Source organism: Dromiciops gliroides, chromosome X (genome assembly GCF_019393635.1).
Source record: "Dromiciops gliroides isolate mDroGli1 chromosome X, mDroGli1.pri, whole genome shotgun sequence".
In the NCBI taxonomy this organism is placed as follows: domain Eukaryota; kingdom Metazoa; phylum Chordata; class Mammalia; order Microbiotheria; family Microbiotheriidae; genus Dromiciops; species Dromiciops gliroides.
In genome coordinates, this window is record NC_057867.1 from 8,783,497 (window position 1) to 8,844,219 (window position 60,723).

The 60,723-nt window shown below is 44.0% G+C and overlaps 1 pseudogene; it reads right to left on the minus strand.

The window, feature by feature from the left end:
- Positions 1-23,096: 23,096 nt before the first annotated feature.
- On the minus strand, positions 23,097-49,559 carry LOC122733865 (annotated as a pseudogene).
- Positions 49,560-60,723: the final 11,164 nt, after the last annotated feature.

The window sequence follows — 60,723 nt, forward strand, 5'->3', positions numbered from 1 at the left end:
AAGTATGTGGGATGAGGGCAGTCCGCCTCTCTTTTGGCAATCATTTTGGCCAGGAGTCACTAAGTGACATTACTAAAGGTTTGTTGATTCAAAAAAAAATTTAATGAGACAATATGACCTCTCCCCCTAAACCTATCCCCTGATAATTAACACCAACCTCCCAGTTATAAATCAATCAGCAAGTATTTATCAAATTCTTCTCGCGTGTAAGTCACAGTGCTGGGAGCTGGGCATACAAAGACAAAACATGGTGAGGAATGAATATATTCCAGGGATGGGGCGGGGAATGGAGTGTCTAGTGTGAGGAACCCCAAATCAGCTGGTTTGGCTGGAATACACAATGAGTAAAGGGAGAATGCATAACACAGCTGTAAAGGTAGCCTAAAGCCAGGTTCGAAAGGTCTTTACAAGTCAAACTAAGGAGCTTGGAGTAAACCTAGAGTTCACTGGGAATCACCAGTCTATTCATTAGTGACTGGAATGGCATGGTCTGACCTGTGCTTGAGGAAAAATGCCTTTGGAAACTACTCTTGGATTCAGTTTTGACTCTGAATTGAGTCAGAGACATCAGTTAGGACGTTACTCCAAGAGTCCAGGAGGAAAGAAATGACGTCTAGAATGAGGGTGATCGCAGCAGGGGTGAAGGGGAGGGACCAGATGCCAGAAAAAGGACCCAGGTAGAGAGTATTCTTTCTACTTCCCAACTGAGTGGACATTGATGGTTAAGTGAATTGCCCAGGGTCACACAGCTAGTAAGTGTCAAGTGTCTGAGGCTGGATTTGAACTCGGGTCTTCCTGAATCCAGGGCTGGTGCTTTATACACTGCGCCACCTAGCTGCCCCCCCTCATCCCATACTTTCAATCAATTATCAAATCCTTTCCTTTCCACCTGGGCACTATCTCTAGCATTTGGCTCTTCCTCAGTACACCCACTGCTATCACCCTCTCTCTCGGCCTCATTTCTTCTCCAATACAGTCATAGATTAACCTCCTTGTCAGAGTTGTCAAACTGCCCACAAAACTCCCTAGTACACTCCAACCAGATTAAAATGTAATTGGGAGGGGCGGCTAGGTGGTACACCCGCCCTGGAGTCAGGAGGACCTGAGTTCAAATCTGGCCTCAGACACTTAACACTTACTAGCTGTGTGACCCTGGGAAAGTCACTTAACCCCAACTGCCTCACCCCCCAAAAAATGTAATTGGGAAATGTTTAACAAAATAAATAATAATACAAATGGTACACTTAATTTGTGGTTTGCTAAGTCAAGCGGAACTTGCCTCTGACCTGTGGATGGCCACAACTGAACAGAGCAGGCTAGAGACAGGAGAGTCGGGAATCAAATAGAAGTTGAATTTCAAAGTGAGAGAAACAGCTTGATAGGATGGAGGGTACACACATTTAAGTTTCTATGTAAGTTTGAGCCCACTGGCCTAACTGATCTCCCTGCCTCAAGTCTCTCTCCTCTTCCAGGCACGGTAAACCTGTTGGCTGCCTGTCCTTGGTTGCCCATGGAACTTCCTTAATGCCCTGCTATGACTGCCCTTCAGTACTCCAAATACTTCAGTGGTCAGGCAGCTAGGTGGTGCAGTTGATAGAGCACCGACCCTGGATTCAGGAGGACCCGAGTTCAAATCCGGCTTCAGATACTTGACACTTACTAGCTGTGTGACCCTGGGCAAGTCACTTAACCCCAATTGCCTCATCTAAAAACAAAAACAAAAAAACAAAAAACTTCAGTGGTTTCCTGTTACCCACTGAAAAAAGTGGAAGTATTGACACCATCTAGTCCCAATCTGCCTGGGAAGATTTCCACTCATGTCCTAAATGCCCTCTGCTTTCCAGCCCCACTTCATCCCTTATTCCTGCTCTTTCCTCCCCAAGCCTGCAATGGACTAGTTCCCATTTCTATGTGTTCAAGTCCCTACCTCATGTCAACTCCCAAAACAGCTCCCCTTCCTCCAGTGAAGTTCTCCCTGTTCCCCACCCCAGAGTCCCTTCTTTTTTGTTTTGGGTTTTTTTGGTGAGGCAATTGGGGTTAAGTGACTTGCCCAGGGTCACACAGCTAGTAAGTGTCAAGTGCCTGAGGCCAGATTTGAACTCAGATCCTCCTGAATCCAGAGCAAGTGCTCTATCCACTGCACCACCTAGCTGCCCCCCCCCCATTTCTTCAAGGTACAGCTCAGACACCACCATCTCCAGAAGCCTCTTTTGATCCTCCCCAGATGGCCAGTGCGCTCCCTCCCCAACTACCTTGGACCGAACTTCTTGGTTTATTTGTATTGATTCACCTTTTATTGAAGCAGAATTGATTTTTCTATGTACTTCTTGTCCCCCCAATTAGCATGTAAGCTCCTTGGTTTGTTTCATTCTATATAGTGATATCCCTAGGCCTAGCACAGTGCCTGGCCAGCAGTAAATAAGTTTGTGCTGATTGATTGACTTTTAAATTAGCCAAAGAGTCTTAGCACTTAGACTAAAGTCCAGGATTGATTTTTTTTCAATAGAGAAGGCCAAGCTTTGTTCACATCTAGTTCAGCCTCTGACTGATTGTTCTCGCCTGACAAAGGTAGCATGCTTAAAGCGGGGTGGAGTAATTGATTAATTAACTTAACCAACTCCCACTATTACCTAAGTAGTTTATATTTCTTCCTGCTTCTAAAAATGTTTTTACCCATACTCCCAGCAAGTGGGATGAGCCTGAAACCCTCTTGTTAAGGGTATAAAGGAGTAAATGTTCATCACTTAAGGCTCCCCAGTGTAGAAGACAATGTGATTTTCACTGGTAAAGAGCTCACAGCTCCAATCTCACTAAAGAAGGTAGATTACTCTTGTAAACATCACTGTTTACTTTCAGAGAACTGTGAGCACACAAAGGGAGGACAGAAGGCATTTGGTCCAGTCCCCTCATTTTCTGCTTTGGGAAAACTGTAGATCAGAGAGGGAAAGACAGTTGCTCAGCTCCTAGCACAAAATCAGGGCCAGAACCAGAGCTGGCATTAAGACACAGGCCTCCAGACTGTCCCTGCTCTTTCTGCCAAAAAAGCAGATTTGAGCTTAGCAGAGGATCTTCCAAGTGAGGAAAGGGAACCTAATTTTCCTGCTCATTGGTGTCAGTGAAAGGCTCGAATTTCCTAGACTTGAGAGCTACGTTTCTAGAGAGATTTGAAATAAGATGTCATCACGAGGTGACGCTACTCCCCACCCCGTCTTTCACCAAAAGGTCAACACCAGAGAGAAAGTCTCCTATGTACGTAAAGAGATACCCAAACTGCCCAAGAAGCCCCTGGATAGCTGGGAAGCCAAACTTAGCCATCAGCCCCAACCTGTAACAGTGATCTGTGAGCACTTCCCTTTCCAGATTCCCTCCAGCTCCCACTTCTGCAAGAAGGGCCCTGGCCTGGGAGTCAGGATGCATGGGTTCTAGGGCCTGCTTTGCCATTGTGTGACTCAGGCAACTTCTTTCCCTTACTCTGAACCTCATCTGTAAAATGAAAAGCTGGATATATAAAGGTCCTTCCAGCTCGGTCAATCTGTGAGTCACTGTGGGGTTGGGCCTTTTAAAAACATTTTTATTGATGCTTTTTTAATATTGCTGTTACTTGCTAATGACTTGTTCCATCCCCAACAGAACTTTCTCTTGTATCAAAGAAGTAGTGTGTGCCTCGTTCTGAATCTAGAGCCCCCCCTCTTTCAAGAACAGGGGGAGGTGGGGCTCTAGGTACAGATGGGTCACCAACCTTCCTCTGAAGTCACGATTGGTTCTAAAGTCTGGCACTGTTTTCCTTTACATTCTTGGGGACTTTGTGGCAGCCAGGAACTTTTTAACGAATGCTTTTTCCTTGTCTTTTGCTCTCCTGGCAAAAAGCAGAAAAGGCCTGGGCTACTTCTTTTTCCCAAGAGTTGGCAGCTGAGGAGCTTGGGGAGCAGGCAGAGGTAGCTTTAGGAAGCCATGCCAGAAAGCTATAGGCAACAGCAGATACAAGGAAGACTTTCTTTAGAGAAAGCTATTGTTGATTGTTCCTGAAAATATAAAACACAAGTGTGTACTGTTCCTCAGATGATAAAGTGATCCCAGGAATTGAAACCTGAGTCCACTGGGTGGGACTGAGGAGACGACAAAACACTGTGTTGGAACAATGGCTTCTGGGGAAAAGTCTCAGCGATGCTTTCTTCCCATCAGTGCCTTGCAGAAAACACATTCCATTGTAATGAACGTATCTGATGTCTTTGGACTGTACTAATGGACTGAAAACCCCATTTGACCAAAATTCAGGCTAGGGGCAGAGTACGAGAAACCTGGCCCTTAAAGGTACAGATGTCCAACTTTCACAAGACTGTAGATTTGGGGCTTGAAGGAACCTCAGAGATTGTTTTGTCCAATCCTGTTTGTCTGACGAATTAGGAAACCGAGGCCCAGAGAGGCAAATTGGTCATAGAGGCAGAGCTGGGATTCAAAACCAGACCCTCCAACTTCCAATCTAGCACTCTTCCTCAACTACTATTGGGACACACAGCCTTGTGTCTGTGGTGCCTTTGCCGGGGAGTCACTGGGCTAAGTGTAGGTAGGCCTGGCTCGGATCCAGGAGACCAGTGACAAATGTTTCATCTCCACAGGAGGCACATCAGTGGCTATGCACACAACACCCTAGCAAATCTGTCACCTCTCCTCCCTCTGGCTCCCTGAGAGCTGGGAGCTGGTACACTGTAGCAGCAAAAGCTCTATTCCATACAGTCTCGCCGGCTGGGAAGTGAGAGGGTCATTCGCCTTCTTATTATTACTACTACGCTTTAAAGTTTGCAAAGCACTTGACTTAAGTCAACTCATTTGCTCCTCACAACAACCTTATTTCAAGTCCTGGTTGGACCACCAACTAGCTGTGTCACTTTGGACCAGTCATTTCTCCTCTAGGATCTCAGCTCGGCTGGTTCAAACCCTGTCACATATTTCTGGAGACTGGGAATAGCAAAAAGATCTGTTTCATGGTAGGTTGGGTGCTAGTCCTGGAGTTAGGAACACCTGGGTTTGAATTCTACTTTTAACACTTGCTGTGTGTGTGTGAGAGAGAGATGCTGAGTCAATCACTTGACTTCCGGGAGAGTCTACAAAGTGCGATTCCTAAAGATAGCTGCGATGCTTACTTCCCAAGGTTATTGTGATACTGAGCTGAGAGAATACACGTAAATCAATAACCCATCAGGAAACATTTATTAAGCTGGCGCTATAAATGCCAGGCACCGTGCTAGGTGCTAGAAAGGCAAAAACAAAGAGGAAAACTCCCCCCTCCCAAGTCATTGCGAATTTTAAAGTGCCAGAGAAACGCCAACCCACTGTTCTCATCAATCTGAGTGGAAGCTCTCAGAAGCTTTTCACTCTGCTCAATTCGCCCAAAGGTCATTTCAAAATATCTGCAATTGTTTGGCACTTTTGCCCCATAGGATTCTGAAGCTTTGGCTCGGTATGGAAAAGGGTGAGTTTGGGCTTTAGAGGTCTTTGAGAACACGGACGTGTCTGACTGTAGCAGTCATGTCCTCACATAGTCATGTCCTAGCACAGGATTCACAACGTGGAAAACATGAACCTGTGGTTGCCATCTGTCAAACATTTTGATAACTTTCTTAATGCAATTGCTTTTCTTTGTAATCCTATGCATCTTATTGTCCAGGACCCCAAAAGATTGAGGACCCCCCTACACTATTTCATTGCTCTGTTCTTTGAGACACTAGGGGGTGTGGCCAAGAGGATCAACTTAGTTCGGTTTCTTTGTGTCTACTTGTGGCAACCCAGGGACAAAGCACAAAGGAAGTGGTTTGGTCATCAAAGTGTCCTTGGATTCTTGCGATGCTGCTTGTGTACCAGCATGGGGGGATAGAATCATGTGCTTTGGGTGGTTCTGTGGCAGGAACTGAGCATAAGGTGTGGCCACCACAGAAGCAGGACAAAGAGAGGCAAAGCAGGGGGTCCGCTCCCTTGAGTCCTTACTGGAAGTCTATGTCCCTGTTGCTAAGTAGGGGAAGGAGGGGAGGAGATTGTGGTATATAGGACAATGTCTTTGCCCCCCTTGCTTTCTCTCCCATTTCTTGTCTACCAGGTTTCTTTTGTTTTCCCAGAGACATCAAAATAATTAATCATTTGCAGTCATTTGGAACTCAAAACCTCATATAAATGCATGCTGAAAACTATCTTTACATGTAACTGGAAAAAAATAAAAAACTATTAAGACTGAAAAAAGCATTTGCAGTAAAACACCCATTCCCAAAAGGTGAGTTGGTCCCGCTGGGTATGTGAGCCACAGAGGACACCATGCCAACTCCAGTGCACCAGTCCCCTCTGAATAGCTTAGGGAGAGGGGTATGGTTCAAGCCCCAACACAGCAATTCTGCTAGTGTAGGATCGGAGGGAGAAAAGGCAGCAAGTCCGGAAGAGACAGAGATAGGCATGATACATTCCCTGCCCTCCAGAGTAATCCCCATTGTGCTTATTATTTGTGTCTATGTCACCTCCTTCCAGTCAAATGTGAGTTCCTTGAGGGAATATATTGTGTCATTTTATTTTTCATTTCTGTACCCTGAGTGCCTAGCCCAGTGTCTTGTACTTAATGAATATTTACTGAACTGAATCAGTTCCCTGGGAACAAGACAAGTGAGACTAACCCCATTTCCTTTTTTGCCAGGGTGACTGTACTGCTAGATTCGGGAGTGCCTCAGACATCACACATCTGGGTTTCAGCAAGGCATTTGACAAGGTGTTTCACACAAGCATCCAATTCCACAGATTTGTAGCTGCTTGAATGAACACGCCTAAGGAATGTCGCTTAATGGAGCCATCTCGTCTTGCTGCTGGGCCTCTGTCTGCTCAACATTGGCTATCAATCACGTGAGCGAAAGTATAGTGATGGCTCGCTTATCAAATGTGTGGCCAATCCCAAGCCGGGAGATATAGCAAGTTCTTTGGAAGCCAGGGTCGGGCTGCCAATATATTCTGATGCCCAAGGATGTGGGACAAAAATCTAACAGGATAAAAGTCACTTCAGTGCTTTTGGTGGCCAGCATTTCCTTTGTGGGGGTATTCCTTTGAACGAAGCCAATGAAAACTCCCTCTGCATTTCTATCAGATGGCTTCAGGAGTGGCCATGGCAAAAATAAAAAGTCACTTGGTGGCCAAACCTCTCTGAACTTAGCTAGCCTAGCCCTTTAAATATAAACACATATTTCCTGCTTTTTGGTCAGATGCCATATGTAGCTGGTCCTGTGCTTTTCTGGTTCAGAAGGACCAGACAGAGTTGGCATCATTTTCCCTGCAAAGCTTCGGAGAATCCAGGATCACCTCTATGTCCCAATGAGCTGCTTCAAATGGCCTGGTTCAATAGGGGAATCAATGTAAAGGGCTACACTTAGTTTCATAAAATCATCCATCCAATATAGGATGGGAGATATGTGGTAGACAGCTATTCATGTGAAAAAGACATGGTGGTGTGTGTGTGTGTGTGTGTGTGTGTGTGTGTGTGAGAGCGAGAGAGAGAGAGAGAGAGACAGAGACAGAGACAGAGACAGAGACAGAGACACAGAGACAGAGAAAGACAAAGAGACAGAAAGACAAAGACAGATACAGACAGAGAGTAGTGAGTGACAGAGACAGAGACAGAGAGAGAAGCTCAATGTAAGTCAGTATGACCTAGAATTCAAAAAAGGTAATGAGATCTTGGGTTGCATTAATGGCAGCATGGCATCTAGAATGAGGAAGATGATGGTCCTTCTACCTTCTCAGATCATATCTAGAATATTGTGTCCATTTCCAGACACCATCTTTTAGGAATGACATTGACAAACCAGAGTGTATACAGAGAAAGACAACCAGGAGGGTAAAGGGGTTGAAGACTATGCCATATGAGATCTGGTTGATATTTTCCCTGGACAAGGGAAGACTTGTAGAAAGCATGAATGAACAAATAAATGAATGAATAAAACTTTAAGTGCTTACTTTGTGTCAAAACACCGTGCTAAGCAGTGGGGATGCAAATAGGAAAAAAAACAAAAACCGACAACAGTCCCTGCCTACAAGGAGTTTACATTCTAAGGAGAGAAACCGAAACATATAAGGAAGTGGTAGCAACGGAGGGGTATTTTGGACTGGGAAGTCAGAGCTACAGTGAGTGCAGCCATAGGGAAACTGACTGACTCATCTTTCCAGGAAGAGTAGTGTTGTCCCCAAGGCTAGAGGCAGAAAGGTAGAAGGTGTGTGTGTGTGTGTGTGGGTTTGGTTTGGGCTAGTTGTAAAGAACAGTCACTTACTGAAACAAAGGGCCCCCAGGACTGGAGGTTCAAGAGAAGCTGACCCTGAGTACAGTTTTCCAATATTAAAAGCAAGAGTTGTAACATTTTTTGTGTCACAGACCCTTTCCGTGGTCTGTTTGGTGAAAACTTTTCAGAATAACATTTTTAACGAATTGAAGGAAAGGCTAAATTTCAGTTAGAGGTTAGTGAAAATAAAGGTGTCATTTTTCCCATCCAGGTTCACATACCCCTTGAAACCTAACCATGGACTCCTTGGGGGTCTGGGGACCCTAGGTAAAAGATCTCTGATTTATGTAGAAGAGAGATTTTCTTTTGCTTGTCCCCAGAGAGCAGAATTAGGCTTAATGTCTAGAAATTACATAGAGGAATATTTAAGCTTAACACAAGAAAGTTTCTCACCATGAAAAATGGGCTACCTCCAAAGGCAGTAACTGCCCCTTCACAGAAGATCTTTCAGTGAGAACTGGACGACGACTTGCCTGAGATATTGTGGTCGGCATCAGGTGGACAAGACGACCTCTCAGATCACTTCTAGGTCACAGGAGACGCTATGACTCTAAGTTATAGGAAGGCAGATTTTGCTCTCAATATACAGAAAAGGTTTCTCAATAATCAGAAGTGTCCGCAGATGGAATGGGGCTGTTTTGTAAGGAAATGGATTTCCAGGTGGGGACGGTATAAAGGGAATTCCTCCATTGCCAAATCTACTTAAGCATTCTGTGATTTCATGACTGTTTACTCCTTTCTAACCTCAGCAGAGATTTTCCTGACACAGTGCAGATGAGGGAAAAAGGGAACAGGGCGGGGACAGGGGGGTGGTGAGAGAGAAGGGGATGAGGGGGGAAAAAGGGAGAGAGGATCTTGGATTGGCAACAGCCCAGTTCTGAGACATTCTTGGAAGACCTCCACTCCAGCTGTTAAGTGAAGGCCTGCTCAGTATACAGTAGAAGTTATTACAATTACAACTCCCTAGAGTTTCTTAACTTCTTAACTACAGTTTCCTAATCGAAATCCAAATAGTAATTAAGTGCAAAGCCTTCTCTGAAGTGGCTTGTTGATGATGAAGTAGAAACCAGATGCTGAGGTTGCAGAGTAGGCTAAGATGAAGAAAAACAAGAGATGATTTATTGGATTCCAGCTGCTGCCTCTGACAAAGATTTGCTATGCCACCTGATAGGTCCAGAGCAGGCTGGGGGAAAAATCTTTAATCATTAATTCTCTTAATTGGTTCCAATACCTTTGTGAAGCACTTCTGCCATTAATGGCCCAGATCTCTGACAGCCATGAGAAGGAAGAAAGAGAATTTCTACCAAAGCATTCTGAAGAAAAAGAATAAAGAAATAATATAAAAAAGGAATAATAGATAAGGATGAAGAAAGGATAAAAGAATGAAGAATAATAAAAGGCACTAATAATTTTTTACTAATAAATAGGCTCTTAATTATGAGATATCACTGGGTAGAAGAGGCTGCTACCCACATAGAAGAAACAAGTACCCAACAGTTAACAGTTCAGAGCCCGATGCTGCCATATTCTCCAATGGATTCTCTGAGGGGCTGTGGTGAGATGGAGACAGAGAGACTTATGCCCACAACCAACTTCTCTCATCAAAGCACAAGCAAAAGCCACGTTTCACACAAACTCTAAAGACAGAAGGGATCTTGGAAGAACAGGATCTATGAGGCGGGAGAGACCTCAGCAGTTATAGAGCACAACCTGTCCCAGGACATGAATTCCTCCTAAAACACAAAAGACAACTCCAGGTCCATTCAGCCTCTGCCCGAAGCCTTCTGGTCAGGGGCAAGGGCTCCCCGTTCCACTTGGGGCCAGCTCTAACTGTGGGGAAGTGTTTCTGGACACATGGTCTAATTTTGTCTCTGTGTCTCTGTGCAGCTAGCTTCCCTCCTCCCCCACTGCTGCTCCTGGACCTGTCCCCTAGGACCAAACACAGCACGTCCAAGGCCTCTTCCACAAGACAGCCCTTCAAATATTTGCAGACAGCTTTCCTGTTCCACCCCCACCCACACAGTCTTCTCCAGCCTAAACATCTCCAATTCCTTTAAGGATCCTTATGTATGTAGCACAGCTTTGGGGCCTTTCAGAGTCCTGGGTATCCTGCTTGGGACCCTCTTGCTTACCACTGTCCCCATCAATGACAATACTTTCATTCCTGTCTTTATACTTCCACCATTTGGTGCATTGCCTGACACATAGTAAATGCTTGCCGTTTACTACACTAATTGAAACAAAGCAGCTATCCCCAAATAAACGTTGGTCCTGGGAGTACAGAAGACCTGGCTGTATTTCTGTGGCAGCATCAGGAGCCAGCAAAGCCTCCATCTTGGCCCTATGTATGCAGTATATAGTAGCACCCTCCTGCAGACAAGCAGTGTGTCTTCCCTGGGATTTCTCAAAGGGAAAGCAAAGTTGAAAAATACTGTCTCCAATTTTCCAGTCCAAGGTTAGGCCAGACAGGGGTTGGAAGGAGTGATGGGTTCACTCTACAAGTCATTCAAACTGCAGAGCTGGGGAGAAACATGCATTACTACTGGAATCCCTGGGCTTATGAAGAGCATGCAATCCAACTGATTGGCATCTACAGAGCACTCCTTTTATGTTGGGCACTGTGCTAGGAGTCAAAGGTCACAAAGCAAAAATGAAAAACCACTCCCTGATCTCTACTGAGCGATACAACATGCAAACGGGGAAAGGGAGATATACAGTCAGTGTCAACTTAGAGAACTTTAGGACCAGAAAGGACCTTGAAGGTCTGGTGGTACCCCACCCCCAGCTCCCATGTTGTAGACAGAGAAATTGAGGCCCAAATTGGGCCAGTGTCTTGTCTATTGCCTCTATAGAAAGCAGAGTTTTATTTTGGGCATCTTAAGCCTTCATTATCTGTACCAACTTAAGTGCTACTTCCTGAAAGGAGCCTCTCTTGATGGCCGTTCCCTTCCTTCCACTTTTCGTTCATTAGGGCTCTTTATTTTACATTTATCCTGTATTTACTTATCTGTCTATGCCTCATTTCCCTTGAGTAGAATGTAAACTCCTTGAGGGAAGGCATTGTTTTGTCTTTATAGACTCAATTCCTAGCACAGTACACTTGGCAACAATTGGGTGCTGGAAAAATACATGTTGAATGAATGAACAAATGAAGTCAATCCATCCACAGCTTTTCAGTCTTAAGGAAATGTGTCCCCAAAGCTAACTAAGTGGTTCTAAGAACAGAGTATCCACCAGAATTAGGGGTGGGGTTAGAAATAGAATGAACCTAACTTCATGTTAGAAAGATGCGATCTCTGGCCTGGCCTCACATTTCTATGTATCTGCGTGTCCAGTGGCTGCTTTCAATCTAGTGCTTTTGTGTATTTAAGGATGTGACCCCCTCAAGTTCAGGGTTCACTGGGAAAACATAGTGCACCTGAGAGCTGAGTCTGCACCTGATGGTGAAACAAACACCGTACATCAGATGCAAAGAGCTTACTGGGATGATATGATGAAAAACCAACAAAAGGAAAATATTAGGAACTGGCCTTCTCCCAAAGGAAGAGTGCTGATGACAGATGGACTGAGGATCTAACCTCAAATATGTTACTTGCTTGCTATGTGCCCATGGGCCAGGCAACAAAATCACATACTTTCAAGAAGTCAGAAGGAAGCTCGGGAGTCACCAAGTCTGTCTGTCTGTCTCCCTCCCTCTCAATTTAATAATCAAGGATTTTACTTCCCAATGGCTTCCTGATCGTCCTCCCTCCCCCTCACAGCAGAAGACATGTACGCAATGGTTATATCTGTTCAGATATGTACCTAGCATCCACCACATTAGGAGGGAGGAGGAGGAGGGAGACATGTTCCACCAACAGTTCAGTGAGGCCAGATTAGTCACTGCATTAGAATCTTCTTCTGTGTTATAGCCTTTCAAGAAGGCTATGATAGGACTTGGAGTCAGAGGGCCTGGGTTCAAATCTTGACTCTGCCTTTTAGTACCTGCATGACCATGGCCAATTCCCTTAAGTTGTCTGAGTTTCAGTCTCCTCGACCACAAAGGAATAGATTAATTCAAAAGTTCCTTACATCTCTATACCCAAGATGTGAAGATTCCCCCATCTCCAATCTTTTCTTCTCCAGGCTAAATGTCTCTAACTGCTTCAGCTAATCCTCGTATGGCCTGATATTAAGGCCTGTCACCAACTTGGCTCCACTCCTCTTAGTGTTCTTTAATTCATCAGGATTCTTTTCCTAAAATGTGTCTTTGAATGCTAAAAGGGAAATGCCACTTCCCTACTAATGATAGGTTGTTCCTGGCTGTGGAACAGGCTTTGTGATGAACTGAAAGAAGAACTATTTCTACTACTATATTATTCTACTATAGTTCTATTATATTACTCTCCCGGTGATGCTACGTGATTACAGATTTGCTGCGTACAAGAAAGATATTGAAAACATTTAGATGCACACAGAGTGAAACTAAGGGACAGAACAAAACATTCTATGCTTCAGGCAATTGAAAAACCATCAGAATTTCAATCATAATTTTGCTTCAGGCAGTAATTAACAGGGTCAAAGTCAAGAGGGATAAATGGGCAAATGATACTATGCTTAAAGAGACCATAAATCATGAAAAAAAATCATGATTAAATATAGATGCACCAAGGAGATAGTGAAAGAAACAGGAGTGGTGGAGAGAGTAAAAAGAAAGTCTACCAGAAAAGAAAGCAAAGTAAGGAGAAGCAGTACATCCCAATCCTCCCTCAGGAGTGTTCCAACAAAGATCTCAGAAGAGTGCCCGACCAAGGAGAGATCAGTAAATCCAAGAAGAAACCACAGAAGAACGGTTTTTCCAGCCTAAATCAATAGAAGCAGATAGCCAGAGGCCCGCAGGCATTAGGGAAAGGGTCCAAGCTAGGAAGGCCCCAGGCAGAGCCTGGGGACTAAACTAGAACCTGAGGCTATACAATAGGTCAAAGAGCAATTATAGATTCAATAGTGGCTGGGCCTGACACAGTGTACCTCCTCGGAGCAAGAACAGGAGCAAGATACCAGTTGCATCAGGGATCCAACATGGTCTGAGGAGGGACCCTATAGCTATATCTGGGGCTGACCTGTGGCTGTGCTTAAGGTTCCAACTCAGACCTGGACTGAGGTTATGTACTGAGCAAGAAGCAGAAAAAAGAAGCAAGCAGCTACTATATGGAATTGATCCCAAAGCAGAGTCATAAATTCAGCTCCCAAACCTCATCTAAAGCCTATAGCTGTGTGATGAAGGAACAAGGAGCTCAAACCTAAGGACATCTTGTGGTTCAACTGGTCTGAAACTGAAGAACTTTCCAAATACCTGATATGGGTTGGATAGTCTACTGGAGCTCCAATCAGGGGAAAGCCTATATTTATATTATCCAGACCCAAACTGGGGTCAATCAGAAGCTTACAAAGCTCAGACCAAGATCAGACTTTACCCTAAGTCAGACTATTTAGGATGCAATGAAAGTCTTGAGGTTCCTGGAATGAACCACCTCTGATATTCTTGAAAAACAAAGTACTCAATACCCAGGGAAAACAGCAACAGGCACTCCCCACCAAAAAAACCCACAAATCAGAACCAAACAAGAATCCCATGATAAAGAGTTATTGTGCTGTCAGGAGCACTCAAGACATAAACTCAGAAGAAGGGAATAACCTTAAGACTTTTATAAGCAAAGCCTCAAAGGAAAAAAACATAGATTGGCCACAAAGTCAAACAAACAAAAAAAGAGTTGTATCATTTTTTAGAGAAATTTTAAGTTAAAAGTCCTATTATAAATTATATGAGATCTCCAGAAGAAAAAACTGGAAAAGAAATTAGAGTTTTAGAAGAAATACTTGGAAGGAGGACTAACAGCTTAGTACAAGATTCAAAAGCTTTTCCAGATAACAGACTCCTTGAAAATTAAAATGGACCAAACAAAAGTTAATTGCTTCATGACACAACAAGAATATAAAGACAAAACCAAAAGGCTGAAAAAAATAGAAGAAAATGTCAGGTATTTTATATCAAAAACAAGTAACCTGAAAACAGATCAAGGAGAAATAATTTAAGATTCACCTCATTATCTGAAAACCATGACCAAAAAATAAGCCTGGATATCATATTTCAAGAAATAATGAAAGAGAACTGCTCAGATCTATCAGAAGTAGAAAGTCAAGTAAAACTGGAAAGAATCTCCTAGTTACTTTCAGATAGAAACCTCAAAATCATCACTCCCAGGTACATTCTAGTCAAAATCCGGAACTCATGCCAAAGAAAAAAATACTTCAAGCAGCCAAAAGCAAGTGTTCATGTGCAAAGGAGCCACAGTCATAATCATAACAAGATTTAGTACCTACCACTTCAAGGTAATGATGATCTTGGAATATCGTATTCCAAAAGGCAAAAGTTATAGGATTACAACCAAGAATAACTTACTTGGAAAAAGTGAGTATAAGGCTTTTGGGTCATGTGACTAGGAAGCTATAGGACTAGAAATTTTCTCTGATTCTTATAACATTTCAAAATTCTGCCAAATAAAAATTATGTACAAGACATAAAGTAATTGCAGTTGTCTCCACAAGCTAAGACATCAAGAACCTTAATGAGGTAAAACTAAATGATGAATTAACATTAATAGCAAAGAAGGCTAATTCCTAATCTCTAATATGCTCACTCAGTATCCCCTTTAAAAAAGCATAGAAAATGTATAAAAGAAAAACAAAAAACAACCTAGCACACATAAGAAGTTGAAGCAGAAGTAAAAGGAGATTTTACTTAGCTATTTAACTGAAAGGAAAAAGAGGGGAAGAATTTCATAACTACATAAAAGGAAGAAAGGAAAAAACCAGTAAGTTTTTTTTTTCTTTCTTTTTTTTTTTTTTTGCGGGGCAATTGGGGTTAAGTGACTTGCCCAGGGTCACACAGCTAGTAAGTGTTAAGTGTCTGAGGCCGGATTTGAACTCAGGTACTCCTGAATCCAGGGCCGGTGCTTTAACCACTGCGCCATCTAGCTGCCCCCGAAAACCAGTAAGTTTTAAATGAAAGAAACGAGAAATGAGGTGAGGGGGTCTTGAAGAAAAGGGAAAAAGAACTGTGTATATAGGAATGCTCTAAAGTGGATTAAACATTAATAACTGGAGGCAATGCATTGTCTTTACAGAGGAAGAGGGAAAAAAATCCTAATTCAGAAAAAAATCAATATCAGAGACAAATGAGAGAAAATATAAGCCTAACTCTCATAACTTTAAATGTAAATAGGTTAAACAGTCCAATCATACCCTAAATAGTGAATGGATCAAAGAAAAAAATCATGAAAACATTTAATAATTATATGAAAGAAAATGATAACTATGAAACAATATGCCAAAATATCTTGGATGCTGCTGAAGTAGCATTCCCTCCAGGGAAAACCATTTTTAACTCCTGTCTCAAAGCCCATTGGTATGGGACCCTCTCCTCATTGGTGGACATAAACATGGGTCAGAGTTAATGAGAGGGAGAAAGTTTCACTCCTTTTTCACTTTCAGTCTTCAAGTTCTCTTTAGGATTTGAGTGAAAAGATGGATGGTGTCAACCCCACTTCAGTTTGCTGAAGGAAAAGACTCTGGGAAGAAGTCAACATGAAAAGATCTGGCAACCTTCATCATGTTTTTATCCCCAACTTGCTATAGTAGAGACTTTAGGGTATTTCCCCTTGGGTGAGATCTGGGACTCTATCTCTTGGTTAAGATGAGTTACCCTGCTCTCAATGGAAGAGCTACTTCATTCTGTATTGCCTGGTATATACTTTCCTATGTATACCATCTCTGATTTATTTTTTTTGCTACCAAGTAGGATAAAGGGGTTTTCTTGGCTAAGTGATACATATATTCATTGTAGGACAGGTATTTGGTGGAAAAGAGATCAAGCTTTGGATAAAGAACTTGAGGATCTGCTGCATTTCCCTGATAATGTACAGCAATCAGAAGGTAACTTGAACCCAATCACAACCGTTGAACTAACAAGATTTAGGGAAGCAGACAGATCTAATACTAGCCTGGTACCCCTACTCTCTGAGGAGCGCAGAGTGGCAGCCTCAACTTCCTGCTGGCAAGAATTAAAGTCTCCCTTGGAGAGAGGTAGGGCGAGAAGAGGCGAGAGGTGTCTATTCTGCCTTCCTTCAGGCCACACATTGATGCTCTCATGCCAGACATGGAGAATAACCTTTCTATACATGGGCCTTGCCAAACATTCCCTAACAAGATGGAAAAGCGGATGTTAATGAACTAAATATGCATTTAAAAAACAGAAACCTAACAAATAAACAACTCTAAAAGAAAGACAAAGGAGACGATAATGACAATTAGAGGAGAAATAGATAAATTGGAAAGTATGGACATAATAAACAAAATGAAAAGCCAATCCTTTGCAAAGACTAACAAGAAGAGGATTTCATAGTTGATCCTGAAAGTCATAGGGAGCTACTGAAGTTTTTTGAACCTTAGGAAAACAATCAACATAATAATTGTCATTAAAAATAAAAACATCTAAATCATATGACCATCTCAACAGATGAAGAAAAAGCCTTAGAGGAAGTGCATCACTCATTTATGTTTAAGCAACAATAACGATCCTACAAAGTATAGGCATAGAACAACCTTTTTAATATCATAAAATTATCTATCAAAACCTGGAAGCAAGCATCATATGCTTGGGGATACACTGGATACTCTCCCAATTAATGTAGGAGTAAAGAAAGGCTATTATTTCATATAGTTCTAGAAATACTATTGATAGCAGTAAGACAAATTAAAGGTATAAAAGATGGCTGATAACACGATAATCCTAGGGAATCAGTAAAGATACAAATTAAAATAACTAATCGCTTCAGAAAAGTGACAGGCTACAAAAGCAACCCACAAAATGCATTTCTACGTGATAATAACAATACTCAAGAGGTAACACTGGAAAAGAAATCTCATTCAAAATAACTACAAAATTTATAAAAAATATTTGGGGATCAATCTACCAAAGCACAAAAAGTACTTGAGTAGATTCAATCTTTAAAGAAATAAGTAACAACTTAAATAGAGGAATAGTTACTGCTGAAGGCACTAAGGTGATAAAAATAACAATATTACCAAAATCATCTTAGGATTTGATAAAATAATAATGATTCATTTGGAGAAACAAAATATCGAGAGTATCAAGAGAAATAATGAAAAATGGTTAAGTATTGAGAGACAACAGCATTCCAGATCTCAAACTATATTAGAAAGCAGCAGTCATCAAAATTATTTGTTACTGGTCAAAAAAGAGAAAAGTAGATTAAATGAACAGACTAGTCAGTCAGAAATAATATGCCAGGAATTGTTCTGAGAGCTGGGAATACAAAGAAATACAAAAAATATTCCCTGCTCTCAAGGAGCTCAGTCTCACAGGGGGAGATAACATGCAAATAACTGTATAAAAAAGCTACTAATGGAGTAACTTGAAAGGTATCAACAGAGGGAAGGCCTAAAATTAAGAGGAATTGGAAAAAGCTTTATGTACAAGGCGAGATATTAACAGGGACTTGAAGGAAGCAGATGGAAACCAGGAGGCAGAGATACTGAGGGAGAGTGGAGAGCATGGCAGGCATGGAAGATAGCCAGTGAAAATGCTTGCAATGTAAAGGAGTGTCTTATTCAAAGAGCAGTATGAAGATCATGGTCAGTGGATGAGAGAGAGAGTGTGAGAGAGAGAGAGAGAGAGAGAGAGAGAGAGAGAGAGAGAGAGAGAGAGAGAGGAGGGGGAGGAGAATGAGAAAATGAATGAACGAGAGAGAAAAAGAGAGAATGAGAATGAATGAGAGAAAGAGAGAATGAATGCGAGAGAAAGAAAGAGAGAGAATGAATGTGAAAGAGAAAGGGTGAGGCATATTAGATATAAGAAGACTGGAAAAGTGGGTGCATAGGTTGTGAAAGAAGAATCAGAAATGATGGAACTCAATAATCCAAAGTTCAAAAAACTGGAAAAATTACTTAGGAAACAACTCCCTATTTGATAAAACTACTAGGCAAACTAGAAAGCATTCTGGCAGAAATCTGGCTTGCCAAAACCTTAAACCATATTTTACAAGAAATTAAAAATGCATATTTGACTTTAATATTAAAGATAATACTATAAAAAATTAGAAGAGAAACAGATCACACACTGCTATTTGAAGGAGATGGATTCTTAGTCAAACAAGGGATAGAGACAATTACAAAGGAAAACAACATATAACTTTGATTATGCAAAACTGAAAGGCATCTGCACAAACAAAATCAATGAACCTTGGATAAGAATGGAAAGTTTAAAATTATTATTAAATTTCTAAATAAGAAATATATGTGTATGTACATATATGTGTGTATGTATAAATAATCAAAAGACAATTCCCCAGTAGATAAGTAGTCAAAGAATATAAAGTTTCCATAAGAACTACAAACTATTAACAACTACATATGAATGAATGTTCTAACAATAAGAAAAATAAAAATCAAAACATCCCTAAGATATTACCTCACATCCAGCAAATTGGTAAAGATGACAAAAGATGGGAGTAAGTAATGTGGAAGGAGTTATGGGAAGAGAGGCACATAAGGGTACTACTGGTGGATCTGGGAGCATTTTGGGAAAAAAGTGGAATTATTCAAATAAAGTGACTAAAATGTCCATACCCTCTGATCCATGGATTGTACTACTAGACTTATGCCCCAAGAAGGTCACTGATAAGAAGAAAGTCCTCATATACAACAAAATATTTTTAGCAGAACTTTTTGTGGTAGCAAAGAACTGGGAACAAAATAGATGCCCATTTATTGGGTAATGGCTAAACAAATGGTAGGACGTAAATATAATGGAATATTATTGAGTTGTTAGAAACAACAAATATGATGACTATAGAGAAGTATGAAAAGACTTATATGAACTAATGCAGAGTGAAGTAAGCAGAGGTAAGAAAACAATATGTACCATGACTACAATAGTATAAATGGAAAGAACAATAATGACAAAAATCAAAAGTGAATATTTCAAAATTACAAAAAAAACCCGCCAAGCATGTCTCCAAATAAAACATATGAGAGGACACCCTTACTCTATTTCTTTCCAGAGATAGAAAATGCACTGGTGTGAAACATTGTATATGTTTTCAGATTTTTTTCAAGCTATTGATTAATTTTGCTGATTTTTTCTCTTCTTATATTGGATAGTTAGCTCTGAGAATATGGACAAGTAGGGCTACTGGGAGATATTCTGATGATGGTAAAAAAGATATCTATAAAAATTTATTTTTATAAAGTGAATATAATCTTATAGGAGGGAAATGGACCTTTCATGAAATATAAGACTTCGAAGCATTCTTGATTAAAATATCAGAGTTGAATAGAAACTTGAAAATATAAAAAGATGTCAAGAGAAACATAAAAAGATAAATATTAAAAAGCAATTGTAAAGGCATATGAGAATGAGTGGATGGGGGGAGATGTTACAAGTGAACCCTTAGAACACTAATGACATATTTCTATATCAAAATTTTTGTGTGTTCTACCCTCTTTTAACTACTTCAGAGGAAATTGAGGTTCTTTTTTTGTATCCCCAGCGCCTAGCACAATAGGTGGAACATAATAGGTATTCGATAAACGCTTGTTGACTGACTGACCAACTTTCCCCTTCATCTGTTTGCATAGTCTTTTATTTGCATACCATGGTTATGTGAAATAATCAGTTCTCCCACTCTTCCACATCCTTTCTTCTCTAGTGTATTCCTTTGTCCTTCCTTTTCATTTCTTTCATTCTTCTTTAATTTCTTAAGACCATAAAAAAATAACAAAACCACTTCCAGGCCCTCTGTCTTATTTAACTCCATCTATAATAATAATAACTACTTTAAATGGGATAAGCTTAGTCATAAAGGTAAAAATCTCTCTCTGTCTCTCTCTCTGTCTCTCTCTCTCTCTCTCTACACACACACACACACACACACACACACACACAATCATTTATTTACCATGATATAGTATAAATTCTATTCAATAAAGGGCAGGTGAATAAGGGATTAAAATTAATTGGAGACTAAATAACTTAACCCAAAAGAAATGATAGATCAAGGAATAAATCATAGAAATGATAGATAATTTCATTAATAATATTGGCAACAAAGAGACAAAATGCCAAAATTTGGGGGATCCATCTAAAGAAGTGCATAGGGGAAATTTATATCTCTAAACATTTTCATGAACAAAAGAAAAAAACAAAGCAATGAATTAAGCATACAATTTTTTAAATCCCAGAAAATAAATTAAAACAACCAATTAAAAACTAAAATAGAAGTTCTGAAAAATCAAAAAATCAATTACCAAAATTGAAAGAAAAAACCCTGAATTAATAAATAAAAGTAGGTATTTTAAAAACAATAAAATAGAAAAATCATTCAGCAAAAAGGATCACCAATATAAAATCATCAATATAAAAAATGAAAAAGAATGCCCAACAAATGAAGAAGAAATCAAAGAAATTATTAGAAACTATTTTGCCCAACTGTATGCCAAAAAAGGCAACTTAAATAAACTGAATATTGACAAAATATAAGATGCCCAGTTTAACAGAATAAGAAATAGATCATTCTAGTAACTTAATCTCAGAAAAAGAAATTGAACAAGCCATAAATGATCTCCCCAAGGTAAAAATATTGAAACCAGATGGATTTACAAGTGAGTTCTACCAAATATTCAAAGAATAATTATCTCCAATATTATAAAAAACTATTTGTAAAAAATAGGAAAGAATGGAATTTACCAAATTCCATGATGCAAATATGACCTTGATATTTAAACCAGGGAGAGTCAAAACAGAATGAAGGTTGATGCAAAAAAAAATTTAAAACAACACCAAGAGGCTAAAGCAACATATCAAAAAGATTGTACACCATGACCTGGTTTGATTTAGACCAAGAATGCAGAGTTGGTTTGATATTAGGAAAACTATAAACATAATAGACAATGTTAATAACAAAAACAACAAAGCTTTTGACAAAATGCATCACCCATTTCAGTTAAAAGCACTAAAATGTTTGAATAAATGGATCTTCCCTTAATATGGTAAATAATATCTATTTAAAATCAAGAGCCAACATTGTCTATAACAGGGATTAAGTATAGGCCTTTCTCATAACCAGAATTAGTAAAGCAAGAATGTCTCTTATTACCATTACTATGTGACATAGGGCTAGAAATATTAGCTATACCTCTAAGAAAAGAAAAAGAAATTGAGGGGATAAATGTAGGCAATAAGAAACAAAATGATCACTTTTTGCAGATGACATGCTGGTGCACTAGAGAACCCTGGAGTCAACTGAAAATTAATTGAAAAAATTAATAAAATATATTCAGCAAAGTTGCAGGGTATTAAATAAATTCACAAAAATCATCAACATTTTGGCATATTACCAACAAAACTCAACAGGGAGAGAAAGAGAAATTTCATTTTGAAACATTAAAATACCTATTTTGTATTCAAGACAACTAAGATTATTTTGTAAAAGAACTATTACAATAAATATGGAGTTTATTAAATCCTTGGGAGTCTACCTAAAACAACCTTCAGAAATAAAAACAGACCTAAATAATGGGAGAAATTTTCATTGCTCATGGGTAGGCTGAACCAATAGAATGAAAATGGCAATACTACCTATATTAATTTACTTATTTAGTACTATATCAACCAAAATAGTAACAAAAATCATTTGAAGAAGCAAAAGGTTAAGAAGTTCAAGGGAAATAATGAAAAATAATGGGAAGGAGGAGGCCCCCAAAGTACAACTTGTTACTAATTTAAAATGGAGAATTTGATCATTGGAACAAATTAGGTACACAGTATAAAGAAGCAAAAGAACTTAGTAGCATGGTGTTTGATCAAGCTTATTGGAGAAAAGACACAGTGTTCCACAAATACTATGGGGAAAAGTAGATAGTAGCTCAATATAAATTATTGTTATTCGGTCATTTTTCAGTCATCTGACCTTTTGTGACCCCATTTGGGGTTTTCTTAACAAAGATGCTGAGTGGTTTGTATTTCCTTTTCCAGCTCATTTCACAGAAGAGGAAGCTGAGGCAAACAGGGTGAATTGACTTGCCCAGGGCCACACTAGCAAGTGTCTGAGGCCAGACTTGAACTCAGGAAGATGAGTCTTCCTGATTTCAGGCCCAGCACTCTATCCACGACACCACCTAGCTGCCCCATTGCTGCCTAGCTGCCCACTGCCATAAATTAGGTACATGCCAAAATCTCACACCACTTACCAAGATAACCTCTACACAGATAGAAGATCCATATATTAAAAACACTGATAGTAATGGAAAAAGTTGGGGAACTAAGGTATCTATTGGACAATGGTCATGTCAATCACGGCACCTGAATGGAATGGAATATTATTGTGCCATCAGAAATGATGAAAGTCCTGGGCAAGTCACTTAACCCCAACTGCCACACACACACACACACACACACACACACACACACACACACAGAGAAATGATGAAAGGGAATGTTGCAGACAAACCTGGAAAGGCTTCTGTGAACTGACGGAGGGCGAGGTGAGCAGAAGCCGGAGAACAACATATACGATAAGAGCAATACTGTAAAGAGAACTGAACTTTGTATATTTGTCACAAGGGTTTTATTTCTCTTTCTCAATTGGGGTGAAGAAGTGGTAAGGGAGGAAATAAATACTTGTTAACTGAAAAAAAAATAATGGTCAGGAAAATCAGAGCAATGTGGAGAATGTGAACTTACCCTGCTGTGTTAAGAAAAGGCGGTGTGTCCAGAACGCAGGAGGTGATGATCTGTCTGTTCTCTCCTGTGGCCAGTCCTGTCTGGAAGCCACAGCTTAGGAGAGACGTGGATGAACAGGAGGGTGTGCAGAGAAGGACTGACGGGATGGTGAAGAGCCTTGAGTGTGTGTCCTGTGAAGAGCCGGGAATCAGCTGAAAGACCTGCTGTGGGAGATGGGACCCTTAGTTTCCCTATTTGTAAAATGAGGATAATTATATACTGACAGCATGGAGTTCTCATGAGACTCCATGTGATGGTAAATGCAAACCTGAGTGCTTTAGAAATGTCAGTTGTTGTTACTACTACTACTACTACTACTACTACTACTCCACTGTGACTTTAGGCACTCAACCTCTCTGCTCAACTTATTATGTAAGATGAGGGGGATGAACTAGATGACCTCTGATGATCTCTTATGGCTATAAACCTACAAAATTATGAATCTGGGGGGCAGCTAGGTAATGCTGCAGTGGATAAAGCACCGGCCCTGGATTCAGGAGGACCTGAGTTCAAATCCCACCTCAGACACTTGACAGTTACTAGCTGTGTGACCCTGGGCAATGTCACTTAACCCTCATTGCTGCCCCCCCCTCCAAAAATAATCTCCACCTACTACAACCAAAATTACGAACTGGTAATGCTTAACTCAAAGAAGGGTGTGGGATGAACACACTAGTATTTCAAGTATTTGAAGAGCTTATGAAATAGAAAAGGGATGTGAATTTATCCAAACGGGGTCCTCACTGCCATAAAGCACTCCTGTTACTCTTCTCTAATTGATCCCCAAGTTTCATGTACCATAGAAGCTATTCCAAACTTTCTCCTCCCTCCTGAAAACTTTTTCTTCCCTATTTCCATTGTCCCCTTTTCCGCATCTATCTCAAGTGAGTTTCCTCTTACCGAGGACATTCAGCATAAGCTTCCTGTTCTCCCATCTCAGAACCTCTCGGCATTGTCTCCCTTCCCCTTATCCACACCAACCTCTTTATGTGTGCCCTTGAGTCCATCCCCTTCTATATTTTCCAGCAGATTGCATCCTCAGTCATTCCCCTCTCTCTCTCTTGAACCTTCTGCTTCTCCCTATCAACTGGTTCTCTTCATTCTTAAAAATCCTTTGCTAGAGCCTCCCATCTCCTCAAGCTATTGTCCTATTTCTCTTCCCTTTCTTATCCAAACTTTGAAAAAGTTATCTAAACTCAATTTTGCCTCTTCTTCTTCCCTACTTACCCTTTGCCATTTTAATTAATTTAGAATTTCCCCCACCTTACATGTAAAAACAAATTGTAGTATAGATTTTTTAAATTTTGTGTGCCAAATTCTCTTCTTCCCTCCCCACTCACCTTAAGAACTCAAGCCATTCAATATAAGTTATACTTCCCTACCCGTTGCAATCCCTAACCTCATCCCTGAACTTAAATTGCTCTCTACAAATTCACCAGTGATTTCTTAATTGCCAAAGTGGATCTTTTCTTAGTCTTCAGTCTCCCTGACCCCCTTTGCAGCACCTGACATTATTGACCGTCCTTTCTGCCCGGATTCTATCTGGGAGAATTGTTGTAATACTGATCCCTTCTGGTTCCCTTTCTTCCTATCTGACCACGCCTTCCCAATCTCCTTTGCTGGCTCACCATCCATGACACTCCCCTAAACCATGGTATTCCCCATTAACTGTCCTAGACCCTTCCCCCTTCTCTCTCTATACTCCCTCGGTAACCTCATAAGCTCCCATAGATTTAACCATCATCTTTAAGCAGATGAGTCCAGGATACATATATCCAGCCCCACTGTCTCCTTTTTGAACTTATTGCCGTGTCACAAGTTGCCTATTGGACATTTCAAACTGGATTTCCTAGAGCTATCTTGAATCCAACATGGCTCCATCTAAATTCATTATCTTTCTTTCTAAATGTCCCCCTCTTCCAAACTTGCCTGCTTCTGTCAAAGGCATCACCATCCTTCCCGACTCAGTGCATAATCTCTCTATCACCCCATGTATACAATTGGTTGACAATTCAATTGTTCACAACAGCTTTTACATCCCATCCCTTCTCTCCACGCCCACAGCCACCACCTTAATTGAGGCCTGCCTCACCTGTCACCTAAATCATTGCAACAAGCTCCTAATTGCCCTCCCTGCCTTGTCTCTCATCACTCAATCCACAGGACACACTGCCACCAAAGTCATTTTTCCTAAGCTCAGATCTTATCATGTGACTTCCCTAGTCAAACAGCTCCAGTGGTTTCCTATTGACTCTTGGATAAACTATAACCTCTTGTGTTCAGCTTTTAAAGCCCTACACAACCTGGTCCCAATATTTCCAGCTTCCTTGGACACAGCTGGCTCTGTCATAGTCTGTGAAAGAACCACACTGGCCTTGTGACATTTTCTTTCCCTTTAGATTGGCTCTTCTCTAGGCCTAGAATGCCCTTCTCTCCTTCCTTCTGCCCCTCAAAGCCCCTCTCTTCCTTTAGCAGGTGGTGCAGGCACCATTTTCTGCCTGAAGCCTTTTCTGACTCTGAACCCCAAACTATTTTGTCCATAATTGTATTTATCCACCATCATCTCCATGTTCTTATCTGCCTTATTGTCTCCCTCCTTAAGATATAAGACCCTTATGAGTAGGGATTGTTTCTGACTGTACTGGTATTCCCAGAGCCTGGCACACAGCGTGTGATCAACAGATGTTGTGATGGAGCGGACTTGATCTGTTTGCCCATCCAGGGTCAAATCACGAGCGATGAGTAGAAGTCATGAAGAGGCTGATTTGAGCTCAATGTCGGGCAAATTTCCCTAGGATGAGAGCTGGCCTGAGGTGGGCCAGGCTACCTCCGGAAGCGGTGGACTCCCCCTCAGCCAAAAGGCTAGCAGAATATTTGTCAGGAATACCAGAGGGTGGCTGCTCACTCACAGCTGACTCTGGTTGTTACCAAGTCCCTTTCCATTCCAGGATTCTCTGACAACCCCCCCCATCCTGGCCATCGGGATTTCAGGATACTCCTTGTGACAGGGGACCCAAAGGCAATGACAGGTGAGAAAGACGAGACCTAAAACACATCAGGACGTACAGGAAACAGAGGTGGGCATGTCAGGTAGTGAGAGGGAGTCCTGCTGCTATCTCAGAGTCTTGGACGATGGCCCAGAAGCAGGTGGCCAGTCAGGGGACACAGACAAGCATAGGCTAAAGGCCCTGGTGGGATGCACTGTGCACAGAAAAGAGAGGACTCCAGCAAATATTGGAGTGATAATGCAAACTCAGGCCTGAGGGGTCCTGGAGCATCTGTTCCCTGTCATCCCAATGTCTCAAAGCCTGCTGGGATTATGGGCGTCATTTCATGTTTGTATTTCTTTAGTCAAGGTTTGGTTGTAAATTTAAAAAATTAAAGAAAATAGTTGAGCTATTACTCTAGTACAATTACTAGTTACTCTAGTCTGATGAAGAAAACGAGGTTCTTGATGAGCAAGTATTCAATAAACGTTCACCTTTAAAGAACCAAATACAATTCCATAACCACACATCTTAATGAACTTTGCTTCTCCTGCCTCTGAAGAGGCCACGAGTATCATTTGAATGTCAGGGGACAAGGATAATCCCCTTGTTACATCACTTCTCTGAATCTGTGAAGTGGGCATACATTATTCACTTACCAGCCCTGGGGGGGGGGGTATTGTGGCAATCTCATGAAACCTTGTAAAATATACTGATTGCTCCAAAGAAATAAGCAGTACACAGGGGAAAAGATGCTTTCGTGACTGAAGGCAGGCCTAAAAGTTTGCTTCAGTTCAAAGAAAGTGAAAGAAAAGAAAGGTAGGACCAGGAAGGGAGAGGGAAGACTTGTAGGGCTGGCCTGGTGATGCCCTCCCACCACGTTTCCCTACCCCCAGTTGCTAAAGTATTTCAAATTCTTCCCACGATTCACTGCTCATATTTCCTCATCCTTTTCTTCTTTTAAAATGTCAGTATTAAAAAAGAAATTAATTAATTTTCAAAATAAATAAATTAAATGTCAGTGTTTCCTTGATGGTAGCCCTAAAAGCCACTTCCCAGGAATCCTGATGCGTTGGCTCTGTTAGGCCTTCCTTCCTCCTGAGGGAAGCCTGGGCTCCCAGGGAGAGGTGAGGTACAGAGAGGTGGTAAGGGACTCCCAAATGCCCCTGGTCTTGAGGCTTTCCTCTTTATAAGTGGGAAAAGAACACCCACATTTGTCTTGGGAGCTATGTCCCCATTCCCTGATTTGTACCAAGTGTTTCCTAAGTCCCAACCAGAGAGGAGGTGGCAGGTGACCTGGGTAAAGCCCTGAAAGCGATGTCATGCTCAGTGCCACCCAGGCCTTGGCCTCCCTCTGTGGGCACTGAGCCCCATTATCTTAGCCTCTACCTCTCAACAGGGAGCCTCCACGGTACCCTGAACACTTCCTACATGGACAGAGCACACAGCACAAGCCGGTCCACAGGTGGTTGTTTTTTGGGGTTGTTGTTTTTTTTTTTTTTTTGGTAAGGCAACTGGGGTTAAGTGACTTGCCCAGGGTCACACAGTTAGTTAGTGTTACGTGTCTGAGGCTGGATTTGAACTCAGGTCCTCCTGACTCCAGGGCCAGTTCTCTATCCACTGTGCCACCTAGCTGCCCCTGGTCCACAGGTTTTTAATAAGCCCTGTATGGAGTGGCAAGAGGTTCGAATCCAAACACTGCCACATATTGCCTGCGTGACCTTAGGCAAGCTCCTTCCCTCTCTGTGTCTTAGTTCCCTCACCAGAGAAATGAGGGATGACCTTGCAGCTTCTTCCAGTTCTAGCCCTAAGATCCTATTCATCTTCGCCTACAATTTGCCTGTGTATGGGAGCTGGTCCCTACTCTTAAGGAGTGGAAAGTCTAGTTAGGGAGACAAGACTATTATGCATGAAATGATTCATGTGCAATGCAGACAAGTATATCATTAGGGACTTAATTAAGTGATTAATGCAGGGCATGGAACAGAATATTATTAAGTTCAACCTCCAACACTGATTAGGCACACCTCCTAGGTGCCAAGGACTGTGCAAGGAGGGAGCTACACAGCTATATAGGGCCCAGGCCTGTCCTCACTAAGGCAAGGGCTCTTCCCCTTTGGGGTGTCCTGGATCCCTAGAGTAAGGAAGCCTATGGGGGAAGCCTATGGATCCTTTCTCCCAATAACGTTTTTTATATGCATCAAGTCAAATATGTGGGATGACAACGGAACATATTTAATGAAAGCAAGTTGACTGACTGGGTCTCATGAGAGGAAGACAGCTAAAACAAGTAAATACCAAGTAAATACGGGGCCTCAGAGAAGGAGATCAAGTGCAAAGGAGAGGGCCCAGCAAAGCCTTCTAAGAACCTTCCTGTGAGAGACACATACAGGGGTATGCCAGAGCGGGCTCTCATCTCAGACAAATTAGGCCTTGATTAATCGTTCTGCTGATTGCCTAGACTGAAGAGAGTGATGGAGAAAATGTTAATGAAGACTAAAGCTAAAAGGCTATTGGGTAGTAAAAGGATTTTGTTCTTCAGAGAGCAGGTTGTTAAAACCTTTGCTAGCTGGTCCCCTGGAGAGAGCCCTTTCAGCCGGAAGGGTGGGGAAGAGAGCAATTAAGTGCCCACTATGCTATGCAGGTCATTTGAGCTGAACCAGGGTTCCTGCGGAGTGGTGAAAGCTTCACCCAGAAGGTAAGACTGAGGCTGGGCCTAGCAGGCTTGGTAGGATTTGGGTAGGAAGCACTTAAGGAATAAAGATAAGTGGGGATCGAGGAAGGACAGGGGAAGCCACCCAGCATGGCCTGCCCAGCCCTCACCCTAGCCCCAACCTTCTGAATGTCACTCCTGTTGAGCCGACTTCCTTCTCAACTCCCCATGAACTCTTCCTGAGTCACTTCTGCTCTACGCAAATCAGCTGGAGATCGCCCTGCTCTGGTCTCAGGTATCAGGCCTTCTATTCCCAGGAGCTTGCCTCTGGATTGTGTGCCAGGATGCCTCACCAGGAAGTCCAAGTCTGACTCATGCCCACTGGTAACAGTTCTTTCAGGAGATGGAGCCCGGCTGGCCCCTGTGGCTTCTCCCAGGGTACAAGTGGAAAGCACTTTAGTGGCCGGCTAAGTCAGAAAGGTAGCACATTGTGGTTTCCCATTTGGGGGTGCCACCATACAACCCTGTGGCTAATAAGGAAACAAGAGGAGTGAGCCAGTGCACAGCCCCATTGGCAGACAGCCGGGCTGCGCCTGCGCTGTGGCCACTTTGCCCCACAGTAGCCTGCAGGGAGGCATTTTCTATGCAGAGACACAAATTGGTGTGGGGGGAGACGGGATCTCCTGCTGAAGGGGAAGGGGGAAGGCTTTCATAGGGTCAGCTGGCCTCTCAAAATAACCCTCCTGCCTTTTTCAAGGGGTCTGAATTTGAACTTTGTTCCCTTAGAGAGTAAGCAAGGCCTGAGAGTCAAGAGATTAGTGGGTTAAAATCCTGCTGGGTGGCCTTGGAAAACTTCCTTCCCCTCTCAGGGCCTCAGCTCTCTCTTTGTAAAACAAGACCAGACTGCCTTGGAGGCCCCTTCCAGCGCTAACACTCTGCTCCAGAATCTCAGCCCAATTGTTCAGCCCTAGTTAGTGGTCCTGGTCTAACATCAGAAAGTGGAGTAAAGTGGAGGAGTGCTGGTAGCAGCCCACTGCTCCAGGGGCCAGGCCTCCAGTATGGTCCAGAGATGCCTCATGCAAACAAGGCAGTTAGGAGGGGCCTAGGAGGTAAAGCCTGGGAAAATAAGTGATGAATGGGATTCCTGCTGAGTTTGTTTTTTTATGCAAGTCCTGAACAGGAAGGCATGAGAAAGGGTGAGGCCTCTGCCCTGCTGGCTGACTCTGTCAGTGACTGCTAAGAGAAGGAAATGGGGTCTTGCTTGCTAGTCAGGCCCAGGCTGCTTTGACCCCTCTCGGGATGCTAGCATCACCTCTCCAACTCATACGCTCATACTAGGGGGTCTTCAACAGGTACGGTAACACTCACCACAACCGTCCACCTCCTCAACTTACTCATTTCACATGGTGTCCTCTGGCACGCTGCCTCAGCTACACTCAGAGCCCACTGGACCCTTGATCTTGCCATCACATCACCTACAAATGTACTGTGTCCATGTTTGGGGACTACTGTCATTTTGCCCTGTCTCTGCCTTGCAACCCTAAACCCAGTTTTTCATCCTCACCATGAGCTCCAATCTCCCTCCTCCCTTCAGTTTTTTTCTAAGCCATTGCCCCTGCACTGGCTACCTTCTCCTCCCTTCCCCATCTTAACCCCTTGGGGAGCCAATTCAACTCTGCAGTCCCTTGTCCCTTTGTCCTACAATCTCCTCCTGCTGAGCCCCAACTTTGCATTCCTCCCGCCATCCACTGTTCACTCACGTGTGCCACTGAATAAAGCTGGAGAAAATCAGCAAAGTGCGCCCACCGGATCCACTGCGAATTTCTGTTGTGTCATCTCAACCAAGCCCTGGCCACACCAAGACAACCCCTTCACCCCTTCTAACTGACTCCCTCTCCTGTTCTCCAACAGCGGCTCTTCCAAACCTTTTTATCCCTCCACAAACCTCCCATAGCTCCCCTCCCCGCCCCCCCCCACCCTCCTCTCAACTGAGAACCTTGACTCATATTTCACTGATAAAATTGAGGTCATTCACCATGAGCTCTTTCTTCTCCCCTCCTCCTCATCTTATATCATTCAGATGCCTTCTGCCCCTATCTCCTTTGTCCTTGTCTCATCATGAGGTGGCCCTTCTTCTTGCCAAGGCCAACCCTTCGACATGCACCCTTGATCCCATTCCATCTCATCTCCTCCAACAGATCACCCCCTCTGTCATCCCTACTCTATTACTTATCTTTAATCTCTCCTTGTCTGATGGCTCCTCTGTACTGTCAACAAACATGCCCGTCTTCCCAATTCTATACAAATCTCTCACTTGATTCATGCCTCCTTGCTGTCATCCTATATTTTTCCTGCCTTTTGTGGCTAAATTCCTTGGGAAGGCTGTCTGTGGTAGGGGTCTTCCTTGCCTGTCTGAACTCCCTGCAAAGATGGTATCTTAACTTCACTGTTTAAGTGAAACTGCTCTTTCCAAAATGACCCATGATCTCTTAAGGGCCAAATGCAATGGTCTTTCTTAACGTCTGTGCAGCCTTTGACACTCTCAGGCACCCTCTTCTCCTGGATACTATCGTTCCTCTTGGTTTTCAGGATACTGTTCTGTCCTGGTGCCCCCTTTATTGCCATCCTCCTCTGGCACTACGTCCCATTTGCCCTGTATAGATCTTGTAGTCTGTAGTGCCTTATGTGTGGGCGGCTCTGTCATGACAATGGGAGCACCTCATCTTGGCCCAGTACCTGGCACATAGGTGCTTAACAAATGCTTGTTGACTGACTGACCACACAGACTGTTGAGAGCCCTAGAAACAGGCCTGGTCTGTGGGTTTTCTTTTCTGAGATTTCTTCAGCTCACCATGTCCACATAGCTGGTCCAAGGGGGAAGCCAGAGAGGCTATACCTTAAGGGTCTATCATTTTGATAGTGGAGATTAGCCAAGAGCTGAGAGTGAGCCCCTGAAGGAGTAGGTCACAGCACGCAAGAAAGGGGCCCAAGAGGGGAGCTCAAACCTGGCCTCCTTCGCAGTTTGGCTTGGGATTGGTCCACTTTCCTGGCTAGTGAATTTACTATGCTCATTCCCATTAGCAATATCATTCCTAGCTTTGGGATCTGTCCTTCAAGGCCCTTTTCCTCCCAGAAGCCTCCCCAGTTCCTGTGGGCCTTCATTGTGCTCTCATCCTAGTCCTTTACAATACCTCCAGGGCTAAATTTAGCATTGAATTATTTAGTGCCTGGATTATTCACTATTCACAGACAGGGAAAAACTCTGAAGGAAGGATGCAAATTGTCTGCATTGTGCTGTGTGGATGGATGGACAGCCCAGCCCAGAGAACTTGGTTATTAGGAGACATGTGCATTTGCACACATGTATACACGTACTGGCTTGAACTGAATTGACAAAAGGTGAAACTCAAGTCTAGCCCACCCTTTTGGCCAAAGAATACTGAAACAATGAAATCTGCCCCCTCTCACCACCTGACCCTTAATTCACCACCAAAAAGTCTACTTATACTTTGAATGAATTGGCCTTTGGGGGTGAGGTTGGGTAATAGAGGGAGCTATAGGATGGGCCAATGACTATTATCTCCAGGGGTGGACTAAGCCCCAAAATATCAAATGACTTACCTAGAATCACACAGGAAGTAAGCAGGAGAGTCAGAATTTGAAACTTCACAACTTCAGTCCTTCTCACCTTCTCCAGAACTTCCCTCTCTCTGCTGCCTCAGGTGATCTAGAACATGGCTCCTTTGTTGGAGAGAAAGAGGTGGGTGCTTGTTATTATTCTAACCAATACTTCTGAGGCTTAGCGCCCCCAGGGGTCCTAAGAGAGAAATGCAGTCAGTGTTCACTGGACAAGGGATTGCATTCAAGCCTCCAAAGACTTGACTAAAAAATTGCATTTATTCAAAATACTCACTCAAACCAAACGCTGGAAATCTGGATAGACTCAGTCTGTGACCACATTGGCTATCAGCTTAAATGACCAGGAAGAGGGATAACCAGGGTCCCTCAAGAAGACAACCAGCACAGCCATTTCTTTTTCAGTAACCAGTTTTCATTGTTTGTGACAAGGACAGTGATTTCACTGTTACAAAAAATTCCCTAGAAAACTCCCTCCACTAATGCAGGTTGGCACCTTCTCTGCAAGGGAAAGTCTTAGAAAATTCCCTGGGGTGGGGGTTCAGCTAGGTGGCGCAGTGATAACGCACCAGCCCTGGATTCAGGAAGACCTGAGTTGAAATCCGGCCTCAGACACTTGACATTTACTAGCTGTGTGACCCTGGGCAAGTCACTTAACCCCAACTGCCCCACCAAAAAAAAAAAAAGGAAATTCCCTGGGGACACTAAAAGGTACCCTGCCCAGGGTCACACAGTCATTATGTGGCAGTGTCAGCACTCGAACCCAAGGCTCCCGGGCCTTGATACTAGCTTTCTATCTACTCTGCCTTCAAAAGAAGACTTCCTTTCACACAAGTCCAATAAAAATGGCTTACAGATGGATGATAGATGTTCAATATTCAGCTCCCATTAATACTAAATCCTGGGGGCAGCTTGGTGATACAGTGGATAAAACACTGACCCTGGATTCAGGAGGGCCTGAGTTCAAATACAACCTCAGACACATGACACTTGACACTTACTAGCTGTGTGACCCTGGGCAAGTCACTTAACCCGCCCCCCCCCAATACTAAATCCTTACAATGAATCAATAACACTCCTACATTCATTGCCACCTTTATATTTTTTAGGGAGGCTACCACTTCTCATCAGTCTTGGAGGGGCTTGAGATTATTCCTAATTGGGCAATAAAAATCCATGGGCTTCAGGGGCAGCTAGGTGGCACAGTGGGTAAAGAACCGGCTCTGGATTCAGGAGGACCTGAGTTCAAATCCAGCCTCAGACACTTGACACTTACTAGCTGTGTGACCCTTGGCAAGTCACTTAACCCCCATTGCCCTGCAAAAAAAAAAAAAAAAAGAAAAAGAAAATTCCATGGGCTTCAGCATTGAAAATTGGCCACATATGTGAGAAGGAAAAGATTTCTGGTGAGAATAGAAGACAACCAAAAGACAGCCTTCATGCAGCACTGCTATCTCTGGGCCTCAGTTTCCTTATCTGGAAAGTGGGAGAGGAAGAAGCTATATTATATAATTTCTCAGGTCCCTTCCATATCTAAATTGATGCTCTTACAAACCACCTTCCAGTGAATTAGTGGGCTCTAGAGGCTAGAAAAAGAGAAGTGGGATTTATATATTTTTTTTTCAATTCACAGACACTTATCTTCTCTCTTCCTGCATTCCTCACTAATTTTAGAAAAGAAAAGAAAAACCGAAACCTTTATAACAAATACATGAAATAAAGACAAATTACAACATTAGCTATGTCCAAACCTGTGTTATTTCATTCTGTACCAACAAGGCTTCACCACTCTGGTTCTTTAACAGACATACAAAGCCCAATCTTTTCTGCTTTCATACAAACCAACTTACATGATTGATGCTTTTGTCTAATCAAGGACCAAGGCCCTCATTTGTAGTCTCCATTCAATTAATTAGATACTCTTCTTAGGCAGATTTCAGATCCACCTTAGAAAGACCCCCACAACTAGAACTTAGCCAAAGTAAGTGGCAGGGTCCCCTTCACTAAAGGACTTCAAGCAAGGGCCAGACAAGCCCTGGTTGGGGAAGTTGGAGGGAACTCTCTTACAGGTTGGGCTTCTAGGGCCCTTTCCAATGTTGAGATTCTGTGATTAGGGAGAAACTGAACCAACCAAAACACTGAACATAGGGTAGGCCAAGATGACATGATTAAGTTTCATTAAGATTGCCACAGTTTGAGACTGGCAAAGAAAGCTGACAATGCTAAAGAACATCAATAGGCTGGAAGCTCCCAGTGATGCCCTGGTGCCCAGTTATGCCCAGATTATGTGGTCAGGCCAGGAGAGAATCCTCAACCTATAGGTTTCCTAGGGCACACAGGGATTGGGACTCAATCTATTTATTTCCACCAATCAAATAGTTGACCTCCCCCTGCTGCCGTTTTTTTGGACTGGGCTATGAGGGTTACACAGCTAGTAAGTATCAAGTATCTGAGGCCGGATTTGAACTCAGGCCCTCCTGAATCCAGAGCCGGTGCTTTATCCACTGCACCACCTAGCTGCCCCCCCCCCCCACTGACTTTTAAAAACATTTATTTTTCATATCTGAGGAATTGACTTTTTGCATCTGACAGCAAACAGTTCCCAGGAAGCATTTCCTCAAAATATCCACAGAACAGTAAGTTAAGCTATCCTTTTTTTTCCTGCTTATCATATATTTATTTATTTAGAATTTTTCGCCACCTTACATGTAAAAAGAAATTGTAGCATCGATTTTTGTAACGTCGTGTTCCAAATTCTCTTTCTCCTTCCCTACCCCCCCCCCCCCCATTAAGAACTAGTCAGTCTGTGGTAAACAGACTTCGCAAGGAAACGAGCCTCTGGGAGGGTTAGCTCAAGTCAAGAGCTGGGAGATGGAGTAACTTGTTGGAGGAACAGTCAGGAGGCCAGTGCTACTGGCTGGAAGACTACATGGTATAAGAAGACTGGGAAAGCTGGGGTGGGGAAGGAGGGCATAGTAGGGAAGGCTCTGCATGCCCAACAGAGGATTTTATATTTGATCCCAGAGGTAAGAGGGAGCCACTGGAATTTGTAGCACATGGAGGTGCCATCCAGAGTCAGACTTGTGCTTTAGAAGGAACAATTTTGGCAGCTGGGGAGAAGCTGCATTAAAGGGGGAGAGACTTAAGGCACCAAGACCCATTTGTAGGCCATCGCAACAGTCCAGCTGGGAGGTTTTGATGGCCTGCAACTGACTGGGTGGTGGTGGGGTCAGAAAAGAAAAACGGGTGAATAGAAGAAGGGTGTTAAAAAGGTAAAAAAAAAAGCAACAGAACTTGGTAACAGATTAGAAAAAGAGGAGGACAGAAAAAGAGGGGAGTCTAGGATGATACACAGGTTGAGAACTTGGGTAACTGGAAGTATGGTGGTACCCTTAACAATAAAAGGAGGGCAGCTAGGTGGCACAGTGGATAGAGCACCTGCCCTGAATTCAGGAGGACCTGAGTTTAAATCCAGCCTCAGACACTTGACACTTGCTAGCTATGTGACCCTGGGCAAGTCACTTAACCCCAATTGCCTCACAAAAAGCAAACAAAAACAAAAAAAGACAATAAAAAGGAAATTAGGAAGAGAGAAAGGTTTGGGGGAAAGATAGTTTGGTTTGGGACAGACTGAGTTTAGGAGATACAACCTCACATCTCCAACTGCTTGTTGGGTAAGTCAACAGAGAGGTTAGGGTGGGACGAAGAGATCTGACAGTTATCTGCGTCAAGAGGATAATTGAGTCTATGGGATGGGCAGAGAGCCTCGGAAGAGACCTGGGGAACATCCAAGTTAGTGATCTGGATGAAGATTCTGCAAAGGAGACTGAGAGGGAGCGGTCATATAGGTAGGAGGAAAACCAGGCTGGATGACGTCATAGAAAGCTAGACAGGAGAGAGAATGAGTGAATGAAGCATTTGGTAAGAACTCACCATGTGCAAAGCTCTGTTCTAAGAGCTAAGGATGAAATCCCAGGGATCATGTTCTTCTGGGGGAGCAACACAGATGAAAGGTTTCAGTTGAAAGTCAGATGATGACGCGGGCCCTTAGGCAAAGCAGATGTTAATACCTCTTCTTCCTTGTCATTTCCACTAATGCAATGATGTCAGTTGTCCCGTGCTGAGCCCTTTGACAGGGCCAAGGGCTTTAGAGTCAAGAATTCTCTTTTCTGGGTCTTTGCAAGTTGTAGCCATAGCACCCACAGGAGCAGTGGCCAGGCAGTATCTCCACAGGGGCTGCTGCTCAGGAGACTGGCTGAGAGCACTGGCCTGGAAGCTTGGCTCTTCCTGAGGCTCTGGGACTCAGGATGCCAAGCTGTCTCCATCAGAGTCTGATGGTTGTCAAGGGGGTGGTAGTGCTGGCTTGCCATACTCAGTACCTGCTACCTACGTGTTAGATAACATTTGAGTATCCAAAAGTTCTTTATGGACTAGAAACACAGGGCCAAATCTAATAAAATAAAAGGTAGTATGTATAAATGGGGGACACTTACTCTCAGGCTTAAAAAATCAACTACACAAGTACAATTCAGGTGAGGTGTGGGATAGTTGCATTTCATCTCAAAAAGATCTTGGGGTCTTAGTAGACTGCCAATGGAATATAAGTCAACAGTGTACTATGGCAATCCAAAAAAAAAGCAATTTGAAGTGTGAGTAGTTGAAGTTACCCCTTTGGGATCTGGTTCCTTGACTAGGTGAGCACATTTTTTGAATATCAAACAATCAAAAGCGCACAAGACTTGTATATTCCCTTGAATCAATCAGCACCATTATGTTAAAGATCAGGTCCTCTGCCCTAAACAATTTGTACAAAAGGAAGAAGTCATCCATGAACAGCTGAGAAAGAGATTCCGAGAATCTCAGCTTCAGAGGTTGGAGCAATCATGGTATTCCCAGCCCACCTCTGAGGACCAAAGGGAAGACTGAATTGTGGCAGAGAGGAGACATTTTGCATGGAGGCGCTGGTCTCAGAGCAAGGTCCTCCTCGGCTGAAGGAATGAAGAAACATTCAACACTTTGGCCAACATCCCATCCCAACATCTGGCTATCCACAGATGTCCACAAAATTAACCACCAAAGGGCCAGAGGCTAACTAGAGACACATAAATGTGAGGTTATGAGAGCCCAAATTCCACCTGAGGGTGGAGAATTTCCCTAACTGGCTGCTCAGAGTGATAATGATTGAACTGCTGACTTTTTATCTAAGATAAGTTCTGAAGCCAAAAGGGGAAGGTCCCAAGTGGACCTGAGGTGCCATTATATCACCCCATCAGACTTAAAACCGGTTACTTATTGTAACAGGATATTAAACAATCATGGGCTGACAGAGGTTACAGAATGTGGGAGGCCACAGCCCAGTAAAATCAATAACATGGATTCTTTTGTTTACTTTTAGGTGTCACATTTTATATGAGTTTATTTTATATATATATATATATAAATTTTTTTTTTTTGCGGGGCAATGAGGGTTAGTGACTTTCCCTGGGTCACACAGCTAGTGTGTGTCAACCAGATTTGAATTCAGGTCCTCCTGAATCCAGGGCCGATCCTTTATCCATAGGTATCACATTTTGAAAGAGGACACTGCTAAGTCAGAAGCCTCAAAGTGAACAAGCAGGCCTGGAGAAGGGCCTTACAATTGCGACCCAGGAGTCCCTATGGGATGAACTGAACAAAGCTCTCCAAAAACAACAAAGACCGAGAATAATCAGTGCTTTTGTGTTCAAGTATGTGAACTGCCTGGCAGCAGAATGTTCTTGTAGCTTGTTCTACCTGGCCCCCAAACACCCAACACAACACACTAGGTGGGAGTTTCAGAGAGACAGATTTAAGTTTGTTGTTAAGAAAATCCTAGCTATCAGGTAATAATAATAAATAAATAGTAATAAATAAACTTGATATATTTGCAAAGTGCTTTTATATATGTTAACTCATTTGATCCTTACAACAAACCTAGGAGTTATCACATTCCCATTTTACAGACAAGGAAAATGAGGAAGATCAAGGTTAAATGACTTCTATAGGCTCAAGTGTCAAGTAGCTAGGAAGTGTCTGAGGTTGGATTTGAATTCAGGGCATCCTGACTTCAAGTCCAGGGCTCCAGCCTCTGTGTCACCAGGTGCCACTAGCTACCTTACTAATAATATGCTATATAATAATATACATAAAACACATAATGACAATAAAATTATAGCTATCATCATTTCTATAGCACTTTAAGTGAACCTCATAGGAAGAGAGGACAGCAAAGGCTCTCTTCCTTTGAGACACTGGGATCTTGGAGCAGACTTGTAGGGGGCTAGCAGCTCTTGTTGTTGTTAAGTCATTTCAGTCGGGTCTGACTCTCTGTGACTCCATTTGGGGTCTTTTGGGCAGAAATACTGGAGTGGCTTGCCATTTCTCATTTTACAGATGAGAAAACTGAGGCAAACAAGGTGAAGTGACTTGCCCAGGGACACACAGCTAGTAAGTGTCTGAACCGGGATTTGAACTCAGATCTTCCTGACTCCAGGCCCTGCACTCTACCTATTGAGCCACCTAGCTGCTATTTATCACAAAAGGAATGCTCCACACAAGTACCAACATGAATATTTAGGGTCAGCTAAGTGGCATGGTGGATAGAGCACTGGTCCTGAAGTTGGGAGGACCTGAGTTCAAATTTCACCTCAGACACTTACTAGCTGTGTGACCCTGGGCAAGTCACTTAACCCCATCTGGGGCCATCTCTGGTCATCCTGATGTCTATCTTGCCACTGGACCCAGATGGCTCTGGAGGAGAGAGAGAGACTGGTGATTTTGCACAGCCCTCCCTTAATAAATCCAATTCACTACAAGTCATGACATCACCTGATGTCTCAGTCCTCTTTCAGAATGAAAGACAAACAACAAAAACAACATGAATATTCATGCCTGTAGCCATACAGACATGCCTGTTGAAAGATCTTGACAAGACATAGTCACAAAGGAGCTATTTCAAAGGCATCTCCAATTCAATGTGTCTAAAACAGCATTCACTATCTTTTTCCCCAAGCCCCCTCTTCTTCCTAACTTCCACATTCCTGTGAAGGGTACCAACATCCTTCCAGTCACCCCGGCTCACAACCTGGGAGGCATCACCATTTCTCACTCACTCCTATAGCCCATCAATCCTCTCTCACATACACATCTGTTCCTTCTCTCCACTCCCTAGTTGGTTGTGGTTGACTGTACTTTGAGAAGTGATACTGACAAATCAGGGGTCATTACAGAATAGATCTTCCTAAATTAGAATGTTTCAGATATTTAGAGAGTCAATCACCATGCATATTGTCCCTAGCAGAATTATGAATGGGTGACATCTTTTCTATACTGAATGCAAAGTAGAATGGAAGTGGGAAAAGTGTGTCTAAGATACCCTCTACACCGCGGGTACTAAACTCAACAGAAATAGGACCCACTGATGCAGATGTAAGGATCTGTGTTGGTGGCAAATTGATTTCAGTTTAAGATGTAATATTATCTATGTTTTACTGTATTTTCACTTACTTTATTAAATCTTTCCCAGTTACATTTTAATACAGTTTGGGTTGCATACATTTGATACCTCTGGTTCATCCAACAGTAGCTCACTGGGGGAAGCAACTCTGCCCACGTGAAAAGGGGGCTTTAAAACTCCATGGGAGGGGCAGCTAGGTGGCGCAGTGGATAGAGCACCAGCCCTGGATTCAGAAGGACCTGAGTTCAAATCCGGCCTCAGACACTTAACAGTTACTAGCTGTGTGACCCTGGGCAAGTCACTTAACCCCAACTGCCTCCCCCCCAAAAATAAAGTGAATAATGTCTTTAAAAAAACCCATGGGAGGGGAACCTAGGTGTACTGCAGTGGATAAAGCACCAGCCCTTGATTCAGTAGGACCTGAGTTCAAATTTGGCCTCAGACACTTGACACTCACTACCTGTGTGACTCTGGGCAAGTCACTTAACCGTCATTGCCCTGCAAAAAAAAAAAGAAAGAAAAGAAAAAACCTATGGGAATCACCATGTTCATGTCTCTCAGTTTGAGGTTATGGGAGCACAGAGGTTGTTTATATAGTTCTATCACTGAAGGCCTCTTAGGTGGCTTTTGCAGGTCTGCTAGGATGGACCTGCATGAGCTCCATTCAGAGTACCTGTGTAAGGTGGGACCCCAGAACCCAAGTCAGATTTCTGGAGGCTTCTTGGTCCCAAAAGTCTCTGTTTTTCAGAATCTATCCTTATCCCCACTTCCAGAATGCAAGTTGCTGATGTGTGGGCCAGGGAACGGAGCAGAAGATCGGTGAGTAAACCAGCGTCTGCTCTTGGCTTAGGAGAACAGTCCTCTTTTGGCCTTGGAGAAAACTGGGCTGAAGTTATCTGTCTACCTTTTTTTGTCAAATCTCCATTATACAACTTTAATTTATGGACAGCCTCTGCACACGATGTGATTTGTTTTCTTCTGTGACAAGGCCTTTGTGGGGAGTGCATTCGGCATCACTCAGCCCTGTCTGCTGCTCAAAATGCTCGATGCTCTCTTGTGTCTGTTTTGTAATAAGAAAATTCATGATGACGTGCCTAGCCTTGTCCTTCACCACTGGGACATATAGTTGCTGCAAGCGGAGGGGGTTATGGTAAGAGAGTGCAAATTAATTTCTCCTTCCTCGACCTTGGAAAGCTGTTGGCATTTCTGATCTGGGATAGCTGGCTTTTTCCATAGCAACTCCATATTAGCTAAAAGAAGAGTCACTGACTGTGTAGAATCCTCCAGGAAATGATTCTAATGGAACGCCCAGTGATGGTGAGCTCCAACTAAGAGGGCCATCTGGTCTAGAAGCCCACCTGTGCCATGCTCCAGGGCAGCCACATCTGGCTGTAGGGATGCCCTGAAGTATTTCTCTAAATACAAATCCAGAACTCCCAAATCCCATAGTGAAAGTCGATCGGAGTTCGGCAGATTCTGCAGGTGGTGACTAATGAGCAAAGGGTCCTGAGTAGATTCCACGCAGAGGCACTAATGACTGCTAGGCCTCCCTGGGGAAGAGGGACGGAGGGAGGAAAAGGGAAAGGGGAGAAAGGACAGGGTGCAGTACTGAGGCTCTTGTACTAGCATGACAGGAAGCTAAGACTAGCAAGACCCAAGCCAACCTCAGGAGAAAGAAGTAGAGCAAAAGGGTGAAGGCAGCACGGAAGTTGGTTTATTACATAATCAAAGGGGCCTGACCTCTGACACATACTTGTTATATGACCTTTGTTGAGTCATTTAACCAATCTCAGTGTTTTAAGGAACTTCCTAAGATTCAAAGGTGCAGAGAAGGTACTGACTTGCAGTGATAGAGGGAATATCACCATTGCGCAATTTCCTACACCAATAAAACCACAAGTCCAATCCATATCCCTATCCTACATACAGTGGATGGAAGATACATAGATAGTGGATAAAGGAGAAGCCTCTAGCAGCTGAGAGGACTAGAAAAGGCCATCTGCAGAAGGTGAGGTTTGAGCTGGGTCTTGAAAGAAGACAAGGAATTCAGTGGGTATAGGTCAGAAAGGAAAGTGTTCCAGGAATGGGGAAGAGCCCATGCAAAAGCCTGGAGTCAGGAAATGGGCTGTTATGTACAGGAGACAGTAAAGCTCCAAAGAGTTTTAATAGCCAGACAAAGGAGTTTATATTTATTCCTGGAGATAACAAGGAGCTGCCATGGTCAGATGTGCGCATTAAGATCACTTTCGCAGCAGAGGGGAGGATGGATTCCTTTTGGCAGTAGGGAGAAGCCTAAGGCAGTAAGGTCAACTAGCCGGCCATGGCAGTCATCCCAGGGGCGATGTGACAAGGGACTGGCCCAGGCTGGTGGCAGCAAAAGGGACACACATGAGAGATGTGATCAAGTTAGAGGGCCAGGCTATGGCAACTGATTGGATATGGTGGGTGAATGGGAGCGGAGTCAAGGATGAATCCACTGTGTGCTAGGCAGCCCAGAAGAGCCTCTTGCTCTGCATTAAGGGAGGCAGGCCTTTAGGAATCAAGAGGGATTTTAATCCCATTGGCCTCTGCCCTGGAGTCCAGCCACATGTGGAGTCAATACTATTTGTGTTGACTTCTGGACACCACAGATTAGGATGGACACCAAGAGCCAGCCAGTTGTCAAATGGCATCTTTTCTTCCTCTACTGCATCTCTTCTGTCACATTCTCCACATTCATACAGCTACTGCTTTAATTTGGGCCCTCATCACCTCTCCCCCAGAGTATGACAACAGCCTGCTGCTCAGCTTCCCTGCCTCACTCTTATCAGTGCTTCATCTGGTCACCAAAGTGATCCCCCCATATTCAGTAAATTCCAGTGGTTCCCTATTTCTACCTTTCACCTCTTTTTGTATCACCAGAGCTTGGCACAATGCCTAGCCCATAGTAGCTATTTAATAAATATTTAGGGGCCTGACCTATGTTTCAAATACAAATTCTTCTATCTGACATTCAAAGCTCTATACAATTTGGCCCTTTCTTCACTTTTGAGCCTTTGTACATCATTCTTCTCCATGGGCTCTAGAATCCAGCCACAATGACCGCCCTGGTCCTCCTCACACTTGGCACTCCATCTCCCATCTTTATGCATTGGCAATGGCTGTACCCCATGCTCTCCCTGCATCTGCCTTGCTGTCCCTGATTTTCTTCGACATGAGGACTTCCTTGTGTCCTCAACTGAGACCATCTTCCTTCTACTCCACTATGTTGGACCTACCTGTTTTGTATGGCCTTTGTCTGTCTGTCTGTCTCTGTCTCTCTCTCTCTATATATATATATACATATATGTGTGTGTGTGTATATATATATATATATGTCATGGGGCGCAGAGCACCCCAGAATTTCTCTGGGGCACACCGAGGAATCTTCTCCTTGAGAAACTAAACCAGAGGACAGATAACGCCTAGAGGAACCAAATCGGACTGAGCTAGCTTGGGATTCCTACCCTTCATTCTGGTCTCCCTTATCCTGGGGAGATAAGTTTGGGTGTGGCTTTGGCCTTTGTGTCCAGAAGAGGGATCCGTAGTCACCCCTCACCCAATTCCTCTAGTCACTACTAGTGGGGGATGGTCCACCTTCACTAAAGGAACTTTCCACAGGCAGATGGTCCACCCCCATCAGGCCTCTATAAAAGTACCTTCCGGTCTCCTGTTTGAGGAGATTTGGTGCCTCTGAGCCATGTGCTTTATGCCAAATCTCCCCATGAAAAGTCCAAGGATTTCTTTCATGGTTTCCCTCCCCCCACCCTTCCCTTCCCTTGGTCCTAAATAAACTATCACCTTGTTCTAACTAAGTTTTGTGTGCAAGAGGGTATAATTCTTTAAAGAGGAATTCCCAAGAACCCCAACCCCAACCCTTACCCATTTTCCCACTATAACATCTATATATATATATGTATGTGTGTGTGTGTGTGTGTATGTATACACACACACACACACGTATTGTCTCCTCCGTTAAAATGTACGTTCCTTAAGGGCAGGTACTGTTTAGTTGCTGTCTTTGTATTCCCAGATGCCAAGCACAGTGCCTGGCTCATCACAGATATTTAATAAATGTTTGTTGAATTGAGCTGGGGATGCTAGGGGGTGGGCAATGGAGGAGGGTCATTATAGTGATCTTCACATACTTGAAAGGTTATGTTATGGAAGAGGGATTCAACTTGGTTTCAAAGAATGCAATGGGCAGATGTGGCAAAGAGGAAAAAGATTCCGACTGGGCCTAAAGAAAAACACTCACTTGGCCATTTGAGCCATGCAAGGACTATCTCAAGAGGCAGTGGGTTCCCCCTCACAGGAGGTCTTCGAGTAAAGGCTGGGTCAGCCCTTGGGGAGGTTGTAGAGGAAGGATCCTTTGTCAAGTGGGGATTAGACTCGATGGTTTTGAGCTCACTTCCAAGTTTGCATTTCAGTAGGTAACCAAGAGTAAATTTCTTAATCTTCCTGAGCCCCAGGCAAGTGGGTAATAATAGAGGGCCAAGTGATCAGTAGGGAAGGAGGAAGGAGTTCCTACAGTAATGAAATCCCAGGCCCTGGATGTGTTGGGGAATTCCCTCTTATCTCAATTCCTGTTAAGAGTCATGAGCACTTTACCAGGTATTTCAGAGATATTCATGGGGTATTACAACATGAGAGAACCTCTGACACTGTCTAACCCAACCATCTCACTTTACAAACAGGGAAACTTAGGTTTAGGGTAGGGAAGAGACTTGTCTAAGGTCACCCAATTAGCTGGCCCCCATCTTTCTTTCTTTTTTTTTTTTTAGTGAGGCAATTGGGGTTAAGTGACTTGCCCAGGGTCACACAGCTAGTAAGTGTTAAGTGTCTGAGGCCGGATCTGAACTCAGGTCCTCCTGACTCCAGGGCCGGTGCTCTATCCACTGCGCTACCTAGCTGCCCCTGGCCCCCATCTTTCTAACACACTTCTTCATGTATGATCTTGAAGCAGCTTTACTAAATATTTAATATTGCTCACCACAATGTGTCCCTTCTGCCTGAAACGCATTCCCTTCTTGCCTCTATATCTCAGAATTCCCAATTTTCTTCAAAACTCAGCTCAAGTGCCACTTTCCACATGAAGCCTTCCCCGATTTTCCCAGTTGCTCATGCCAATGCCTCCCAAATTACCTGGCATTTGCTTTGTATATATTGGGGATCAATTTGATCTGTGTAACTATCTCTCCTGTTAAAATGGAAAGTTGTGGGGCAGCTAGGTGATGCACTGGAAAGAGCACTGACTGGCCCTGGAGTCAGGAGGACCTGAGCTCAAATCCGACCTCAGCCACTTAACACTTACTAGCTGTATGATCCTGGGCAAGTCACTTAACCCCAATTGCCTCACCCCAAAAAAACTCCAAACAAACAAAAAAAAAGTGGAAGTTATGATTTCCTCAACATGGGATATTCTTGGTGTAAGAAACCCCTTCTACCAAGAACACATTACAACCCAACCATGACTTAGTAGCTAAATCCTAGGGAGTCGCCCAAGCTTCAGAGAGGTTCTGTGTTTGTCCTGTGGTCACAGAGCTGCCAAAGACAGCACTCAAGCCAAGGTCTTTCTCATCCAAACCCATCTCCATCCCACACTGACACCATTCAATATTTACAACAGGAACACTCTTGACTCCTGTCTTCCTGAAGTCCAGTGGGCTCAGAACCTCGAGAGGAATACTCTACTGCCCTGACCTCACAGACTTGAAATTACTCCCAGAAGCAGGATGTCACCAGCCAAGTGTCAGTATATTTAAATAATGAAGAATGCATCACATCCCAAATGCTCTCTGCTAATTTCATGTCACCACCCTCTGATCAAAGAGGAGTAGACTGAAAGTGTGACTCACTCATTTCATAACTGGCAAGTATCAGATTGGAGCCAATTACTCATCTCCAGGCCCAGTCTCCACCATAGCACTGAGCCTTGCCTGGCAAGTTACAAAGTCTCACCAATATAGTATTTGCAAAGAGCAATAATAAGAAGACATCTCTTTGGAAACAACAGGGCTCAGGTTGGGGGCATGGGGGTGGGGTTTTTGTCTGCTTTCTCCTGTGGAGTTTGAAGAAAATGCTATTTTACCCCTTGCCTTAAAGGGAGGTGCTTACACTTAGGCAAGCGATTCTGCTGAAAGGCCCAGAAAGCTCTCCTGGGTTTTAGCCCTCCTTCTTTTTGAAAAGGTAACTCTGGATGTATCCCTGACCCTGGACCCCCCAGAATCCTCTGGAGCTTAAGAGAGCCCCTCCTAGATCAAACCCTCTGCCCTGCATATAGTATGTGCTTTGTAAATATTTACTGTTTGATTGATGCAAGGAAACACAGTTGTAAGCAGAACTGAGAGACAAGAGAGCTGAACCCAATGGTGTATGTACCACTCCACAGCCCTAGACTCCCACTTCTCGACATGGAAGAGAGTTAGTTATTAGCTTCATCATCTCTCCTGTGTCATCAAGAGCTATCACTGCCTTTTGGCTGAGCTCTGCTGCCTTGCCATGTGGCCCCCAGCCCACGATGGGCAGAAGGGGAGTGGGGGAGGGGGCAGTGGCTCAGAAGGCATCACTGCTCTCTTCCAGCTCCAAACTTCTGAGCCTGTGAACCTCAAACTTGTCTTTCCTTCTGGAAAAATGCTTCTCCATTACTTTCCTCTACCGCATTATGTGCAGTCAGGCTCCAGTCAAAGAGCTTCCATTTGGGGCCTAATCATTGGGGCGGGGGGGGGGGGGGTTACCACCCAGAAAGTGCCAACCCTTCTCCTAGAAGCATCTTGGCTCCAGCATTTCACAAGTGGAGCACGGAATTGGTTGATGTTGCCTTGTTCTGTGTCTGCAACCCTAGAGCTTGTCTTAGCTACCTTTTTTGTCTTCTGGAATTTCAAGGTTGGGCTGGGTTTTTTCATGGGCTCAGTTCACATAGCCCTTTGGCTACCCATTAACCTGCAGCTGGACCTTTAATATGGGGTAGGGGAGGTGCTAGGCTCGGAGTCACAAACCTGGGCTTCAGGCAGAGCTAGGCCCTCTCAGCTTGTCACCTTGGGCAAGTCACAGTAAACTCTCACTTAACCACTAACCATTCAACCTTCGGTTTTTCCATCTGCAAAATCAGGATAATCGCATTGGCACCACCTCCATCCAAAGCAGCCGTGGAGATAGGCTGAGATGAGGGCTGGAGCTGTGAAGTACTCACTGATCAATGTGTGTCAGGATTTCTGGGGCAGCTGCTTCCTGGGACCTTCTGATGTTGGGACCCAAGAGAGTAAGGAAGAGGGGGAACCTGTCCATTAATTCTGCATCCCTTTTTTCCTGGCTGGCTGAGCTGGCAACTGGCATCAGACCAGGATGTTGATGGGCCCAGATGTTTAAGGCAATTGGGGTTAAATGACTTACCCAGGGTCACACAGCTAGAAAGTGTCTGAGGTCACATTTGAATTCAGGTCCTCCCAACTTCAGGGCCAGTGCTCTATCTAGTGTGCCACCTAGCTGCCTCATAAGAATTTCTGGGCTGGACCTGGAGTTAAGAAGACCTGAGTTTAAATCCAGCATCATATACTTACTGGCTGGGTGACCTCGGTCATCACTTTACTTCTGCCTACCTCTGTTTCCTCATCTGTCAAATGGGGATAATAATAACCCCTGTACCCCGGGCCTCAGTGTGATGAGGCTCAAATGAGATGGTGTCTGTAAAATACTTTGCAAACTTTAAAGGACTCTAGATACTTCTTATCCTCACTGTCACTATCAATCCCAACTTCCCCTGGATATCAATCATGCCTAACCTTGATTTAACATAAGGCACTTGCAACAGTTCTTGAGGTCTAGTCGATTAATTCTATCTAATAATAACAGCAATTGAGATTTCTTCAGGATCTTAAGGTTCCCGAGCACTTTGCACATATTATTTCTCCTTATTAACCACATATGATAAATGGGGAAACTGAGGCTTACACAGGTGGTGTGACGTGCTGAGCCTAGGTCACCCAGTGACCATTAGAAGTAGGGTCTGAGCCTTCTTGAGGCCAAGCTCAGCCCTCTGTTCTCTAAATCACTGGACCTCTCAGGGCTGGCAAGAGAAGAAAGGTTTCCAGAGCTCCCCCACAGCCCACAGCCTCCTCACTAGTTCCAGGCTGAAGACCTGGGCCCCATCGGCAATTGGCTTGGCCTGAGCTCAGCAGTTGGCATGATGGTGCACACCCAAGGCCAGAAGGTTCTGCTTCTGAGGGCTCTCAGTGGACTTCCTGCTCCAAAGACCTTGATCTTCAAGATCCTGGGGGCTCATGGAGAGTATAGCCATATTGTTCTTAGGGGGCTAGTTAGTGAGGCCAGAAGAGGAACAGAATGTTTTGTGACCTCTTGTCATTTAAGCTTTGAGAACTATCACATCTGAAGGGGCTTTGATCAAGTAAAGGCCTTCATGGTTAGGGCTGGGGCTGAGAAATAGGAGGGGGAAGGATTGGAGACCTTACAACTTCACCCATAAAAATTCTGACAGATCTTTCTTTCCTGCTTGCAGGGGAGGGCAGGGGGTGTTGGGTCTCCATGTTTGGATTCCACGGTGTGTGTGGGGCAGGTGGGGGGGTATGTGATAAATAATTTGAAATGCCTTGATTTCCATTTCTTCTGTGAACCTCTCCATATCAGTAAAAGGGGAAGTCAAGGTCAGTTAGCCAAGGGCCTCACAACTGGAGTGATTGGCACTCAACCGTGAATGAAACAAGCCGGTCGTAGATGATTTCTCTGACAGGGGCCAGCCTGGGCAACACTGCCTCCTCCTCAGTGTCAGGCTCTGAGGCCTTCTCTTCCCCTCTCGGGGTCTCTGGGATCTTAGGTTAAAAGGCTAACAGGCTCCACGCCTGCAGCTGGAGGACCAGGCTGCTTTTTCGGCAGCTTAATGGTATTCCAGAGTTTGCCCAGCTCATAAATTCCTAAATTCATATCTTCATATTTCTCTGTCTCTCTGTTTCTGTCTTTGTGTGTCTCTGTATCTCTGTGTCTCTGTCTTTGTGTGTCTCTGTCTCTGTGTGTGTCTCTCTCTCTCTGCCTCCTCCACCTCTGCCCTCACACCTCTCTCAGCTTTGGTTTCTTTAGTTTTATTGCTACTAGCCCAGCCAGCACTGGAATGCAAACCTTCATCAACTCTTGCCTAAAATATTCCAATAGCCTCCTAAATGGTCTCCCTGCCTCAAGTGTTCCTCCACCAATCCATCCTTCCGAGCTGCCAGCGCTACTCCCAAATCACAAGTCCCTCCATCACACTATACTCCTTTGTGCAGGAATCAGGGCGTTTCTGTAGTCACTAGCATAAAACCCACACGATTTAGCCTGAAATAAAGGCCCTCTGGACTCTGGCTCCTCCCTAGCTTGCATGATTTATTTCCCACTAATCACAGGGGGCAATTGAGGGGCTAGGCCTGCAATAACAATCCTGTCATAAACATGGACTAGATGTGTGACCCTGGGCAAGTCACTTTACCTCACTGGGGTGGGGCTACAAACAGAAGCAGAAAGAATCCAGTCCCGGCCCTCTAAGAGTATCCACTCTACTGAGGGAGAACACCACATGAAAGGAAGCTGAAAAGGGGAGAGGCTACCTGGGAGGTGAAGAGGCTTCAGAGGTCCCGCGCTGCGACCTGTAGAGGAAGAAAGCCATGGTCGCCCCATGGCTTCCTTAAAAGGGAAGCTCCGGGAGGCACCAGCCAATCAGGAGAGGGGCCGCAGGGTGGCGGCTACTTCGGCTGGAAGAAGTCCAGCTGGGTCGTGAGCGCCCTGGCAGCCCCGGAAGGGACGCCTGTAATTAGCCTCAGTTTCCTCGTGTGTAAAACGAGGAGAGTAACAGCACCGGCTTCCCAGGGCTGAGGTGAACTGCTGACGGCAGCGCCTTGGAAAGCGTCCAGCCCCAAAAACATGGCGCCCTATTCTGCAGCTGCGCACTTCCTCCCGACTAGGCTGGGGGGCACCCTCACGGCCTCCTGGCCGCCGGGCCCCTCTGCCTCTAGGATCCTGGCCTCCTTTCCGGCCTACTTCCTGCCAGGAAGCATTCCCAATGCTCCCAGCTGCCACCCACGGGCCTTCACGTTCTCCCTACCTCAGGTCACCTTGTACAGAGAGTGTGCAGAGCAAGCGCTTTTAGGACCAGGACTGTTTTCTTTGGGCCTCAGTATCCCCAGAGTCTACCTATCACGGTGCCCGGCACATAGGCCAACAGAAATCAATAAACAAACGTTTAAAAAAAAACCAGGTTTGTATTTGTTTCATTAAATATTTCCCAGTTCCATTTTTAAAAATTAACATTCATGTGTTTAAAACGTTGGATTTCAAATTACCTCTTGCTTGCCCCTCCCCCACGCCTTGAGAGGGCAAGCAACATGACATGGATTATCTATGTGAAGTTATACAAAATATTATTTCCATATTAGCCACATTGCAAAAGAAAATGCACATGCACACAAAAAAGGGAGAGAGAGAGAGAGAGAGAGAGAGAGAGAGAGAGAGAGAGAGAGAGAGAGAGAGAGAGAGAGAGAGAGAAGGATGGGAGAAAGAGAAAGAAAGGAAGGAAGGAAAGAAAGGGAAAAGAAAAAGTGTGCTTCAATCTGCACTCAGAGTCCATCAGCTCTCTGGATAGCATTTTTCATCATGGGTCCTTCTGAATTGTTTTGGTTCATTGTCTTTTTCAGAATAGCCAAGTCTTTCACAGTTGAATATCCTTACAATATTGCTCTGTGTACAACGTTGTCCTAGTCCTGCTCACTTCACTTTGCATAAGTTCATATATGTCTTCCTCAGTTCATGTATGTCTTCCTCAATTTTTCTGAAACCATCCCCTTCATCACTTCTTTTTTTGTTTTTGTTTTTGTTTTTGCAGGGCAATGGGGGTTAAGTGACTTGCCCAGGGTCACACAGCTAGTTAAGTGTCAAGTGTCTGAGGCTGGATTTGAACTCAGGTCCTCCTGAATCCAAGGCCAGTGCTTCATCCACTGTGCCACCTAGCTGCCCCCCCTTCATCACTTCTTATAGCACAATAAAATTCCATCACAATTGTTGTTGAGTCATTTTTCAGTAGTGTCAAACTTTTCCTGACCCCATTTAGGGTTTCCTTGGCAAAGATACTGGAGTGGTTTGCCATTTCCTTCTCTGGCTCATTTTACATATGAAGAAACTGAGGCAAACAAGGTGTAGTGATTTGCCCAGAGTCACCCAGATACTAAGTGTCTGAGTCCAGACTTGAACTGGGCTCTTGGCCCAGCACTTGCCACCTAGTGGCCCCCACAATCTCTACTCCCTAGAGAGCTAAAAAAAAAGTCACAGTCTTCTCAAGCAGACCTCACCAGGTCCTATTGTACCAACTCTCTGATGGTGGTGGGTGGTGCCAGGCAGGTTTCAGGGGATGGGCAGTAATAGAGAGGCAGGTGTTGTGTGCTTGCCTTGGAGTCCAGAGTTCTGGGTTCAAATTATGACTATTCTACTTACTTGCTGTGTAACCACAAGCAAATAATTTAACCTCTCTGAGCCTCACCTGCGAGAGTGAGCTGGTAATAACTGTGGTAAAGAATGTATTGATTTGTGTTAAGTTAACTTTTTAATTTTGACTTTAAGTTCTATGGGAGGGGAGTCATCAGGAAGTAATAGCTATATACATAAACACACATATAATGTGTTTGTATATCATATATATACATATATATGAGTATTGATTGAACATTTAAAAAGTAATTATTGGATTAAAGAGTTAATAGCAATAATACACCCAGAAAAGCAAATCCCTCCTTATATGGCAAAGAATGAGCAGGTGCCTAGGTGTAGGCAGGAGATCTCTTCTTCTATTAGGCTGCATTCCCACTTGCTATTGAAGGACTTCCTGAGTCCTACCTACCTTCAGATTGTGAAAGGCCGGCTGCCCTCAGATATTTGTGTAGCCCTCTCAGATATCTGTCAGCAAGACTTACAGATGAGGAGCCAAGGATAAGCATTCATGCTCAGCCTTGTGAAATAAGTTATTGCATAGCTATCGATAGAGGAACAGATAACAAACGCGTCGGAGTCGCTGGAGCTAGGCCAGGCATCCTGCCTTTCCAAGGCTGCAATGATCCAATCTATCTTCTCCTGGTGGGTGTTGTGTTTATATTTGAAAAGTGGCCCACGATCGTCCATGATGCATTCTTCTTAGCAAAATGGACAAGGTTCTAAGTCCTGGTTCTGCCACTAAGTAGCAGTGTGTCCCTGAGCAAGTCACTTTACTCCTCTGGCCCTCAATATTGGGAGGGGATTGTACAGGTGGCCTCTGAGGTCCCTTGCAGCTCCAAATTTAGGATCATAGGATCACTGAGTAGTTTCCAGGGGTAGAGATATGCTCAGATACAGTTCTAGTACCTTCCCAATCTGTCAGTTACCAAATCATGGGCCAATCACCTAAGAAGAACCTGGCAGATCTGAACAAAATTGGGCATATTTAGGAAAAGTTACCAATTTATTGTTTTTAGCAGAGATACTGGGGTGGTTTGTCATTTCCTTCTCCACTGTGTCCCCATTTTCCAGATGAAAAACTGAGGCAAACAGGGGCTAAGTGACTTGCCCAGGGTCACACAGCTAGTAAATGTCCAAGACCATATTTGAACTCAAATCTTTCTGACTCTGGGCCCAGTGCTCTATCTACCATACCACCTAGTTGCCCCTATCAAGCTGTCCAAACTTTCAGTTCAAGTTACTGTTCAATCTGTCTTCTCAGAAGCAAAATGACAGCTGCTAAACATTTTTGAAAGAACATGTCTGGTCAGTTTTCACAAGTCAACAGACAAAATAGCCATTTTCTTTTTAAAATAAATTGTATTAATTATTAATATTAATAATGTTATTAACATCTTTTGTCTTTAAATTGCCTTTCTCCTCCCTTCCTACCTGTTTAGAAAGTCCTTACTTCTGATCAAGATTTTTTGAAGAAAAAGAGGAAAAGAAAAAAGTCAGCAAAATCGATCAATAGACAAAATCACAGGGTCTATGCAGTGTTCCACACCTACAGAGCCCCTTTCTACCTACCCTCCCAGCCTCTTCAAAGGAGGGGGGGAGATGTCTTCTCATATTTTTTTTTGGTAGGGCAATGAGAGTTAAGTGACTTGCCCAGGGTCACACAGCTAGTATTTGAAACCAAATCTGGACTCAGGTCTTCCTGATTCCAGACCTGGCACTCTATCCACTGAGTCAGCTAGGTTAACTGTCCACAAAGCCACTAGCTTGGGTGAATACTCTTGTCAAAAAGTGGTGCTGAGGTATACCTGGTCTTATGTGGTCTGGAGGAACTTGTGATAACCTGTAGAGTTTGTGCCAAGCCTTCCTCTCTGAGCTGGGCATACTTGCCCAGCCAGCGGTTGGCATCCAGCTTGCCCATTGTGTGTCAACTGTGGAAAGAGGAGGTGCCTCTCTGGTTGGGGCAGGATTAATCACAGTGTAAAATGGGTTTCAGATATGCTAATGTTTCACACTGAGTAAGAATTATTTGGCAGACGACTTGTGTGATAGGTCTGGCTGGCAATGGTTCCCTTGGAGAAGGAGAGGTGCCACTTCCAAAGGAAAGAAAGCACAGCTTTGTCCACAGCCCAGCCTTTGGTGAAGCTGCGACGTGGAAGGCTGATTGGAAGGAAGCTGGACCATTCTGTACAATGAATGACAGGCTTGCATGGAAGTGGCCAGAGAAGAGACTTTGAGAAGGAGATGTGAAGAGGAATCCAGGGAAGACAGGAGGGGTAGCGAGCCAGGGTTTGGGAGGCAATGGGGAGAGCAGCTCCCAGGTGGGGCCAGGCCAGGAAGGTCAGCAAGGAAGGCCTGAGGAATGCCAGGATCGAGGCCAAAGGTGGGAGAGCCTAGTCTCTGAGTCAGCTGCAGCTCCTGCATTTAAATAATGGGATTGTTTACCTGCAACTGACCTACTGTGTCTTATAATTTGTAAGGGAAGGAAATGTCCACACATGATTATTGTTTTTCCCTGTAATTGGCTGACTGTGCGTTCCTTCCCCCCTGCCCCAGGAGAAGTGGAAGTGGCACCCATGGTCTAGAGGGCACCCACTCTGGAGGGGTTGGAGAGCTTCGAAATGGCCACACTTTAGGAGACCTGTTGGCAGGCCTGCCCTCCACCTACCTTTCCAGGGCTTGCTTCTGCTTCTGGGCCCACTACAGAGAGATTTCCAGAACTGGCTGACTGTGCTAGGAGCTAAAATCCTTCCCTACTAGGAAACAAAGGCTTTATTTCTGGCTCTGCAGTAGACCTACTGTGTTCCATTCCACCTAATACCCTACAGCTCTGTGCTGCTTTGGCTCTGTATGATCTGCAAAGTCGGAGGCAAACCATGGTGCAGTGGAAAGCAAGCCAGCCTTGGCATCAGGAACACCTGGGTTTAGATGGGCCATGCCATGTTAGCAAAGTTGAGTTATTTCATTGTGCTGTGTGAAGACAGGACAGCAGAAGCTAAACACCGAGGAATTGTAATAACCAATTTTCACCCCCCCTTTCTCTTTAGAGGTGGGGGACCATGGGTACAAAATAGGGCACGCACATTCATGTGATGTCATCTGATATCAGGGACCATTTTACCTTTGTCTCTGCTCCACAGGGAACCAGGCATAATATGTTATTCTTTTTTTTTTTTTTTAGTGAGGCAATTGGGGTTAAGTGACTTGCCCAGGGTCACACAGCTAGTAAGTGTCAAGTGCCTGAGGCCGGATCTGAACTCAGGTACTCCTGACTCCAGGGCCGGCGCTCTATCCACTGTGCCACCTAGCTGCCCCATAATATGTTATTCTTAATAAGTTAATTGAGAATGTTAATGATTCTTGGCATAAAGGATCCATAATAGGTATTTAATAAATGCTCCTTGGATGGAATTGGATAGATTTGGGTTTGTTACAAGGTGGGGGCGGGGGGCATATCCAGAAATGACAAGTATGAAAGCTAAAAGTCTCACAAAGAAAAAGAAATAAATGCAATAAAGTGGGGACAATGATACCTGTAGTGTTGACCTCACAGGATTCTCCTGATGCTCAAATCAAGTAGTTTAAGAAAAGGACATTGGGGCAGCTAGGTGGCGCAGTGGATAAAGCACCAGCCCTGGATTTAGGAGGACCTGAGGTCAAATCTGATCTTAGACATTTGACATTTACTAGCTGTGTGACCCTGGGCAAGTCACTTAACCCTCATTGCCCTGCCAAAAAAAGAAAGAAAGAAAGAAAAGGACATCATTACCATCATTACTGTCACTTTCTTTATCACCACCACCACCACCACCATCATCATTGCTGCTAATCATACTTTGTCTCTAACATCTGCAATGTCCGAGATCTCATTTGGTACTAAAAATACCTCTCTAAGGCAAGAGCAACTGGGATTCGGATCCTAATTTAGAAGTGAGGAATCTGAGCCTCAGACAGGTGATGTCACTTGCTCAGTCACATTCGACAGCTTGGCACCCCATTTGGGTTTTTCTTGGCAAAGATTCTGGAAAAGTTTGCCATTTCCTTCTCTAGCTCCTTTGATAGATCAGGAAACTGAGGCAAAAAATGACTAGCCCAGAGTCACACAGGTGGGAAGTAAGTGTCTGAAGCCAGATTTGAACTCAGGGAGATGAGTCTTCCTCACTCCAGGTACAGCACTCTGAGCCATCTAGCTGCCTCACTTGCCCAGGGTCATAGAATCAGTAAGTGGTCCAGGCAGAAGGTAACTATGGGTCTTCCATACTGAACTTTCTAGAGAGGGTCACTGTGATCAGTAAAAACTCTTGGGGACAAAAGGTGGTAGAAAAGCATGTTGTCTTTTTTATGAGTACCAGAATGTTTTCAACAACACTCTACAAGCAAGTCTCAAAGACCTGGTCCCCTCCTTTACTTCCAGACACCAAAGACACAAACAAGTGAGTCAGGTTATAATCCCACTGTAGCCTTCCCTGGCTGGGTGACCAGCTTGACCTGACAACAACACCGAGAAGGTAGGGCAGTTGGAGTGAATGTGGTAGCAGATCAGCTTTGTGGCTGGCCACCAGGGCCTGCCCCAAGATGGCAGCCTGCCCCAAGATGGCAGCTTCCTCATTCCCTAGGAGCTCCTGCCTAGGCTACAAGTCCTCTTGTTTTCTGACCTCAATTTCCGCCAAAGGCAGGTAGATGGTCAGGCTGACGGCAGGCAGGTGAGCAAGTTGCAAGATACCCTTCCAAGTGAATGAGCCCAGAATTCCTCCTTCCTCGCTGTCTCCGGATTCCACAGCTTGTGGACTGAGAGAGCAAGCAGGTGTTAAGGGGTTATCTAGATGGGCCCTGGAAGGGAGAACATTAATGATTGTTTGCTTGGTGCTTGACAGAAGCAGAAGAAGGAGAAAGTTAAAGAAAGAGAAGCAGAGGCTTTCAGGGGCTTGAGAGTTGGCCAGGAACCTTACTCAACTCCTTCGTTTTATAGGTGAGGAAATTAAAGGTCAGACAGGGAGAGGGGCTTGCCCAGGGTCACACAGCTAGCTCCTAACAGAGCTGGGAGTAGTTCTGGATTTTCCAATATCTGTTGCTTTTTCTACTTTACTGAGATAATTCCTTAATTCTTCAAATATGAAAGCCAGAAGAAACCAGAGAGACCATATAACAATCCCACTCCCACTTTGCAGATGAAGAAATTGAGGTAGACAGAAAGAAAGAGGGGCAGCTAGATGGTGGCACAGTGGATAAAGCACCAACCCTGGATTCAGGAAGATCTGAGTTTGGATCTGGCTTCAGACACTTGAGACTTGCTGACTGTGTGACCCTGGGCAAGTCATTTGGCCCCCATTGCGAAAGAAAGAAAGAAAGAAAGAAAGAAAGAAAGAAAGAAAGAAAGAAAGAAAGAAAGAAAGGAAGGAAGGAAGGAAGGAAGGAAGGAAGGAAGGAAGGAAGGAAGGAAGGAAGGAAGGAAGGAAGGAAGGAAGGAAGGAAGGAAGGAAGGAAGGAAGGAAGGAAGGAAGGAAGGAAGGAAGGAAGGAAGGAAGGAAGGAAGAAAAAGGAAGGAAGGAAGAAAAAGGAAGGAAGGAAGAAAGAAAGAAAGAAAGTCTTATTCTAGGAGACAGTGCTAGGAAGCTTCAGGGTCAGAGTTTGAACTTTGACCCTCTGGCTCCACACTTCAGCTTCTCAGTGTCACTGTCATTGCTCGTGTAAAACTTAAAGACCCTTTTTGCAGGAGATGCTAACCAATTTCACTGTCATCCATGACCTTTTATCATTATTATTTGAAACCTTTTATCAGCTGCCTACCCCCCCCCACACCCCCAACGTGACTGAGGAACCCAAAATAGCCTGGAAACTTTCTGTACCATGCCAAATTTTATTCACATTTTGTTCAGCAAGCACCGATTAAGCATCCGATGGGTACTGTATGTCATGACACTCCATGCCCTTGGGGAGCTGACATTTAGAGAAGGAACAACATATACCTGAAAGAAAAATCTAAGTAATCAAGGGCACTAACACTCAGGCAAGTGGGAAGAGGCCTCTAGTAAGAGATGGTAGGAAAAGAGAGCTAGGAATTCCAAGCAAGCATTCCAGGCATGGGCTAAAGCTTGGTCAAAATCATGGAAGCAAAAGATCCACTGTCACATCCATGGAACAGCGACTGGGCCAGGGCTTTCCAAAGTTAGTGTGGGAAATGGAGAAAGGGTGAAGTAAGAGAAGTCTTGTCTCCTGTGGCCAGTGATACAGTAACAGATAGATTTGAGAGGTACCCGAATTGCATGTGCCCACATTTACAGCCCTTAAAAGCACGAAGGGATGATAAGATCAAATACCTATAGCTGAAAGGGACCACCAAGGCCATGCATTTCCCCTCCACCCCTCATTTATTTGCAGATGAGGAAAACAGTGCCCAGAGACGGCAAGTAGTTTGCCAATGTCACACAACTAGCAAGCCACAAAGTCAAGAGATGAACCCTGCCTCTTGGTTTCCAAGCCGCCATCACGGTTTCCCATATCCCATGCCCATTCCCAGGATTTGAGCTCTTGCCCTCTGATTTATAACTCTTAAGATTGCCCCCCTTACACCACATATGAACTCCTCAAGGTCATTGTCATTCCTTTGAGGAAGACATTGAAAAATATATGGGAGACCTCTCCAGTACAAACACAATCACTCCCCAACAAGTGGTTCCATCTTTCCAAAGGATTCTGGTAGGTGGCATCAACTTTCAGAGGCAATCAAAGCAATCACTCACTCTGTGGACCCAATGGACCCATTCCACAAAAGTTTCCCCAAGTGTAACTAGGCATAGTTGTAAAGGATTGGCAGCCCACATGTGCCTATAGCAGAGATTTTTTTTTTTAGTGAGGCAATTGGGATTAAGTGACTTGCCCAGGGTCACACAGCTAGTAAGTGTCAAGTGTCTGAGGCCGGATTTGAACTCAGGTACTACTGAATCCAAAGCTTTATCCACTGCGCCACCTAGCTGCCCCTTAGCAGAGCTTTTAAAAGGAGAAACTGCAGCATCCCAAGGCTTTGTTTTCCATATTTTTCCTTTAATTGATCAGTCAAGCTAGCTCAGCTCTCCCATTCCAACCTGCACCCTCCATCCTACCCCCACGGTTTGGGGCTCACCCTAACTTCATTCCGAGTTGGCCAAAGTTATGCATACAGTTGATCTTGTTTTATGTCTTAGATAATGACACGAGCCCAGCGTTCTCTTTTTATCTCTAGCACAGAGGGGCTGAAATCTAGGCTAAGGAAAGAACTGACTAGTGGATATCAAATGTACATTGACTTTGTGAGACGTTTCCCCAGTGACTCTTTGGAACTGCTTGCTCTGTGGATCACTGGGAGTGAGCCCAAAAGGATAGAGTTGAGTGATGTGCAGATACACATAGACTTCTTCAATCTCACTGAGGTCTTTTCCAAGTCTTGAAACAGAGCAGCATTCCATAGGCTAAGGAGGAACAGGTGGAGCCAAGGCATGCAAGGCATCAGGCTCCCGTGAAGCATCAGTCTGCAAAGACCCACCAGAGGTTGAATGGGGTGGGCAGAACCTCCAAGAAGTCAGCTTGACCTCTAGCTTCTTTTTTTAAGAGAATATAATTTATCAAACTTTCTGGCGGGTATTATGTTAAGCATTAGATATATTAAAAAGAAGATAAAAAGCAAGATAACCCTTGTTCTCAAGAAACTGCATTCTAATAGGTAAGACCCACCATCCCAAAACATATAAGGGAAGTAGTCAAAGAAGGATGTTTAGGTCTGGCCAAAGCTTCTTGAACTGGGACAGGATCATCTAACTGAATGTGGGGGTTGTGAAAAATTTGGCAACAGCAGAAGGTTCCTGACACCTGTTTTATATACCTATATTCTCCGGGGTCATGTAAAATTTCTCTGGCAAAAAGGGATTGCAAGTGGAAAAAGTTGAAGAAGCCCTGTACGATACCATGGTGATGTGTCCAAAGAGGGCTTTGGTGGAGTCAGTCAGTTAACTCAGTAAGTCCTTACTCTGTTCCAGGCAGTAGGATAAGCTCTGAGTAAACAAAGAAAGGCAAAACCTTGGTCCCTGCTCTCAGTAAGCTTACATTCTAGAGGGAGAGATAGCCTGGTAATAACTAGGCATGTCCAAGGTACATACAGAGAAGGTAGAAAGTAACCTTAGAAGGGGCATCTAGGTGGTGGAGTGGATAAAGCACTGGCTCTGGATTCAGGAGGACCTGAGTTCAAATCTGGCCTCAGACACTTGACACTTACTAGCTGTGTGACCCTGGGCAAGTCACTTAACCCTCACTGCCCTACCAAAAAAAAAAAAAAAGAAAGAGAAAGTAACCTTAGAGAGGAAGGTGCCAGCAGCTGGGGGTGGGAGACAACAACCAGGAAGGGCCTCCCCAAGAAGGTGAGATTTGATCTGAGTCTTGAAAGATGCCAGGGAAATGAAAAAGTAGCAGGAGAACATTCCAGGCAAAGGTGACAGCTCATGAAAAGGCACAGAGGGGACCGATAGAGTATTGTGTGTTACGAACAGCAAAGAGGCCCATTTCCTGGATCAGATAAACCATGGAGGGGAGAGGAGTATGGGAAGACTAAAAGGTGGGAGTAGCCCCCCGTTGTAAAGAGCTTTAAATGCCAAACCGAGGACTTCGCATTGGATTCTGGAGAAAACAGGGAGCCAGTGGCAGTGGGGGAGTAACATGGCTAGGCCTGTGTTTTAGAAAAATCACTTTGGCACCAAATGAAGACTGGATTAGAGATGGGGAGAGACGTGAGGCAGGGAGCCAATTAAGAGGCTGTTGTGATTGTCCAGGCAAGAGGTGATGAGGGCCTGAACTAGGGAGGTGGCTGTGTGAAGGGACAGAAAGGGATGGATCTGAGAAAGACTGTGGAGGCGGAAACAAGATTTGGCAATGGATTCATTATGTGGGGTGAACGTGAGTGAAGAGTTGAGGATAACACTAAGGCAGAAAGATACTGAATGTTTCTTCTAAGGGCTCTCTCTACCTATGACCAGCATGTAGGTGCTTTAGAATTGTTTTCTCCAGTCACCCACTGGGGATGCTGGAGAATTTGCCTGGAATCATTATATTGAGGGCTGGCAGCAGGATCCACCCAGCCAGCTCTTGCTTCCAAGGGATGAAAGAACTCAACTTGATGGCAATGTTTTGTTAAGGGGTTTTAAGTTAGGAGGATGAAAGGCAAGCCCCCAAGATATTGGGTAGACCCCCTGTGGTTAACCTAGCTGAGGGCAGGGACACGAGGTGCACAAAATGGGCGGGGATCTGCATCACTGCAGGGAATGTCCATGTGATGAGGTCAGGATAGGCCAGTGTGGATGGGCGTGAACGTCCACATTGACGAGATCAGAAAA